General features: G+C 37.7%; 1 protein-coding gene, 1 long non-coding RNA gene and 1 pseudogene across 3 annotated transcripts; 1 reads left to right on the top strand and 2 right to left on the bottom strand.

The window, feature by feature from the left end:
• The first annotated feature begins 15,657 nt into the window (after positions 1–15,657).
• Positions 15,658–17,250, top strand: LOC140006304 (uncharacterized). Its single transcript, XR_011813943.1, has 3 exons — positions 15,658–15,828; positions 16,671–16,728; positions 17,121–17,250. It is a non-coding gene; the product is annotated as an uncharacterized lncRNA (long non-coding RNA).
• An 18,395-nt stretch (positions 17,251–35,645) lies between these two features.
• Positions 35,646–39,226, bottom strand: LOC113715127 (FT-interacting protein 3). 2 transcript variants are annotated; one of them, XM_027239366.2, is made up of 3 exons: positions 39,093–39,226; positions 38,714–38,761; positions 35,646–38,359 (listed from the first exon to the last, which is right to left on the bottom strand). In XM_027239366.2, the coding sequence occupies exon 3, from the start codon at positions 38,209–38,211 to the stop codon at positions 35,923–35,925; it is 2,289 nt and encodes a 762-aa protein (XP_027095167.1). In that variant the 5' UTR covers positions 38,212–38,359; positions 38,714–38,761; positions 39,093–39,226; the 3' UTR covers positions 35,646–35,922. The 2 variants fall into 2 exon arrangements, with proteins under 2 accessions (XP_027095167.1, XP_027095239.1); XM_027239438.2 differs by having other exon boundaries at positions 35,646–38,761.
• A 6,804-nt stretch (positions 39,227–46,030) lies between these two features.
• On the bottom strand, positions 46,031–54,564 carry LOC113714941 (dehydrogenase FPY6-like; annotated as a pseudogene).
• Positions 54,565–72,089: the final 17,525 nt, after the last annotated feature.

Below are 72,089 nucleotides of genomic sequence, written 5' to 3'. Positions count from 1 at the left end.
GGCATTGCTTGGTGAATTTGGCTATTTTGATGCCTAAATGAGTAGTATAATTCTTTTATTTGTGTGTGGTTATCATGTAGTCAGAAATGTTTGAAATGGAACAAACGTTTTGATTCCCTGGAAAAATTGAAATTTTGGAATCGAATTGTATCCTATATGAGCTTGGGTACATTTTTGTAGGTTGCACTTAAATGTTCTCTTTTGTTTATATGCTGATTTTAAGTTTAAGGATGGAGTGTAATTACTTGTAAGATTTTTTTTTTTTTGTTTATTGTACCAGTTGTCACTAGATTTGGTTCAAGAATGGCTAGCAGAGAATGCCAAGGAATCAATATTGGGACAGGACATGAGTATTAGTGGAATAGCAACTTATGGAGTTGAAAGTGGTAAGTACTTTGACATTACGTCTCATTTCTATCTATTGTGCAGTTAATACTTGTTGAGCTGCGTAAAAACCTCTGAAGTTTATTGCATTTCCTGCTTCTACTGTGCAAATTTTTCTGAAGCAATTTCTGTTCTGAAGTGCTATTGACTCTATTAAAATTGAAGGAGCAACTTCCCATGCAGCAAATAATTTGAATGAATGCCTTCTATCTGTTTTATGGTTAATACTTGTTGGGTTGCATAAGAATCTCTAAAGTTTGTTGCACTTTCTGCTTCTACTGTGTTAATTTTTCTGAAGCAATATCCATTTTGAAGTGCTATTGACTCTGCTAAAATTGAAGTAGAAACTTCCCATGCGGCAAGTAATTCGATTGAATGGCTGATTTGATGATGTATATTTAATTCATATGAAGTATCTTTTGGCAAGTGCTTTAGAATGAGTAGAATCTTGGTGAAGAATATCCACGTACGATACAAAATTGAGTGTGAAGCTAGTTGATATCCTGATTCTATCTAAACTAAAGACAGAAAAACAAAGGAAAGACATTTGAAATGAAGCAAATATGTCCTGCATGAGTGTAAATCATTATGTCAATGCACAAAATCGTGTCATGAAGACAATCTTTGGCAGATGTCACAGCACAAATTAGTCGTGTATGTTGTACTACTTCTTTGAACTACTGGAATTTGCAATGCGTTCCATTGGTAGCAGAGTACAGGCAAGAAAATGAAAAACCAGATTAAAAAAATTCCAAACGTATTTAAGACTCAGGGCTTGCTTTTGCCTGCCTAAAGTCTCAAAAATCTTGAAAATGATTACTGTTTCATGTTTTTTGGTAATCAATTTGTGGTTTTCAAACAATGAATTGCAAGTTTGGTCACTACAATTTGTTGTATGTGATTTGTCACTTGTAAATAATGGCTTTGACATTCCTGTGTGTCCTAACCAAAGTACTGTGTCTGCATAATTATGATATTGATAGATGTGCTTAATGAACACTAGTTGCTAACTCACTTTAGTTAAAAGATGATAGTTTTGAATATGTTTCTGCTTCTTGTAGTTGCACTTTCTCTCCCCCCTGCCACTGTTGGAGTCTTAAAAGTAATTATTCTGGCAATAAGTCCACAGGTTACTATTAACATGGACTTAGATAAAGTTTGACTTTTTGGCTCTAGGCGTAGCTCTTATAGCTTCCATCTATTAGGATATCCAATTTGTCTCTTCAATTAGCCGACTTGCAATCATGTGTATGGTGCTTGGACTTGCTTTTTATCTTGTTGTTGTATATGCTGATTTCACTAGTCTTGTAGGCAGTAGCTGGATTCATGTCTCAAGTAATGGACAAATTAGTATCCTTCAAAAGTGCTTGGTAGGTGACAATATTAACTTGTAGTATCAAGCCTCAGGAATTTAGTGAATGCTTGTTACTTTTGTTGTTTATTTAGGAAATTTGGAGATAGTTTTGCTTCTATCACCTAAATTGCAATAGAATCCTTTTCTATGTTTAAACTGTCGACATATAATTGGTTGTTAGACCTTGAAACAAGTTGTATGTTAAACAATTATATAAATGTGCTATACTGATAATTTTTTTGGAATTGTGCTATCTGTACAAATTACTTAGTCATTTGATAGCTTGAACAAACCACATATGAATGATGATAAGGCTGCTTTTTCTTGTTTATTAGACCTTATGTATAGTTACATATTTTTAGATATATGAAATCCTATGACATTCAAAGCTTCAAAGACCACTTTTGGTCCAAAACACAGTGAAGTTTGCAAAGTTGTTTCTCATAAATGTGGAATCGTTTGTTGCTGTCCTTTGACATCTTAATATAAAAATAAAGAAGTGGAACAATTCTGCCCATATAATCCTTGGCTCTTAATGAATGTTATTAAACTTCCATCCTCTAGTAGACTTTGTTTCCGAACTACCCATATAATGTCTCTTTTTCTACTCTTTGTATAGCCACTATCTAGATGAGACTTAAAACAAATGATTCACTTTATTTTTTGGTGACTCCTTAACTAATTTTCCTTGTTTTAAATTTTTCTATCATCTACTAATAACTTTACTACTTTATTGCAGATATATTGCTCATTTTAGAGGTTTGGAAGATTAGCAGTACGGCTTACATGTCGACTCAAAAACTGTGGTTATAGTGCTATCTTAAGTTTAGAAAATGTTTCGATAGCATGGAAAATGTTTTGGGACTTGGAATTGTTTTTTAGTGCAGCCTTGACTTATATGGCAAAATTTGCTCTATTGAAACTTATCAAACTATTTGTAGTGTGATGTTGCACTTATTTATGACATTTGAATATTTAATATATTATTATGGCATTTCCTATTGTAACGGGTGTCTACGTTTGTTATTTATTAAACATTGCTAATGTTTTCATTTTTTTAGATATTATTGTAGTAGGAAAATCATCAAACTACACATTGCAAGGTGTTGTAAATGAGTAGCATTTTCTCAAGTAGGCTGTCTTTATTGACAATTGTTGTTGTCACGCAATCAAAACTATCCATTGATAAGAAGTTGTTGTCACAGATGATAAGGGGTTTATTGACAACAAAGTTGTCACTAATTAATATATACACTGACTATGTTGCTTCATGCATCATTGACAAGAAAGCATGTCGTCACTAAATTTATAGCTTTTACTGACGACATATCTTGTCATAAAATGTTTCTATTCACTGACGACTTTAAAGTCGTCACTATATACTTTTACCGACGGAGATTCAGTGACGACCTTGTGACAACCGAAATGTTATCAATGAAAGTTATCAGTGACGACTTTTTGCTTTTTTGTGGCGAAAAGTAGTTGTCATTGAAGACCAAAATTCTTGTAGTGGTAATTAATCGAAAATATTGTTATTTATTTACTTATTATCATTATTATTATTATATATATTTTTCTTCTGTAAGTAAAATCAACATGAATGTTAAGGAAATGAAGATAAAACACTTAGCACATATATTCACATACCAAAGTTCATACAACTAGCAGGTTAGGGTGCCTTCCAAAAGTATGGCACACACAAGCTTAGTAAATATGTACAAACAATCCCTTAAACCAAAAATAGGGATATAGTGCCTCAAAAGTAGGCCATCTAGCTAGACAAAATGCTATGACCTAAACTAGTGTCACCCTAACTAGCCCTAGATACCTATTTACAAGCAAAGCAAGCCTAGTCTAACCCTCAGCAGGGCTGCCAGGGCAACGTCCTCCTCGGGATCCTCCTCCGGGTACTCCTCCATACCTGCCTGAGCAGTCTTCTGAATAATACCCATGACCTCGTCTATCATCATATTAGCATCAGCCCTAATACCCGCACTCCTGTCTCGTACCTCCCCAGCTACTCGAGTCAATCGAGACCTCTGTCTCCCTAATTCCTCACGAGCGGCCTCTGACCTAGCCCTCTCAGCTGCTAACCTCTGCTCGAGCTCAGCTATACGATCCATCTGAATATCAACCATGATACTCAACTCCTCGATATCCTGGGTCAAAATGTGATTAGCGTCCCTTAGCTGGCGACGCTCGTCGTCCAAAGACAGCACTAACTCATTAGGATAAGCATATGTAACCCTACACTGGCATCGGGGAAACCTATCAGCTGTTGTATAACGTATACGGGGTCCCCCGTCTCGTGGCCTATAGGAGATGGACCTAAGAGGCTCTACATGTCCATTAGCCACTCCATTACCATTAGCAGGTCCGTTTCCGTTTTCCATATCTGCAAAATAACCAATGTGACAGCCCCACCTCTCCCTAGGGTGTACCCCAAGGTTCGGCGGGCCACCTGCCCAACTCTCGCCGGGACTCAGTCGATCACTACAATCCTCAAATGAATACAATACAAATCTCAAGTATACATCAAATGGTCCACAAATACACATCCGTCTCCAATAATTACATGTCACAAATGCAGCGGAAACTAATCCCAAATATACATATAATAATTCCAAATCCAAAATTGTACAAAGTTTAGGCCATCCATACACGTGCACAAGTACTACAAGTCCTTCCTTCGCCACGAGCCCTGTGGAGGGGAATAAAATAGTTTTTGGGGTGAGTTAAAAGCTCAGCGAGTAACCAGAAAATCATTAATCAACTCGGTTTCACAATAGTTCATTTCAATGATGTCATATAGCAATGATGTCATAAATTAAATGATAAATCCGGAAACAACTACATCATTTGCAAAACAGTAAATATGGATTATCAATAATTCAAGAAACATTTACAATGGAAAGCGATAGTAACATTCATGAAAGGATACATTCATTCTCCTGACATTTCGTCGCTCATTTGGTCATTCATTTCATTTCATTCACCCCGTCCCTGGCTTTTGGCCAGGCTCCACCAACCTACATAGGTAATACTCGAGTATACCAAACGTTCACCCAAGTTCCTAATCGCCTGACCGAGTCCGCTTCTGGCTCAAGACGACCGGTAACAAGGGGCAATGGCCAGTTCAGCCCAAAAGGCTTACATTCATGCGCAAGTAACATTTCAATCAAAAATTTCACATTTATCGAAGTCGAATGCGATACAGTACACACTCGCCTCGAAAATTCGTTTTGGAAATCATTATAAGCGCTTAACACGTTATCAACCAAAATACAAGTCATGAAGTCAAGAAATATAGCAAACAAGGCACACTCAAATGCCAGCACACATGATATGCAAGAAAACATTTCAAAAGTAACTTTGGAAACAGTTCAAAAGTAAATAATGTAAGAAACGGTTCATAAATCACTTTAGAAGTAGTTTGAGGTCACTCACCTCCATGGCTCAGAAATCATCCATCATGTAACATTGCCTTGCTCAAATCCAAGTCTTAGATCATAAACTCAAAGCAATCAAACCCTTTAAAACTTCGGACAGCACTTCCCCTAAATTTGCTTACTTTCCCAGCCATCATGGCTTCATTATTTCCTCAGCCAGTTCCAAAGTCACACAAATAAGTTCATCCAATAGCCATTCAGCAAGCTCCAAGTAGTACTAGCACAAGTCAAGCTAGGGAAAAGTCCGGAAATGAAAGTTAAGCTCAAAACCAGAAAAATAGTTTTGACGTCATTTTGCGGTAATGGTACCAAAGGCGCTACGATTGTCGCATGAAGGTGAAAGACCCACCGTTTCGAAGCTAAGAGTCAGGGCTACAATATTGCAGAAGGTTACTCAACCCAGTTTCGAGTGCAAACAGGTCAAAAAGGCAAGATACCACATCAAAAACGTAAAACAGATCCACCAAAACGCATTCTAGCGGAAACATCATAACTCAGGCTCTACAAGTCCAAATCTATAAATTCCAAAGGCATATGGTAGCTAATACATCAAGCTACATTTCATCAGAAGACCTCAAAGGCCAAATCGGGCATTTTCATGATCGAAAATGGAAGACTACACGAAAACAAAAATCTGGGCGCGAAACAGGTTTCAAAAACAGTCAAGGGTATTTCGGTCATTTCACATGATACAGTGGTCGGATCAAGCTGAAAATTTACAGGAAACTAGTTTATAGCCTTGGCTACAACTTTCATGTTTTGGCCAAAATCTAATTCGGTGAGAATCAGGGTGAAAGGTCACGGTCAAATTGAGTGAAAAGGCAACCCTGTTTGCAGCACCCCTTCCCAGACCCGTCTCAGTATTTCCGACTTTTCTCACTCCACACTACTCCAATTGACCTGAAATTTTACAGAAACCTTTAAAACATCAATACCTACAACTCTCATGTTTTAAGCCAAGGCCAATTCGGCCTCTAACCATGAGATACAAAACCGGACAGAATTAGGGGTTGAAAAACCCTAACATTTCACAATTCACTCCAAAGCCAAAATTGATTGCAAATATCAACAATTCACACCTACTAGTGTCATTATAGGCCATTGCCAAACATCATAAACAACCACACCATCATAATCCAATTAAACCAGAAAAATCATCAATAAAATAAAAACTTCACCAAATCACTTCAAACCAAGAAATAAACCATATATATCATCACTTTAGCCACTACTAAGCATAACCCAAGCTTTATTAAGTGAAGGAGGAAGATACACACACCACTCATCTAGTAACCAAGAGAGATAGAGATGTTGGACACCTTAGCTCTTCAAACAAACTTCACTAAACTACCTACTAGCACCCAAGGAAGGAATTTTATGGAGTAAAAACTAATTTAGGCAAGTAGTTTGGATGATTTGAGCTAGGAATTTGCCAAGATGTTGAAGAGTTTTGTCTTTCTTCTTGCTAGAGAGGGCCGGCCATCCAAAGGTAAGAAATGGTGATTTTTGGGCAATTTTTAAGATATTTAACCTTTGGTCAAAAAAAGTCAAAAATTAGAATAGTAAATCTTAAAGTAAAACCAATAAGAGGGTGACACTTGTCACCTCATTAATGCAATCTTATCACTTCTTTTTCCTCTCACATCAATCAAATCTCACTCTCTACTTATCTCTTAACACCCGATAAATTTTACACAGTATCCGAAACTTAACCTTATTGGTCGAATTTTTCCGAACTTTTCGCACTAGTGGGTCCCACGTCCATTATACACTCTTAATTTTTCAAAAACTCTCCAATACTAGAAAAATCATCTAAAAACTATAATTACTCATAAAAATTCCTCAGGAAAATTTCCTAAGCCAGGAAATGCAGAAAACATGCTATTAAAGGAAATAAAACTCTCGGAAAAGATTAGGGTTTTTACGGGTTCTCAAACTCTTTTTTTTTCGGGGCGTCACAACCAAAACCCATGAGTTAATACTTAAATAACTAACTTGCTCAAGTACTACTTAGAATGTATCTAATTATCCTGCCACTTAACTCTAAAAAGGTTTAGGGTTTCTAACACTTCTAAGGAATCATTCAAGTAATTTTCTAACCTAGGCTCTGATACCACCTGTGGCGGCCCCACTTCTCCCTAAGGCGAACCAGAGGGTTGGCGGGTCGCCTGCCCAACTCTCGCCAGGACTCACGCAAGCAAACCGACCAATAATCCACGTAACTTAAATTAATACACAATTCAACCTCTGAACATGCCAAACTTTTTAACGACTGGAACACTAAAACACATTAACTTCAGAGATAACATTTACCATTAAACATCCAAACGTTCACTCTTAAGTACATCTCCGACTAGTTCAACACAAACAGCAAATATACATTACAAACCACACAGTAAGTTCATAAAGCTCAGATAAATTCATACAGGCCAAATCTTAGGGTTTGCACTTTCTAGCTTCAAGTGACAACCCAAAAACAAAGGTACAAAGACGATTCGAAACAACATTTACAACAGCTAAAAACAGACTTCAAAACATCCGAATGCCGAAACCTGTTAAGGAAAACAAATATCGTGTGGTGATCTAAAACTCAGTGGTGTCCAAAACATGCATTCATATAAACAAATAGCAAATAGTAGTTCCAAGTGTAAATTCACAAATAGGAAAGCGTATAACAGCATAATGTAGGATCCAGGGGCTCTCAGGAGCCATTTTCCCCGCACTTGATCAAAATGAACCGCAGTTGACTCTCCGTCAACTTTCACTAATTAAAGTCCATGTAGATTCATTATTTTTTTCTTAACACGCTCCAGCCAACTTACTCCCTCTACCGGACCCGCACGCCGCACGAGAGAGTTTGGTATTACTCAAGTATACCTTTGTATAAACTAGTCGAGGGATTCACCCAACAACGTCACAAAACTAGTCGAGGGATTCACCCAACAACGTCACAACACGCTTTTACCAAGTCAGGATAAGAGGGGCTCTCACCCTAAGGTGTGGTACATTCCCCTACCTGGTAGTTTAGTTGACGAGTCCATGCTCCAGTCAACAATTGCAGAATATTCGAGAAAACATTTCAAGCAAGTCACCACTCGAAAGGCTAGTGCGATAAAGTATACACTGCCACTTTGATGGTTCAGGAAAACCATTTTCCAAATATCACATAACAAGTCAAGAAAGCACTTTAACACTTTAGTCATAGAACAAGCACGGACACTCACCAAAAGTGAAGCTCAAAAGTCAAGTTGGGTATCGAAATCCACGTCCTCACTAAACCCTAGAAATCCAAGTTTTAAATCTATAAGTTTTACTAAATAAACCCTTGGTTTATATCTATAAAAAAAATATTATCTTGCATGAAACCAGTTTAATTCCTCGAAACAAATCAATAACTCTCTTGAAATTAAGGCTGGAAAAGGACTAAAATGTTTCGTGTGGTCTCTTTTTAAAGATATTTCCCTTCTAGAGGGCAAACTAGGACCAAATTAGTTCAAACAAGTTTTCTTGCCGAACAAGCTTTTTATGTCTTTTATTTGAAATTATTCAAATCCAGTGTTTTTAACAAATTTCTTCTAAAACAACTAGTCAAGCATAATTTCATGAAAACTTAAAGTTTGGAAGCTAATGCAATTATTCCCTAAAGATACTAAAACTAGGTTAAGCAAAGAAAAGCATTAGCTAGTCGGCAAGGTTTTAAAAAAATCCCGATATATAAATTTTAATATCAACGTACTATACTCAATGTATATAACTTAATATTAAAGCCAAAAATAGCTAATACACAATTCAAATATAAATCTCGCTAGGGTTTCATCAATCATTAGCCCTAGGTCTCAGCAGATTTTATTCCAAACAAAATTCAGCAAAGGAAGTCCAAGGTATCCAAAACAAATTCCAAATCACAAACCATGGACCTTCCAAGTACATTTCAGCCAACCACTTGAACAAATTCACCAAAAATTAAATTCTTGCAAAAACTACTCAAATGGCCAAGAGCTTTATCAATCATTAGCTCTTGGTATCAAACAAACATTCCTTGCCACAAACAACAGAAATTTAACTCAAGTATAGAAGATAAGTCACGGCTAGCTTACATTCAAATAACTCTAGAAGTTCATATTTTCTTTTCTTGCTTTGATAGTCAAGAAAAATTCTAGCAAATGTCAATTCAAGATGTCTATTAAATCTCCATCTCTTACTTGCTAAAAATTCGAGAGAAACTAGTTAAATGTTCAACCCAAAACAAAAAGAAAAACCACAGCCAACTTGACTCCCAAATAATTCTAAAATTCAAATTTTTCTTCAATTTTTACTTAATTCAACATGCAAAAGGTGATTAGCAGGCTACAAGTAAATCTTAAACATTCCATATGAAAATCTTAGCTAAAATTCAAAGGAAAACTAATTAAATGCTCAACCTCTTCTTTCGGCCGCAATTCAGCTTTCTTTTCTTTCTCTTTTTTTTTTTATTAAACACGACTCATCTCAGCTTCATGCATGATCAAAATAATTAACTATCAATCAGTTTTGATCCAATCCAAGTGCGGACATCATAAAAAAAAATCATCCAACCAGAAATTTCATTCCAACCTACTCGGTTGACATGCATGCATCCAGATTTTGTTTTCCCTCAAATTTCTGGTTTACACATTGCTAAAAAATCTCATGCAGGGCTTAATCATCCAGTATTTAGTTAGCTAAACACGCAACCAAGTGAGAATCAAACACTTTCCAGCAAATTTCGTACTAAAATACCCATACAATTCCCAAAACAACTCCATCGGCTAAGCTGGAAAATTGGTTTAGCAGTCCAGCAACTTCCAATAAAAATTTCCAGCCATGCAACCGAATTCCTGGCCATAAAGTTCACATGCAACACCAAATAAAGAGCTATCTATCAGATTGGGTCCAAGACTAAGCTCAGATCATCACAAATTAGCAAGTTAAAGCTGAAATTCCAGCTCAAGCTCTCGGCAATTTCGATTCCTTCACAACCAGATTTCTTGCAACTTAATTTTGTCATCCAACCGCACAACCCCACATGCATGCTTATAAACAGCTTCATCAACCCATAAACAACTCATCTAAGTCCAGAAATTACCTCAGCTTGAAGCTTAATACACACGACTAGCAGCTGCAACAATCCTCCACTCTCGGCTGTCCAGAATTTGCAGTCCGCAACTCTTCCTCTCCCTTGCTCAAGCTTGCGACTAGAATGGACGAAGTTTGGTTCTCAGACTACACCAGCTCACGGATGGAAGAAAGGATTTTAGCTTACGGACAGAAAGGAAAAGGAATGGAAGCTCGGCTCTCTCTTGCGCTCCACTCGCAACTCACGACAGAAAAGAAAATGGAAGTGTGATATTGTGGTGAATTGGAAATGGTACAGAGTGGAGTGTGTGGTTAGTGGAATGTATATATTGAGGTATTGTGAGTGGGGTTGGGTCGGCAATAGAAATGGAAGGTGCTGGAATGAGAAGTGGGAATTGGAACCGGCAGAAGTTGGAAGTGTTTGAAGCTAAGTTTGTTCAAGAATTTTTTTTTTCCATGGCTGCATGGTGAATTTAGATTGGAGGAGGGCTATTTTGGTCTTTTCACAATTCATCCGAGTCTCCACTTAAGCCCTCAATCCTAAACTAATTCCAGAATTTACCCCAAATGTAATTATAAGAAGTTTTGACTTCAAACGATTCGTCTTGATTCTAGTTCCCGTTAACACCTAATGTTATTAATACTTAAAATTAGTTATTGAAATCAAGGAATTAATAAAAAAAAACAACAACACATTCTGCGTCAATAATTATTAACTTAACTTGGCAAAAATTCAAATAAACCTAATATTTTACACAATTGGATTATTTGTGACCTAAAACAAATTATTTTTGCACACTTATTTAAGATCAAATAATAATAAAGTTTATTAAAAGTCTAAAATGCACAAGCAACTCGTACATACATGTATATATGTATATCTATACTTTTCAAGGTTCTCACAAGGCTAGTCCACGTAGTTTAATTAGATATACGTATGAAAAAAAGTAGCATTTTGTACTACCTAAATAATTGGGAGTCTGTAATTTGCTGTCGACTCTTCCATGTTGAAGTTTAGTATCTTTTGTGCAACTGTCAACAAGTTTGCAGTGATTTTTTCTTTTCTTTTTCCTTCTCTGGGGAATTTCAAAATAAACAATAGGAGAAATTATTGTATTAAATCCTAGACAGGAAATTTTTGTAAAGTAGTGACATTAACCAATTAAAATTTGGTTATTTTGATGATCTGTTGTTTCAGACCACTTTTCTTCTTCTTTCTTGGGAGTGGCAGTGGGCCATATGCTAGAGGCTAAACGTGGCCACGATTCATATTTGAATTGAAACTAAATCGAAATTAAATTGATGATTTACTGAACCAAAATCAAAATCAAATTTAAAAATCGAAACCGGAATCATAATCTTAGAATTTTAACCGAAATCGAAACTGGTGATTTAGAATTGATTTAAACCATTTAAAAAAAAATTCAACCTAAACTTATTTAACCAGTTTAGAGTTCAATATCAATAATTAGCACCTAACACTGGTATCCTACCCCGGCAATCCGTTGTCCCATCCATTAGTAAGTCTATAGTTGTAACTAATCTAAATCCAAGACTAATCCAATCTAATAAAAAATGTGTTATTTTTTTCATAAAATTTGCATCATTTTCCTTTTTTTCTTCTGCACATGATAATACAATAAGGTTCTTTTTTTGTACATTCATTGCCATATTTTTCTAGAGTCAATTTTATAAGAACAAGTATTTAAACATAACTAAAAGAACTGAAACTATAATCGAAAATAATCAAAACTGTAACCGGAATAAAATTCAAAACAAAGTTGGACCGAAACCGAAGGTTCAAGAACCATAATCATAATCATCCCTATAAGCGTCAGTTCAAATTCCACCTTTCAAAATAATCGAAATCATCAGCTTATAAATTGGAACCGACAATTCTAGAATATTCCTACCGGAGACTAGTGGTGGCTTGGCAGGAGGCAGGAACTCAAAATGGGCTAAATGGCTTGATAGTGGCTTGGCGGTAGGAAGTATGAAAACCAAATTTTTGTAGGATGCAAGAAGTCAATTTTTGGTAAAAACGAGGTTGGGACCAATCGAATTGTTTGGATACCTATTCTTTTGAAAAAGTTATTTTATTTACATCATAAATATATTTTTAAATTATTTTTTTATAATTTTAATTACCTTTATATTTCATATATATCACATCATAAAAAATATTATAATATTATTTTCAAAAAAAATCAAATAATCTTCTATCTAAACACACTCAATAAGTGCATAGGAAAGACGTAAGAACTCTTTTATATATATATATATAGAAAAAGGTAGGAACAACTAAGAATACAAGAAAGTTACAGACATATTGATTATGAAAATTATAGATACTTTTGGTTTATAGTAGCATACTAGCATGCATCATAGATAGGACTATAATAGCATCGCTGACAATGTAACTTTAAAAGTTACAAAAAAGCCTAAAACTCTTCATACATCTTGTTATCTTTTTTTTTGTCCGACGCGATAAATTTTATACTACTCATACTCCTACTCTATACTAGGGGAAGGGAGGGACCCAAAGGGGTCAAGGGGTAATCCTGCGGAGACTGAATCACCACCCGTTAGCGAAACATTTCAAGAAATCCTGGATATTAGAATATATGCTAAGAGATTCGATTCCTTGACCTACACCCAAGTAGAGACTTAAGACTCTCTCGATGGCCTAAAGTAATTGGTTGCTTAAAACTCTTCATACATCATAGATAGGACTATAATAGCATCACTAACAATGTAACTTTAAAAGTTACAAACACGCCTAAAGCTCTTCATACATGCCAAAGATTTTAAATATTTGTTTGAGTGTCGAAAATTCAAGAGATGGAAATATCTAAAAGTTAAAGATAAGACCATATATATTAACAATGGGTTGAGAAAATTAGTAATTAGTAGAAGTTTGTAACTTTGAAAATCACAATGTTGATAATCTTCCTATTTTTCATTTCTGAATCATTAATTTTTTTTTTCTAACCAATGTTATCCGATTTTTCTTATCTATAAATTTTGCATGTATTTACCACCTATACTTTTTAAACACTGATACAATTTTTTTTAATCTAAGGCAATAAATAGAAACAATTTGGATATTCGTATGTATCTGTAACTTTTAAAAGTACAATAATTCGATTCACAAAGACTTGATGGTTCAATAGATATCTTATTCTTCCTGCCGTTAGTATTCTTCGGCTCTTCTTTATGCCTCTTAAGTAGTCCTACAACAAGAGCAAATGGTGGTTTCTGAGTGTGCGCTTGACCGAAGTGGCTATTTTATCTTCCTCAATGATGGATCCAAGTCAAAAAAAAAAGACTCAATTCTTCGTTCTTCTCAATTAGATACAATAACTCCACTGAAAAAATTGTTAGGTAATACTAATATAATTTGTATTATTATTTGGCTTGATTTAATATATCCACACTGCAGAGTAATGACATAACAATTCATTGGCCGATGGACAAATTTGTATCGGTCTAAGCAGCCTTAGCTTTTCCATAAGGTGTCCTGACAAAGTAACTTTATTTCAATATACTCCCAATGCTGATCATTTCCATGTAATAAACATATGGAATAATTTCTGGAGGTTTTGACAGTTCCACTATTCTCCCCTAAGATTTTCAAAATATCGAAAACCTCCCCTAAAGTCAATTAGCTGGTAACAAATCAACCCAATTCAAATAAAAAATATATATATAATCCGTATTAGGAGAGAGAAAATAATTTGATCCCATAACTACCCTTAAGTTTTGCATTAGGTAACTAATTTACTATGAACAATATATATCTATTTTAACTTTATCAAATGTGAAGGAGTGTAAGTGAAACTGCTTACAAAAGTAAGGCTTCAATTTCAAGATCGTGCAACTATTATCGCATTCATATAGTGTAAACAAAAGATCAGCCTTCTAACTCTACAACAAATTTAGTAACTCAAAGTCTCATCTACATATTGCACGTGTAATATTACACTATTACATCTGTTATAACACATCAATAGCATACGCTACTATAAGAGAAACAAAGCATGTAAGCCCTGCTACAGCCAACATTTTAGTTTAAAAAAGATCATTTCTTGAATGATCACAAACAAGAAAAAAATTGTTATCATTAAAAGGTTTTTCAATTTCCCAATATTAGAGACGTTTATAGGGAATGCAACTTTTTATGTACAGTGGTATCATTATTGACAGCCAAGCCTTTGTTCCAAATTTACCCCGTCGCAAGTACAATGGTCAGCTGCACTTTGTGTTTTTCATGGAGTAATGATTTCGTGGGTCCCATCTTAACCAAAAGCATCCCTTTGTATGTTAGAGACGCGCTATTATTGGCCTTATAAAGTAAGAGTTAGTCTCACTTACTCCTCTGGCTTCTCCAAATGGATAATAAATAGCAGGTCCCACCAAATTTATTTGGATTTTCTAGCACATGCACTATGAGGGCAAGGACGGAACATTAGAAGGAAAATAGTGTAGCGTGACTCTAATTTTGGGACAATGAAAAAGGTGAAACATGACATTAACAATGGAACGGAGGGAGTAACAATCAAGATTAAAAAAAAAACACGATAATTGAATAGTGATCATCGAATGGAGCAGATTATATAAAACATAATACAAACTACATAATATCATTTTTTTTCCTTTTTTTTGTTTGATCCAAGATATTCTTTTTCACTTGCAGGGTCACTTTTAAGCATGATCATCAAGAACTACCTTAACATCTACAGTCAAAAAATAAAAATTTCCAAAATTTAAGAGCAGAAAAATCTTAGAGGTTGACCTTGAGATTTTCACAATCACCAAAATTTGACAAAAATTTCTAAGCAAATTTCCTCTTCAAGTCTCCTAAATCCTTAGATATGTCTAAAGAAGCTCTATTTTTCTTATTCCACAAAAACCACTAAAGTCTAAATCATTACTTCTACTCATGCATATCAATTATCAATAACAGAAAGGCGAATATTTGGCCCCGTTTTGTAATGGCAATTTAGAAATTTTTTTTAAAAAACTTATAAATTGTCATTGTTTCTTTAAACCTAGTTAACAATAATTTAACTAATCATGTGAACATAATTGCAAAATGTGACGCCCGAAAGAAGAAAAACAAAATTTCTAGTGAACAGTGATTTTTGCAAAATCCGGCCGCATATCTGGACAGTTCTTGGCCGGATTGGCAGGGCCGTTTGAAAAAAAATTTGGAAAACCCACTGCCTTGAATCCGGCCGGCAATCCGGCCAGATCTTGGCCGGATTGTGATGTGGCACTTCGGCAGCCAGGTTTGACTGGCTGTTTTTCCTTCATTCTTATCTTGTTTCTTGGCTGATATTTCTTCATTTCTTCCCCTTGCTTGGCCGACCACTTTGAAAGGAAAAAACCAAGAGAGTTTCCTCAACTTCAACTTCCAATCTTGAGTTTCAACCGTTAGTTTTGGAAACTACTCCATACAAGTATGTACTAAGGAAGAATAAAGGCTTTGGTGGAGTCTTTGGTGAAGGGAAAGCACTAAGCTACCTTGTTTCTTGTGGTTGTAAGGTAAGTTGCCAAGAAATCCTCTTTTGTTCCTCATAATCAGAAATTAGTGGTTTGTAGAGGTTAGATATGCTATTTTGTGGAAGATTTCATGATTTTAAGTAGAGTTTGACAAATTTCTGATTTATTAGTGAATTTTCTGATTTTATATGATAATTGTTGGTTGGTCATGGAATGATAGCTTGATATGGTGTCAAATGGAGCCTTTGTGTGTTAGTTGTGGTTATTTGCGGAAAATTTCAGAATTTGTGCGGAAATTTCAGTTTCAGGGTTTCGAATTAGGGCTTAATTGTGATTGGTTTTGGAGTTATCAATTGGCTCATATTGAAGGGGCATTGTGGGCTAATTAGGTATGTGGTATATCTTATGATTCGTATGTGTAATTGTGGTTATATACAAAGGTTAGTTTAGAAGTGTAATTTCAGTTTTTACCTAGTTTCTGGACTCAATTTGGACTACAAATTTCTCCATGTTTTAGACCGAACCCGCTTGTGGACAAAACATAAAAGTTGTAGATATACGAGTTAGCTAGCTACCTGCAAAATTTCAGATGGATTGGAGTACTGTATCATATGAAATGACCAAAATATCCTTGACTGCCTTTAAGTCCTGTTTCGCGGACAGTTTCCATTTTTCTCTAAGATGTCGATTTTTGTTCATGAAAATATATGATTTGGCTTTGGAGGTCTTCATAAGAAATGTTGGTATATGTCTTGGCTTCGAAACGCCTTAAGATTTGCTTCAATCCGATAAGTGTAGCTGCAATTGTGATTAAAATACCAAAAGGTGATAGGAACTTGATGCTTTTAGAATTCCTTTTGTTTGACATGATATTTGTGATCTAGGGTTTGGACTTGAGCAAGGCAATGATATATGATGGATGAGGTTCATGAGCCGTGGTTGGTGAGTGATTCCCAACTAATTCCAAAGTTACTTTCGAACTAATTCTTGCATTGGTTACTCGATTGCATATCATTTGTGTTTGTGTGTGTGTGCCATGACATGATTTGGCTCCATTGAGTTTTTGGAAAATCTTGTGCTTAGAACCAACGTCTCTCCATTGTTTATTTGGAGCACCGATGGCTCCCTTGTATTGCTTGACTGTTACTTGATCTATTTGAGCATTGGAGTTCTAAGTACGATAACTTCACTGGCTCACAAGAGCAACATACATACATTTGTTCACTGACTCATGATATCATTTACATGCATTATTGTGAAACTGGTTGATTACCGATTTTATTGGACACTCGCTGAACTTCTAACTCACCCCAAAATATATTTTCTCCCCACAGGGCTCGAGGCAAAGGAAACGCTTGTATTAAGTTCTTCGTGTAACTGGATGGATTATCTTCTGTACAGTTGGAGTTTTAGATTCATCTTGTGTAATAGTTAGGATTGTATGAATGTTTGGAATTGAACGAGTGTATGTGTACGTTCCACGCTTGTGATATGTATTCATGGAGGATTGGATGTATTATTTTTGAGATGTACCTTGTAATTTAGTTAAGGACTGTAGCGAGTGAGTGAGTCCTGACGAAAGCTGGGCAGACAGTTTGCCGAACCCTTTGGTTCGCCTTAGGGGGAAGTGGGGCTGTCACACAAAATATCTCTTAAGTTGTGTGGATAGTTAAGTCATTTCTCCATGATTGATGTAACAATTGGACACCAATCACCTAACAGAAGAGGTTTATGATACTTTAGAAACCTCAAACCTCAGGAGAAGGCAGTGAGACTCTCAAAAACCTTAGGGAAGGTTTTTGAAATTATCCCTAAACATATCTATAAGACGAAAAAAGGAAAGGCCAAACATCCATGCAACATGTAATTTTCACAACTAAAATATAAAACTTCCAAACGTAAAAGATTTTGGGGATAATTTCAAAAAACCTTAATTGAAATTCCTCATAAAATCACTTAATTAGTACCCTTAACCTATCTCCCTTGAATTGACTTTTTGATAACATGTCAGCCAATTTGGTATTTTAGTTGCAACGCTACCCTTATGTTGTCCTATTTATGAAACTTATAGCAACAATAAAAATTAAAATAAAGATAAAACGTACTATGAAACTATTAGGGATTATAAATGCAATAAACAGTAACTTTGCAGCAATTTCAACTATTACCTAGCATAATGGATGCTGCTTTAATTCACACACAAAAAAAAAAAGCATGGACAAATTCTAGCTAGATATGTGGTTGTGAGATTGTTTTTAGATTAATCTTTTCAATACTAGCTTATTTATAAATTTTGAGTATAGATTATTTAAGATTTTAAATTTGAGTATAGCTTGAATAACATCATGTATTAAAATATACATCCTAAAAGAAATTACTTGGCTTCCTCAAATCCATGTAGCAAAATTTTCCAAAGTGTTAATTACTTATCAAAATATTTCAAGGGGTGGCCGTTGACTAAACTCTCAATCTAACCACCTTCTTTACTTTCCAACTACCACTTGGATGCAAAGAAATATGAATCAATATTGGATGACCATTCAACTTAACCACCTTCTTTACTATCCCACCATCAATATGAATCAATATTGGATGGCCATTTGAATATGGTTTGTCTGTATTTTTTTTTGTTTTAAAATTATCTTTTTATTTGGTCTTTTTGGTTAAACAGTTATTAAGAGTGCAAGAGCTATATCATCAATTCATGACCTTTGATGGAATGTGTGGTCTCATCAAACTAACAGGAGAGATAAGTAAGACTTTAGAAATCTCAAAAGTGTTGAGTGATATTATAAAAATCCTCAAGACAGGTTCTTGAAACTATCCCGAGATTTTATTTACCGCGGCTCTTTTATCCTTGCAAAGCAGATAGGATATATTTCAAGCAGATCTAAGGCCGGAAAGCTTGACAATCTTGCGTTTCAGCCCCTTGATTACTGTAGGAATTGAAATTTCCGCTCTTTTTTTTTTGTGGAAAATGACCCTTTTGAAAAACAAGTGTATAAGCAATCTCACAAATTTTCCGTACACGTATGATCATTTATCAATATTCTAAAGGATTATGAATGCATCGCAATCAAAGTAAATTTTAAGTCTAAACCAAGCTTCCTGTGGTAATACGGCACTTGTAGCTCCTCCACATTACATCCAAGGGAAAAAAACACGTAAGTTTGGATAGGGAAACACACACACATATATATAATTTTACTTACATTTAAATACATTTCTTATAAACCATTTATCTTACATATATCATATTGTAAAAAAATATTACTGTTATTAAATCAAATAATACTATATTCAAGCACACTCATACTAGTATATATTAGTCCTCATCCCGTTTTCCAAGCATCCACAATCTATTCTCGTAATATATTTCGTTAAAAATAGGAAATTTTACACGACACAGAATTAGGTGTTTGGATGTGTTCTCACAAAAATAACCATGCAGCATCCAAATCTAAAACTAAAATGTAGAACTCCCAGAGGCAAAAGATTTTATTTACTACTCATTTTCTCCTTTAAAGTAGATAGAATATGGTTCAAGTGGATTTGAGGCTGGAGAGTTTGGAAACTTAAGCGTTTTAACTCCTTGAATACGATAAAATTTGAAAATATTAATCATGATTTTTATTTCGTTCCTTTCATATTTTGTGGAAAATATTGATTCTTAAAAGCAAATACTTCATATTTCTGAAATTTTTGACCCAAAAAAAAAGGTGTATACACAATCTCACAAATTTTCCATACGCATATATGATCATTCTATCACTATTGTAAAGGATCATCAATGTATCGCCATCAAAGTAATTTTTTCTTCTAAACTACGGCACCAATAATTAACTCCTCACATTCAAAGAAAATAAAATTATATTATTAGTCTTCATCCTGTTTTTCCAAGCATACCCATTTGATTAGTCAAAAAATCTCTCTTCTTGTAATATATTTCGTTGATAATAGGAAATATTGCATTACAGATAACTACGTTTTTTGATGTGTCACCTCTCAAAATCCTCTCAGTTAAAGAAAATCTTGTATTAAAAGAATCTATATCAGTAGTCGGATGATGACGAGCGGGCCTTGTAGTCGGATGATGACCAGCGGATGATTGAAGTTTTGTACAGTCTCCAACTAAAAGCCCAATATACCCATATGGCCCTAAAGTCAAACTTATCCTTGATAAATTATTTGGTGGCATAATAAATAGGGTTAATACCACTTTGTCCCCCCAAACTTTGGATGATTACCCACTTCAGTCCCTAAACTTCAAAATGGGACACTTAAGTCCCTAAACTTATAAATACCTCCCACTTAAGTCCCTAAACTTATAAAATAGGACACTTAAATCCCTAAACCCTTATAAAATGGGACACTTCGACCACCAACGGTATTCAGGATTTGTTAACAATTTTCCTTAAGTGGGAGGTATTTATAAGTTTAGGGACTTAAGTGTCCCATTTTGAAGTTTATGGACTGAAGTGGGTAATCGTCCAAAGTTTGGGAGGACAAAGTGGTATTAACCCTAATAAATATTGGTAGTATAACTCGTCGAATCAGTCACTATTGATTACCACTTTGGCAAAGAAGAGGGGACAAGAATACTTGTCAATACAACCACTTGTGAACGGTGTAACTCTGTATGAATAATTTGCAACTCTATAAAATTTTATAACAGATATGCAATTATTGTATATGAAACCTAGATAAAGAGTAACAGATATTACACTTTTATTATAAGATTATACAATCAGTTAAACAAGAGTTACAACTTGTTTAGATTATATTACACTGTTTATGAATGATTGAGCTGATAGCTGTTTCAACCGTTCTTGCTCCTTTGTCCATTCCAGCTACGAGCTTCATTCACTAACAGTTAAGAAAAAAAAAATAAAAAGATGCAACCGACAATCCTTGATTATTGGCCGGTGTAATGCAATCGTTGCTATTTGAACGTAAGAGCAATTTTCGTTCAAAATTATAAATGTATCCTTTTTTATGTGAACTCAATCTTTTACAAGTGGGAAGTATGTTTGTAATTTTTGATAAAAGTTGCTTTGACGTTAAAACACCAACTGTGATTGTATAGTTTACCTTTAGTACTAGGAAGTCAACAAAGGGCATGGAACTCTTTTCAAAAAAAAAAAACAAAGGGCATGGAACTATTTGCAAATTGAGATTTGTCGGAAATTGAATGATGGAGATTATTATGGAACACAACTTTCATTGAGTGTTAAATTTTTTTTTTATATTTTTGTATATTTTTATTTTAGTGACTACCTTTATTATTTTACTTTGTATATTATACGTTACAATTGACACTAGTAATTGTAGAGAGTAAGTGTTAAAGTCCTTAACCAAAACACCCCAATGGAGAATTTAATCAATCCCAAACGTAAAACCTTGTCACATTGAACAAATTGGTCCTTTTTTTCTTTTGATAAGAGAAACTTTTCAATCTTTTTTCCAAGAAACCAGCATTTTGCACATAAATATTTGCTACAAGTGGTTACCTAGCTAGCAATTCGTAAACATTGAAAGCATCCAAAGTTAGACCAGCATTAAATATTGTGTAAATCTAATTAAGGTTATATTTAAGTCGTCAATTCACTTTTTTTTTTTTTTGAAGGGTCCTCAATTAACTTTCAATAAGCAAAATTTCACCACCAATTAGGTCATAGTAACAACAAATAGAATCCTAAGGATTGAATCCCAAGAATAGAAGTTGATGTAAATTAAAAGTGACAAAACTGATGTTACATCACTATGCAAATTAAAAGTGACAAAACTTGCTGTTCCGTTGCTGAAATTTTTTCGACTCAATGTATTGCAAAATCCAAGAGTCTCTCCTTTTCTCTTGCCAAACGAATTGAAACGAAATTTCTTAGCAATTGCAGTACACAACTGGCCTTTTTTGTTTTGCCACTTTGTGCCTTGGGACAAACCAAAACCAACAATTGGATTGTTTTAATTAGACGAACCATGTTAGTTCATAACAATTTCTTCACCAAAAAAATTTATCAATTCATGAAGGTTGCAATACAAAAAATCTACAGCTTAGTCAGCTAGCTTCTTGGATTGAGATAATTTGAAAAAAAAAATAATTTGCTTTACAAATTCCAATCACCTTTTTATCTCACATACATCACATCACAAAAAGTACTACAGTAATTATCTCAAATAAATCATCCAAATAAACTCTTATCCAAACAAACTCACTGTGTCCAACTGATGAAATGACTACTTTCAATATTGACATCTAGGGGGTGGTAACCTGTGTGGTGAAATGATTGACGACCCCATCTTCCCCTAGGGCGAACCGGAGGGGTTGACGGACCGCCTGCCCAGCTCTCGCCGGGACTACGGGTCGCAAAACAATCAAGTCGGATTTAATTCATAAAAGAAAACTCGACAAAATGAACAATTTTCCCCCTTAAGGTTATTAGAACAACAATATCATTGTCCAAGAAAGTACAGTGCTCGAGTGCTTCCATCGGACCAGAAAACGGAAAACGAAAATTTTGCCGCTGATGAACAGTGACCGGCCACGTCACTATCCGGCCAGAATCTGGCCGGATATCCGGCCGGATTCTCGGCCGGATAGGAGGCCGAGGCTAAACCAAAAATTTCGAAATGTCCCCTGCCAATCCGGCCAACAATCCGGCCTGAAGTTGGCCGGATTGCTCTGGCCGGATTCTGGGCAGTAGCCAGAGTCCAATTTTTTTCTTTTTTTTTTCTTTTCCCTTGCCTATCCGGCCTTATATCCGGCCAGAAACTGGCCGGATTCTAGGCCGGATTCCAGGCAGTGGTTTTTCCAAAATTTCCTGCTTTCATTTTTAAAACCGGCGATTGTACACATACACCATATAACGAATCCAAGACTTGGTAAACCATACATACATGTCATCTATACATGAGAAAGTGTCCTTATACAATTCAAACACAAATACTTGAGTTCAAATACATCAAAGTTCCAAATGTTCGAGGAGCTTCCAAAACTAACTATGTCACTAGCTCATCTCATATCAAAATGTGGTTCAACATCACTCCTGTAAGGAAAACAAAACAACGGGGGTGAGCTTACGCTCGTGAGGTACCAAATGCACAATTTCATGATACAATTATTAACACATATACATAACCACCTTCATACAACATACACATATAAAAGGATACATGCGACCCTCAAGGGCCGATTTCCGATTGCCATACTTGATCTCACACGTTGACACTCCGTCAACCATTTAAACAAGCCAAGATCCGTAGACACCACTTCGCACCATTTCCTTCCACCGTTCACCCCCTATTCGGGCCCGCCGCCTCATAGTTCCAAAAGGGTAATACTCGAGTATACCACAAGGTCGAGGAGTTAACACTCCACTCGCCTATCAAGAACCCAAAGGCTCATTAACGAATCGCCCAAGCCCTTGCCGGCTCGACTCGAATAACGGTCTAAGGGCATGAGCTCAATTTCACCTTAATATTAAGGCATTGCCCCATCAAATGTCAAGCATGTATATATACCATTTCACATCCAAACAATAACGGTAAATGCGAGTAAGTGGTCAAGAGCGATCAAGCACACTCTCGACCCAAATCAAGACATTTAGAAACCACATAACAAGTGTGTTCATCATATACTGGTACACTCACCAAATAAACAAGCAAATCACACGTTCGAGTCAGGAGTAGGTCCCGGTCCACCGGTACAACCTAAAACAAGCAAGTAACCATATATAAGACTCAAACACGAGTCAAAGGATAACTTTAACTTACTAATACAAGTTACACAAAACAAATAAAATGGAGTAACAACAGTGTGGAATGTGAACAAACTCCCCAATTCATCCATTCTATTCAAATCCTTCTCAATTCAAGACCTCCCATATCTACAACCAATTGGGCAGCATTTCCCCTTAATTTCTTCACATTTCCAACCTAATGAACAACACCCAACTTGTACCATTACACTTATGGTTCTTAAACTAGTCCATTCACCCCATTTGAATCACAATACAACCATATACACATCAATTGATTGCATGAAAACCATACATGGAAAAGCCCCAATTTCATCAAACCCTAAAACCGGAATTTTCTCACAAATGCTGAAATTTTCCACAATTAACCACCATTAACACATATAAGCTCTAAATCAAGCCATATAAAGCCTTCACACCCAACTCAACCATGATATATCATATAAAACAGAAAATTCCTAAATAAATAGAAAATTGCCACATCTCAAGTATAAGTCATGAAATACTCCATAAAATAGCCTCTTGAACTACCATCACCCATAACTTTCATCTTACAACCAACAAGGAAACAATTCCATATTTACTCACCTTACAATTCTTGATACAAGGTAGATGAGAGCCTTTCCTTTCAAACAAAAACCACCAAGCACTTCAAACACTCCTAACAAGAGGGTTTTATGGAGGATTTTGAGAGATTAGTGGTTGGATTCCATGATTTGACAAAGAAATGAAGCAAGAGTTGAAGAGCTTTCTTCCTTCTTTTCTCTCTAGTTGGCCGGCCAAGAGGTAAGAAATAATGAGGAATTTTGGTCAAAATTTTAATTTAGTAAAGGTGTAGACAAGTCAAAAGTCCAAGGTCCAATAGGATTGCAACATGTGTTTTTTCCAAGCTTATCTCATTCTTGTCTTACAACACTTAATTAAACCAACTAACCTCCAATTAACTCATAACACAAGATGATAAAACTTCCGTATATAAAATTTCCCAAAGCTACATTTAACTGTACCGATCGTCTTAGTGGGTCCCGCAACCGCTGTACACCCTTAACAACACAGAATTTGACCTAAACCCAGAAATGATGCAAAATTCATATTTTCTCATAAAATTCCCCAGAAAACCCACGGATAGAAGAAAACCCTAAAATTAGGCCCAAACGCCCAAAATAAATGCCTGAAAAATATGAAAATTTTCGGGGTCTCACACTCTCTCGCTCTTAAAGAATTTCGTCCTCGAAATTTCTCACCTGAATCACTAAACAGTTCGGGGTATTTGGTTTTCATCTCACTCTCCATCTCCCAGGTTGCTTCCTCAACTCCGTGGTTTTTCCACAGAATTTTCACCAGTGGAATTTGTTTATTCCTCAACTCCTTAACTTTTCTATCGAGCACTTGCACAGGTTTTTCTTCGTAGGTGAGGGCCTCGTCAATTTCAATCTCTTCCGGCTGAACAATGTGAGCTGGATCGGGGTAATATCTCTTGAGCATAGACACATGAAATACGTCGTGAATCCGTGACAGGCTCGATGGCAACTCAAGCCGGTAAGCTACTTTTCCAACCCGCTGAAGGATCGGAAAAGGGCCTACGAATCGGGGTTGGAGTTTCTTTCCTTTTCCAGCAGTAAGACTCCGTAATGGTGTAATCTTCAAGAATACCTGGTCTCCTACTTCAAACTCCAGATCCTTCCTTCGATTATCGGCATAGCTCTTCTGGCGACTCTGGGCTGTCTGAAGTCTTTGCCGGATTAACTTGACCTTTTCTTGAGCATCCTCTATCCAAGGAATAATGGTAGGGTCTAAGATCCTTCTCTCTCCAACTTCATCCCAATAAATTGGTGAACGACACTTTCGCCCATAAAGGGCTTCGTACGGCGCCATTTGGATTGATGAATGGTAGCTGTTATTATAGGCGAATTCCACTAAAGTCATGTGTTGTCCCCAATTGCCCCCGAAATCTTGGATACACGTGCGTAACATATCTTCGAGGGTCTGAATCGTTCGCTCCGACTGTCCATCCGTCTGAGGATGATAAGTAGTACTCAGATTCAGCTTCGTCCCCAAGGTCTCCTGAAACTTTTGCCAGAATCTCGACACGAAACGAGGGTCTCGGTCAGAAACGATACTCACGGGCACTCCATGTAATCGTACAATCTCCTCCAGATATACCTGGGCTAACTTATCCATGGAATACTTCATATTCACAGGTAGAAAATGAGCCGATTTGGTCAATCGATCAACGATCACCCATACGGCATCATGTCCTCTTTGAGTCCTAGGTAATCCAGAAACGAAGTCCATAGTAATATGTTCCCATTTTCATTCAGGAATTTCCAAAGGTTGTAGCAATCCCGAAGGCTTCTGATGTTCAGCCTTAACTTGCTGACACACTAGGCAGGTTTGCACGTACTGAGCTATCTCTCTCTTCATCTTGTCCCACCAGTACAATTGCCGCAAGTCACGATACATCTTGTTACTTCCTGGATGGATTGTATACTTAGATCGATGAGCTTCCTCCAAAATTTCCCTTCTCAAATCTCTATCATCAGGTACTACGATTCGATTTCTAAATCTTAAAATCCCTTCAGAGCTCAAATTAAAATCGGAAATTTCCCCTTTCTTCACCTTGTTCATCCAATTTTGAACCGTCGGATCTTTGATTTGAGCTTCCTTGATCTTTTCTAAAAACACAGACGTCACTTGGATGTTCCCAAAGATTATCCGATTAGGCTCCAGCTTTGGATTCCATTCTCCTACAACTCCCAATAATTCCCATTCTTTCACCATCAATCCAGAAATCTGAGCCTTTCGACTTAAGGCATCGGCTACCACATTGGCCTTACCAGGATGGTAATTAATCGTATAATCGTAATCCTCCAAGAATTCCATCCAACGGCGTTGTCTCATGTTCAACTCTTTCTGGGAAAAGAGGTATTTAAGGCTCTTATGATCGGAATAAACTTCAAAAGTCACTCCGTACAGATAGTGTCTCCACTTTTTCAGAGCGAAGACAACTGCGGCCAATTCTAGGTCATGGATGGGATAGTTTTGTTCATGAATTTTCAATTTCCGGGAAGCATAAGCTATCACATTTCGGTGTTGCATTAGTACACATCCCAATCCTTCTTTGGAGGCGTCGGTGTAAACGGTGAAACCGTCTGGACCGTTAGGTAAGGCTAAAATAGGGGCCATTGTCAATCTCTGTTTCAGCTCTTGAAAGCTAGCTTCACACCTATCGCTCCACAAAAATCGACCACCCTTCTTTGTTAGATCGGTCAAGGGACTGGCAAGTTTCGAAAAATCCTTAATAAATCGTCGGTAATAACCTGCCAACCCTAGAAAACTTCGAATCTCAGTAGGGTTCTCGGGTCGCTTCCACTCAGTCACGGCCTCCACCTTAGCCGGATCTACCGCAATTCCCTCCTTTGATATCACGTGCCCCAGAAAAGACACTTTGTCTAGCCAAAATTCACATTTGCTAAATTTGGCATACAACTGGTGCTCCCTCAGGGTTTGTAGGACCTCTCTCAAATGTTGTTCATGCTCCTCACGGGTTTTTGAGTAAACCAATATGTCATCGATGAAAACAACAACAAATCGGTCAAGAAAGGGCTTGAAAATTCGGTGCATAAGGTCCATGAAAGCAGCAGGGGCATTGGTCAATCCAAATGGCATCACGGCAAATTCGAAATGCCCATACCGGGAATTGAAAGCAGTTTTAGGCACATCCTCCTTTTTAATCAACAACTGGTAATACCCCTGTCGAAGGTCTAATTTTGAGAATACCACCGCACCTTGCAATTGATCAAATAACTCGTCGATATGGGGAAGTGGGTACTTGTTCTTAATCGTCACATTGTTTAACCCTCGGTAGTCAATACAGAGTCTCAAGGTCCTGTCCTTCTTTTTGACAAAGAGAACGGGCGCCCCCCAAGGCGAACCGCTCTCGTGAATAAACCCCCGCTCTAAAAGGTCTTGCAACTGTAGTTTTAGCTCTTTGAGTTCCGCGGGTGCCATTCGGTAAGGGGTTTTAGAAATAGGGGAAACCCCTGGACAAAGGTTCACTTCGAACACCACTTCTCTCTCTGGAGGCAAGTTCACTAACTCGTCAGGAAAAACATCAGGGTATTCACTCACTATCGGAACATCTTCTATTTTCAGTTTGTCGGCAGGAGTGTTAATAAGAAAAGCTAGGAACCCTTGTGCCCCTCTATTTAATAATTTCCTAGCTCGAATACCCGAAATCATAGCAGATGAGGCTAGACTACCCCTCACATCTAACCTCAAAGTTGCCTCCCCAGGAATGCGAAATTCGACAGTTTTCCTCTTACAATCCAGCTGAGCATCGTATCGAGCCAGCCAATCCATGCCTAATATCACATCATATCCCTTTATGGCTAAACTTATCAAATTTCCCAATAACTTCCGTTCACCTACCCAGATTTCACAATTCGTATATATTTCACTAGAAATCAAGCTTTGGTCCCCCGTAGGTGTACTAACTTCCAACTCATAAGGGAGGGTAACAGGATTTATATCAATTCCACACATAAATTCGGGGTTAACAAAAGAATGGGTAGCTCCAGGATCTATCAAAATTCTAGCTAGGCGGTGGAAGACAGGAATCGTACCTTCCACTACCTCTGCAGAGTCAGGAACTGGCCGTTGTTCAATGGAGTACACCCGTGCAGGTACCTTTGGTTTGGTACTATCTACCCCCGATTGACTTGAGGTAGCCTTAGATGTCGCCGGGGTAGTTCCTCTCGTCTCGCGTGCCTGGACCGGACAGTTGGCGAACCGGTGCTCCGCGCTTCCGCACCGCAAACACTTATTCTGCTTCCTCCAGCAATCGTCCTCCGTATGATTGGGTTTTCCACAAAAGTTACACGGCCCACGTGCAACAGTAGCTGAACTCCCTTGTGCGGTGCTCCTCGGCGGCCCTCGCCCCGGTTGGCTTCCTCGAGAAGGAGCCCCTCGAGCCGGACTCGTAAATCGTCCCCCTCCAGCTCCCCGTCCAAACTTAGGAAGGGAAGGGGTACTCTTGTCACCTTGAGTTGAGGTACTTCCAGCAGCTCCACGCTTTCGATTTTGGAAGTTCCTCACCTGGAGCCTAGCGTTCTCGGATCGTAATGCCTTCTCAACGGCATCACTAAAAGTAGTGATCTGGGCAACGGCCAAATCCTTCTGGATTTCCACATTAAGCCCCTGAAGAAAACGCCTAGCCCTCCTTTGTTCGGTTAAAATGAGCTCAGGAGCAAATTTGGATAAACGTGTGAATTGGCTCTCATATTCGGCTACCGATTGCGTTCCTTGGCGTAGACGAATAAATTCGTCCTCTTTCTTCTCTTGAACCAGCGGCGGAAAGTACTTGGCATTGAATTCCCGTACAAAATTCATCCAGGTCCTTAGTGTCTGTTCTCGCTCCCACTTCGTCCGGATAATATTCCACCATGAGCGAGCGGCACCTTCAAGTTGAAAAACCGCAAAGGTCAATTGCCTCTCTTCCGGGTAATGTAGAGCGGCAAAAATATCTATCATCTTTTCTAACCATTGTTCGGCCACATCAGGATCGGGCCCTCCAAGAAATTTAGGCGGTGAAAATTTTTGGAATCGTTCGAGAGCTCGATCTTCGCTCTCGACATGATTTCCGGGGTTTCCAGGATTGCCAACTGGTGGATTAGGGTTAGGGTCCTGTTGTTGCACCACCTGGGCTAAAAGATCGGTCATCCGCTGGATAGCAGCGGCTACCTGCACATTGGGATCGATTTGGGGTTCAGGGGTTGGTTCGGGCACTGTAGCTCCCGTACCCTGTTCAGTTGTGGGATGTCTACCCCCACGTCCGCGCCCCCGGCCACTACGCGTGCCTTCCATCGCTCTAGATCAATCTATAATCAAAATATACCCATGAATATAACTTTAATGCTAAAGGGCACACATCCCTGTACTCAACAAGAAATATGGCCACAAAATCAAACAATCACTTCATAACACACTTAAACACATAACACATAGCCATAGCATTCATAACAAGATCAACCATTTACACCAAAGTAGTCAGTCAGGTACAAACAAAAGCGTCTTACGGAAAGGACAATACAAAAGTAATATATACAAAACTGGTCCTATATACAACACAACTAGCTAAGAGTCCTTCCCGGCCTACCATTCCGTGTCCCATATATATACGAGTCAAAATCATCCAAAATGGCTTAAAAGCCATTCCCTAGCCTACCGTGGGACTAGAGGACCTATTCGCTTGGGAGGGTTCACTTCCAACCCCACCTCCTACACTAGAACTCTCGACACTCTCGTCCCCTAGTAGGTATTCACACAAATTTAACATTGTTCCGGCGTTCTCCCTCAGTTGTCTCGCCCTCTTGGTCATACGTTTGCGCATCTCCCCAAGTTGCGTACACAAATCATCCACCCTATCTTGACCTTCGCTCAGGTCATACTCCAACTCCTTAATACGCTCCGCTTGCCTCTTGTTGGCCTCTCTTAATTGTTTCACTTCGGCTTCAACCATAGCATAATCCTTGGCCAACTCTTTTCGTTCTTTGTCCACCGCAAATACAAGAGTATTGGGGTAGGCAAACTTGTGACGGCACTCACAACGTCGAAATCGACTCGCCGGACTCCAACGTAGAGTCGCCCCTCTCGACCGGATTTGGTACTTGATCATAGGAAGTACTCCACGGCCTTGCTTCGCGATCGATCGCACACGAGAGCCACTAGGCACGTCCATCCTACACAAAAGTATCATTAATCTCCAACACCTAAAAAAAAAACAAGCAAATACAACTCCAAGATCAAGACATTCCAAACATGCCCAGGTTAAGCCAAACCTAGGCTCTGATACCACTTGTGACGACCCCATCTTCCCCTAGGGCGAACCGGAGGGGTTGACGGACCGCCTGCCCAGCTCTCGCCGGGACTACGGGTCGCAAAACAATCAAGTCGGATTTAATTCATAAAAGAAAACTCGACAAAATGAACAATTTTCCCCCTTAAGGTTATTAGAACAACAATATCATTGTCCAAGAAAGTACAGTGCTCGAGCGCTTCCATCGGACCAGAAAACGGAAAACGAAAATTTTGCCGCGGATGAACAGTGACCGGCCACGTCACTATCCGGCCAGAATCTGGCCGGATATCCGGCCGGATTCTCGGCCGGATAGGAGGCCGAGGCTAAACCAAAAATTTCGAAATGTCCCCTGCCAATCCGGCCAACAATCCGGCCGGAAGTTGGCCGGATTGCTCTGGCCGGATTCTGGGCAGTAGCAAGAGTCCAATTTTTTTTCTTTTTTTTTTTCTTTTCCCTTGCCTATCCGGCCTTATATCCGGCCAGAAACTGGCCGGATTCTAGGCCGGATTCCAGGCAGTGGTTTTTCCAAAATTTCCTGCTTTCATTTTTAAAACCGGCGATTGTACACATACACCATATAACGAATCCAAGACTTGGTAAACCATACATACATGTCATCTATACATGAGAAAGTGTCCTTATACAATTCAAACACAAATACTTGAGTTCAAATACATCAAAGTTCCAAATGTTCGAGGAGCTTCCAAAACTAACTATGTCACTAGCTCATCTCATATCAAAATGTGGTTCAACATCACTCCTGTAAGGAAAACAAAACAACGGGGGTGAGCTTACGCTCGTGAGGTACCAAATGCACAATTTCATGATACAATTATTAACACATATACATAACCACCTTCATACAACATACACATATAAAAGGATACATGCGACCCTCAAGGGCCGATTTCCGATTGCCATACTTGATCTCACACGTTGACACTCCGTCAACCATTTAAACAAGCCAAGATCCGTAGACACCACTTCGCACCATTTCCTTCCACCGTTCACCCCTTATTCGGGCCCGCCGCCTCATAGTTCCAAAAGGGTAATACTCGAGTATACCACAGGTCGAGGAGTTAACACTCCACTCGCCTATCAAGAACCCAAAGGCTCATTAACGAATCGCCCAAGCCCTTGCCGGCTCGACTCGAATAACGGTCTAAGGGCATGAGCTCAATTTCACCTTAATATTAAGGCATTGCCCCATCAAATGTCAAGCATGTATATATACCATTTCACATCCAAACAATAACGGTAAATGCGAGTAAGTGGTCAAGAGCGATCAAGCACACTCTCGACCCAAATCAAGACATTTAGAAACCACATAACAAGTGTGTTCATCATATACTGGTACACTCACCAAATAAACAAGCAAATCACACGTTCGAGTCAGGAGTAGGTCCCGGTCCACCGGTACAACCTAAAACAAGCAAGTAACCATATATAAGACTCAAACACGAGTCAAAGGATAACTTTAACTTACTAATACAAGTTACACAAAACAAATAAAATGGAGTAACAACAGTGTGGAATGTGAACAAACTCCCCAATTCATCCATTCTATTCAAATCCTTCTCAATTCAAGACCTCCCATATCTACAACCAATTGGGCAGCATTTCCCCTTAATTTCTTCACATTTCCAACCTAATGAACAACACCCAACTTGTACCATTACACTTATGGTTCTTAAACTAGTCCATTCACCCCATTTGAATCACAATACAACCATATACACATCAATTGATTGCATGAAAACCATACATGGAAAAGCCCCAATTTCATCAAACCCTAAAACCGGAATTTTCTCACAAATGCTGAAATTTTCCACAATTAACCACCATTAACACATATAAGCTCTAAATCAAGCCATATAAAGCCTTCACACCCAACTCAACCATGATATATCATATAAAACAGAAAATTCCTAAATAAATAGAAAATTGCCACATCTCAAGTATAAGTCATGAAATACTCCATAAAATAGCCTCTTGAACTACCATCACCCATAACTTTCATCTTACAACCAACAAGGAAACAATTCCATATTTACTCACCTTACAATTCTTGATACAAGGTAGATGAGAGCCTTTCCTTTCAAACAAAAATCACCAAGCACTTCAAACACTCCTAGCAAGAGGGTTTTATGGAGGATTTTGAGAGATTAGTGGTTGGATTCCATGATTTGACAAAGAAATGAAGCAAGAGTTGAAGAGCTTTCTTCCTTCTTTTCTCTCTAGTTGGCCGGCCAAGAGGTAAGAAATAATGAGGAATTTTGGTCAAAATTTTAATTTAGTAAAGGTGTAGACAAGTCAAAAGTCCAAGGTCCAATAGGATTGCAACATGTGTTTTTTCCAAACTTATCTCATTCTTGTCTTACAACACTTAATTAAACCAACTAACCTCCAATTAACTCATAACACAAGATGATAAAACTTCCGTATATAAAATTTCCCAAAGCTACATTTAACTGTACCGATCGTCTTAGTGGGTCCCGCAACCGCTGTACACCCTTAACAACACAGAATTTGACCTAAACCCAGAAATGATGCAAAATTCATATTTTCTCATAAAATTCCCCAGAAAACCCACGGATAGAAGAAAACCCTAAAATTAGGCCCAAACGCCCAAAATAAATGCCTGAAAAATATGAAAATTTTCGGGGTCTCACAGTAAACTTATGAATTAAAAAAAAAGGTTATGAGAAAAGAACATCATACTTTTTTTTTATAAACAGTCGAGTGCTATTATATGATACTGGTATTTTATCAATATCAACTATTTTTCTAAACAAAACCTTTGGCATGAGATATACTTACCATTCTTCTTCGTGATAATTTGAAAAGTAGATCTAGTATTTTTTTTTTTTTTTTGCCATTTTACGCTTACTATGAGCTTGATGTAGTTTCTCATGAATTTTTTCTTTTTGTTGAACAGATAACAAAGCATATCTCTTTCTTGCTCTTTCATTCCGAAGCTATTTTTTAGCATTCAATTTATCGTTACATCCATCCATTCTAAAATTTGATGCAAGTAAGATAACTTTTTAAAAATATGCTATCATAAGTACAACGATTAAATCAATTATTGATTTCAATAAACCGCACTCTTGACATCAGTTTCATTCCATCATCTAGAATTTCAAGAATTGTTAAAAAAGAGGAAAGATGCTGCAGTTACAATCCTAATGAGTTACATGAATGATTCTTCATCTAATATGCATTAAAACTCTCTTAAATAGAGCTCAATTACTCACTCATTTGAGCTCTCCCCATTCTTTATTCAAATTGAATTGCATGTCTTTCATTCTGCCTGGTTTCTCATCTATCGACATCCTTGTTGTATTTGTATGAATGACACACTTAATGAATAGTTTAGCTGTTAAGCTGTTAATTTAAGAAAGTGATAATTACTGCCAAGGGTAATATAGAGAAACACTGCTAGAGGAAGCATCACAATATTGTACTCGTAGCTAAATCATTTCCATCCTACGTTTCCCGGCCCCAAATTATCCCTGGGCATAGCCACAACCCCACTTGAAAGAGTAGTATAGCCAACAACCACAAAAGCAAGCATAACAAGGTTGTACTATGCGCTTCATCATTTGTATTGTACTTTCCCGCGTCCAAATTTACCCCTCCACATGATAGATGAAAATTTCCCAAGAATCAGTTGCAAAGTGCTTTTTTATACATGTATAGGATGTCTGCGACGCCTTAGGCTTCGATATCTCTCTGTTCTTGGTTTGACTGGGCCTAATTCATTTGTTAGCTACTTGCTATCTAGTACTACTACTATATAGGCCTTGTTTTCCATTCTTTTAGATTTTATCAAATTTGATTATGAACAATAATTATAGAAAATCATTAGAATCACAAAAAGCGATTCTTTAGTTGATTATATATTTTAATTTTTTTGTAATTAAAAAGTCTATATTTTGAATGCAAAAGTAAAAAAAATATAAAACTGAGTATTCAAAATCAGAATTTATATTCAACTAAATAATTAACCAAGAACAAGTCCATAGAATATAGCAGTGACAAGAGACATTCTCCAAAATCTAAATGCTTTCAATGACAACCGAAATTTCTTCAAAGCACATTTCTTTGATGGAATACCCACTTTTCGGTTTCTAATAATTTCATAGCAGCAAACGTAAATATTTTGTCCAATTTCTGGCAAACAGTTTCCAGATAGTGATGCAGAATTAAGATATTCAATAATTTTTTTTAAAAAAAATATTAATCCTTGTGCCCCATGGATGGACTCTAATAGTCTGATTATGGGTCATGTCTGTTTGGGCTGAATTTATGTGTCGTTTGGTTGGCCCTACATTAAACAGGCCAAGGTAGATCCAACTCAAACTAAGTTAGGCCCATGATTCTATTGGATCATGAGCTAAATAGCCTGAACTATACTTGGAAAGCCCATAAACACTAGTCAATTCATGAGTCCACTTCGTCCTGGTCATCCTGACCTGAAGAGAGCTATACAAGTTGCAAAAGAAGGTTAAAACCTGTGCAGTAAATATTTATTTTTTTTTGAAAATGCAAGAACACTATAGAATGTAAAAGATATGGTTGAAAATTTATGAAATTTTTTTAAGAGTAAATCTTATATACACTGACAGTGTATACACTATCACGACTGGATGTATGACATATATGCAAAACTTAGGTTTCAAATTCAAATTTGGATTATGTGTCATGCATCCAGTGGTGAAAGTGTATATACTGTCAATGTATAGAAGATAAATCTTTTTTTTTTAAATGCATGAACACTGTAAAGAGTAATTTGAATGAATTTGTACGAACTTATTCTTTTTTCTTTTTTTGATAAAAATAATGATTTCATGAATGTTTGAACTTATTCTTAACGTCGAACAATTTGATGTAATCCTACCAACTTAAGTTAATTTGCACATCTTCAACCAAGTTTCTCATTTTATACGTTCTTTCTAATTTTTGCAAAAATTCTTGTACATTAACAAGAACCATGTGTACATTTTGCAATTTTTGTTAAGTGAGTTGAGTGGCTTTGATTTGACCCAAAGAATATACATGTGACCTAGCCCAAAATGACCCATACAAGAATGTTAGGTGCAGTGCAATCATTCATGTGTCAAAAAATAGTAGGTGAGTAAAATAAATTTTACGATATTATTCTTGCTGTATCCTTCCTACCTTGGAAAAACATACACCTCATGCTCACCTATTCCTGAAATGCAAAGTAAACAAGATAATTTAGTTTAAATTTACCATATCACAGAAATAAATGGTCTAATGTTAATCAGCACCTACTATGACCAAAACAGTTATCTGGACCCCTTAAAAGTTTAACTACAGCAATTACTTAGTCAAAATTTAAGGCTCCCAGATACAAGTTAATAACAAATCTTTCTGAGATCATTTACAGGAAAATAGTAGATAGATGCAGAACAAGTTGCATGCATAATGTTTACATCTTACAGCCTTTCCAGCATGACTAAAAAATTGGAATAATCAGCATTGGAATTGTGCCTATAGCATGTGGTCTGTTTTTGCTGGCAACCTTCTGAAGAAGTTGGATGATATTGAGGGCAGCTTCTGGCGAAGTTTAGGATGTCTTAACACATAAAATCCAACAAGAAGTACCACAATTTGGAATGGGGTAACATAGAGCACAAGGGCAGCAACTAAGCAAACTGCCAAAAATAAGGCTGATGCTCTAGGATCTCTCCAATTTACAAGAGAGTAAAATCTCTCCCCTTGGGTTGCTAGGTCGCCGAGCACAGTTTGTATCCTGCCACCAATACTTCTTAGACGATCATACCGCATCCTTACGCTATCTGATGATTTGGTGGTTGGAAATGTGTCAAATTCTTCATCAAGTTCATCAGGTCCAACTGCATCAGCATGAGAAAGCCTAATATCCATGTGGGGAGGGTGTCTTGGTTTCCAGCGGTATCGCCAAACCCCAATGAAGAACAGATATAAGAAGAAAGTAGGGAGTATGAGTTCTGGGAAAAGAACCAAAATCACAAAAAGAATGTGGATCAGAATGGTGGTAATAGGATTTTTCCACTTGCATATCTGATCAAACCATTTCGCAACTGCTATGAAACCACTCAGAACATTCATTACCCTGACAAAATTAGCTTTTGCCTTCCTCACACTCCATAAGTGTGAACCAACATCCAGCATATACTCCACAACTTCTTTTTTCAATGGTGGTTCTGATCGGCCGAGCCTTATTGCGATTGTCTGAATTGCGTGGTACCTTAAGACATCAAGCTGAATCACTGACAATGGATGGACATAGTGCATCTTTGGAAACAATGGATTAGTATATTTGTACAGCATATTGAAGTATGATGAACACGAGAACCTCACGGCCAATTGAACTTCTCCCATCTTTTTCACTCCTGAAGGTAGCAAGACAATGAGGGGATATGAGTGTGTATAAACGCGTTCTGTCTCAAGTGTGGATAGCCTGATCCTTACCTTGCCAATACTTGAATCTTTCCCTCCTTGAAGATGACCGTTGTCAAATACCCCTACCGTAATCACAGTACAAGGATCAAATACCTCCCATGTGTACTGCTCATTCCATTTAGGGGAGAAGCTATCGATGATCGTCCTAGTTCGAACCCATTTTGGTCCATATTTGGCAACACAATAAGCATCAGTTGTTCCTCTTCCATCTTTGGTCTTCATTGATGACAATCCTGTGGCACTTATAATTCCCAACTCAAAAAGACCAACGCTGGACTTCCACAACTGCTTTGAAGTAGGTCTAAGATCACTGCAATATTGTGTTGCCTCATCAAATACATGATATCCACCATCCAAACTGATCCTCAAATGAATCTTACTTGCAAACTTAACCTCCCTCTTCTCCCTTTCTATAACGATGTGTTTCTCTAGATTATGCCATTTTGATGGGACAGACTTATTATCAAATCTCCTGTGCACAGTGTTGAGAAGAATCAGGCACTTTCCCAAGATTTCTCCCTTATCCTCAACTGTCATCACCAATTGCTCCTCAAATCTTTCAGCAACTACAAATATCAAATCCTCATTCCACATCGGATTTACGCTCTTTACCATTTTAGTTCTGAGAGCCTGATTTCCAAGGACAACTTTCACACACACTTCGGGAGGCTTACTCTTATCACTTGGATTCAGATCCTGACATTCAATTACATTGACTCTGAGATACCATAGTTTAGGCGAAAGGTACACCTTCCCTCTGATTTTGGAAACGTTTTCTCTGCCAACTGCTGCTGCATCTGAATGCCAAGCATCAGGAAATGCCTCATCTGCTTGAGTTCCCTTCCAAACAGCAAGCATGATTTCACCATGCCTGAGCTTGTCGCCCTTTTTGTCTTCCAATCTATACCATTGTGGAGCCAAGGGACTATCTGGTGGAACCCTTCTCGGGATTTCAATAAAATCAAATGTTATCCTGCCAATGAAATCATCCAACACAACATCTTTATCTTTTACCACGACTTCAACAAATGAAGCTTGAAGTTTATCCTGAGAGAAAGCAAATACATAATTCCACTCTGGATTGGATTTCTTTTCAAAATGCTTTGTAACTCCTTTATAGTTCCCAACCTTCACTTCCGCGTAAGGATCACAACTGCCTGTGACATCCTTCCCTGGTAGATCCCTAGCTTTGACTACCCGGACATAAAGGTACTGCATCTGCTCAACGAGGTCATAGGTGCAAGTAAGCTTATCGCCATCAATGATAGCTCCTGAGCCAGCAATTTTTGGAGCAGTCTCCTTGAGAGCAAACTCTTCAGGTTGCGGAAGCTTCATTTGCTTGTTATTGGCACCAAAATACACGCAAGCTATACACAGTTTAGACCCAGATTTGGATTTAGAATGCCTTCCACTACTTTCTCACGCTGTCAAACTGCATCGGAGTTTGTAAACATCTTGTTTTCAATGTTTGGCTTTCTTGAGACTGCAAACGCATTCTCAATTTTCATGTTAGATTAAGAAAAATCAGTAAGTGAAGGAGCATTAAAGAATCCTGAACAATTAGAATATCAAATTGCAAATGGATGCGGTTTAATCAAGACAGAGTTGCCACAAATCCAGTTAATTTAACGAAAGTTCTTGAAAAGATTTTCTCAGCGAATGTCCGGATACTTCAGTAGCATGGTTTTTGATCAAATGATATCTTAGTTTGAATAGAAGAACTGCTCTCTATTGCTCAGGACATGAGCTCAATAATCAAGGGAGTAAAGGTTTAATTGAACTCAGATACTTTAGGGTCAGAACTGGCAATAACAGAAATGAAGAGAAGAAACAACACCTTCTGGATGGATCTGTTGACTAACTGATTGCAGGACACCTCCCAAACCTACACAATCAATAAAACGGAAATGATCAGACACAAGTTGGATTTAAATCAACGAGGCTGCAAGAACATAAATTCAATATACTTGAAAATCTTCAACGAATTAAACTTCATTCAGTATAGAACAGGTGTGCATCTAACATGCTACTCAGTTACAGGGAGAGAGTTGCATGCAACATAAAATGAACAGAGAAAAAAAAAAGAAAAAACAAAGGCTCCAAACTCCAATGTTGAATGTAAAACACTCATGCAAGCTAAGTTGGAGATGGTATCTTTTTTGATCCTGATAAGAGAGTGCAAAAAGTTTCTGTTAAACTCTGCCTTTGCAGCTTACATGAAAGAGGAGAGACTTGCAGTTGAGAGAGGGTACTAAGCGGGTGACTTAAGTTGTAAGACTGTTGAGAGAAAATCAGAGTTGTTCAGAGCAGCTACAACTAAATACTCATCAAAGAAGACTTATTCCATCTGTTCTGGTAGGAAATGGTAACAAAAGGGAAGTAGGACCAAGTTAAAGAGAATTAAAACTAGGAATAGTGTACTGAACTAAATGCAGTGGGGTATGATATAAATGAATCTCCTCAAGATACACATGCACCTCTCGTCTTTCTAGCACATGATACTAACTCTTATCCAAAAATAATCCTATTGAACATGCTGATAATTTTGGCACTAATTATTCTTACTATTTAATTTGCAATTTGGAAGTAAATTCGTTTCACTCAGAGGTCACAATTTTACCAAGTCATCACACCAAACTAGCTATCATTTGTCACTCTTTTAACCTGAACCAGAGACGTATCCACCTTTTGGAATATGGCAAGATATTGGTAGTATGTTAAGAGTCTATGTCAGATGTACAAAATTCCCCTCCATATGTGATGACGAATTCATTGTACCCTTATTGCATAGTCTTTTTTGCATTTTTGGTGGTACAATTTTTTTTTTATTTGTCTGCATGATGATGATGATAAGGTAAATTTTGTCTTTTTTTTTTTAAATTTTTATTTTGGTCTTTGGTCTTTGGTCTGATGTCCAATCTATGAAAATCCCAACAAAAATGTAAATTTCACATATTCATCAAAGCATAGCACCGCCCTGCCTTGAATCAAGAATTTGTTTATCATAAACAACCTGGAAGAAGTGTTGTCAACTCATTATGATACGGATAAAGTAGGGTTGGCATTAAGGTTTAAGGGTCAGCTGAGACAGGAAGTTTATTAAATTTTCTTGCCATATTAAACAAGTCCCCATGCACTTTATGCATTTCTTTTTCATTAAACGTGTAATATATGACATATTAGGCAAGCTCAAAAAGAGCAAAAAAAAAAAAAAAAAAAAAAAGGCATGTTAAACAAATACGACAGCAAAAAGAAGAAGTGGAGAAGGGTATTGCATTTTAATTTGCAGTAGTCATTTAATGCATTTCATTTATTATGTTTAATTATAGTCTTGTTAATGGGGGCTTTCTTTTCTAAAAGCGGTTTTAAAAACTAATTTCTGAATAAAAGAGCTCAAATTTGAAGAGATATATTTGTCCATAACATTTGAACGTTTTTTTTTTTTTTTTTGAAGGTGCATAAATTTTTAATGTGCAAGGTCTATCCTTTGCAAAATAAAAAATAAAAAAAGCTTTCCTTCCATGCTTTCTACTAGTATGTTCAATTTTACACACACACACACATGTATATATGTGTGTATGTATATATCTATATGTATGTATGTATGTGTGTGTATATATATTTTGTGGATGTGGGATTTGGACTAGATCAACCATAGACTGAAAAACAAACTAATATATCTAAAATTACTTTTTTCACTAACACAATTAAGTTTAGATTAACATACTTTAAGCAAATGAAAGAGGGCCATTTCCATTTTCACCAATCTTTCCTGCATCAGCAATTCAAACACGATTTAACTCATCAACATCATTACGTTTTTGCTAGTCACACTCAAAAAGAAGAAGACAAAACTAATCTTAATTGGAAAGCCAACACAGGCACATGTCACCAAGGGGCTTCTTCTCTGATAAGCTTATGTTGGATTAGTCTCTTACATGAAAAATGATGCATTTTGTTCTTCGAAAATACCAAAATTCAAAAATGCAATTCTAAATCCCATTTTGTATAACACCCCCCCCCCCCCAAAAAAAACAAAAAAAGCAAAAAAAAAATCCCAAAATATACAACTTACACCCCTAAGAATAAATGGAACAGGCAACTTTTTCTACAAAATAACCATCTATTGCCTTCATATGTTCCTTCCATTCTAGCTTGGCTTTTCAAATTGAAAATATAAAGTGGTGTCGGCATTACATTTTTATGCAAAGATGTGATCAAAATTCTTAGATTTTTAACATTTTGGGGACAAATATGCATCACTTTCTTTATGAGAAACCAAAAATGGACAATTTGAAAATGTGAGTGACCATTCTTCTTGTCCTGGCTTAATACTACACCATATATGGTTTTCACTTAATGCCCTCTTTTAGTACACCATGTAATACATACATGAATTAAAGATCTATCGAGTACTCAATTTCTCATTTCTCACTTGAAACTTAAACCTTCTAAATTAGGTAACACAACTTAAGCATATACACAATCTAAAAGCCATATAGGCAGCTCAACTAATTATATGTCGTTTACTAGGAAGTCAAAAAGTTTCATACTTTGAATTAAAAGTTTTATTAATTATGAATTGGAGCTTTCATGGGTCCAAAATCAACTTCAAGACTCAAGTGGTAACGTGCTGCATTCATTTCCATATAGTCTATAGTCTTCTATTATAGGCTGGTAAGAAAATGTAGAGGCTTGTGTAGCTGTCCAATGTCCTTTTCAATTACAGATGAGAAATAATTATGAGAAAGAAGTTGTGTTAGGTGTTGTTGGTTTAGACACTATATACATGTCATCGTCATGCTCAATTGGAGTTCATCCCATGCAATTCCAATCTTATCTTTTAGCCAACAAATTAGCATTCCATCAATTTTTTGCAGTTAATCTACATTAGATCAATGATGTACATCAATTCGTCCGGAACGATTTCAGTAATTTATTAATGAAATTTACTTTTTATCAAAAAAATGTCCATCAGTAATTAAGAAGCTTATGGTGAAGATTCTGCAAAGTTTAGTATAAACATTTGTAGGACCATCAGGGGGTTCACCTTTGAAACAAGAATTTAGGGAAATATAAGTTTGGGATGAAAAGAATGCTAATAATGAAGTGAGGGTATTAGCTGAAACAATTCAATGCTTATGATTGTACCAAGAGCAAATTACAGTTTTAATCCTCTATATTTTGGGTCTGTTTGGATGACACATTTGGTCTAATCATGTTCAGTAGGAAAAAATCGTTCAAAATATCTCTCACATTTTACAAATAACTTTTTGCATCCCTCACTTTTAAAAATATACTTTTACGTCCCTTACAAATTCATATTGGTTAAATTTGGTCCCTATCTAGGTTTTCGACTAGTTTTTTTATCGAAATCCACCACGTGCCTTGCTTGTAATCATTTTTTAAGAGCAAAATTATCAAATCAAAGTTTACATAATCAGATCCATAATCCCTCACATTTTACAAAATGAATTATTTTGTCCCTCACATTTCACAAAATAAATTTTTTCCATCCCTCATATTTTACAAAATAAAATTTTCATCCCTCATTAATTATGTGTATGAATAACTTTTTTTTTAAAATGAATATATATCTATTTGATTTCACCTTAACAATATGAATAGCATGTCATATATCTTTATTTGATTTCACATGCACGTACTGTTCAAGTGAAATTAAAATAGAGATATACAGGGGTTTAAAAAATTGTTATTTTTTTACTCATGTTCATTCCTTTTACTCGAAAATTGAAAACAAAGAAGATACTTAATTCTAAACATTATAAAGCATTTATATTGAATAAATTTGGACAGAAAAAATAAACAAAGGAAAAGTATGACAAAATGATGTAAGTGATTGAAACTTTTAAATCTTAAAATAATCGTAAGATAAGCAATTCAACTGTTGGTCTTAAAGGTAGCGAGTAAAAATTTCAGATTTAAATTGCAATTTGTTAGTATGACTATAAAATTTGAATTAACACTGATTAATTAGATAGTCTTATTACATAACTTAATAAATGAATTATTACCAAAATAGAAAAGGTTACAAATATTAAATAAATTTACATGGTGAAATCAAATATGAATATATATGGGTTTAAAACAAAATTATTAGATTTAAACCCATATATATATATACTGAATAGTATATGTACAACTACAATTAGTCTATTTAGGTGAAATCAAATAGAAATATATTATATACTATTCGTACTATTCATGTGAAATCAAATAGATATATACATGAATTAAAAAAAAAATTTATTTGTGTACATAGTCAATGAGAGATGAAAAAATTCATTTTGTGAAACATGAGGGATGAAAAAATTTATTTTGTGAATGTGAGGGACGAAATAATTCATTTTATGAAATGTAAGGGACTATAGATGGATTATGTAAATTTTGATTTGATAATTTTACCCCCAAAAAATAATCACATGCAAGGCACATGACGAATTCCGACCCAAAATTAGTCGAAAACATAGGTAGAGATCAAAATTGACCAATATGAATTTGTAAGGGACGTAAAATTACACTTTTAAAAGTGAGAGACGAAAAAAGTCATTTTACAAAATGTGAATGACGTTTTGAACGATTTTTCCCTTTTCAGTATCCAATGCTAATAAATTGACAGATTTTACACATTATGTTTCCAAGGGTCCTTCAACACTCAATTTCATTGCAAAGAATTGTTTTTGAAAATCATGGGCATGTAAGCTAGTTAGAACCAGGTTCATATTCAAGCAATGTATTCCTGGAAATTGTTTATCATATGCAGAATTTATGTGAAACGCAACTAAGTTAAAAATAGAGGAGATTTGGTGTTTGGAAAGAATAGTTTCACCTTAAAGTTAACACTTGAAACATAATATTCTTCAACTTTGCCGTTTAAATATATGCAACTTTGCTCGTGAACAACTAAACGCTTCATTTAAAAGAACCATCCTTGAACATTAAAAAAAAAAAAAAAAGATTATTCACTTGGATACTGTATTCAACTATAAGTAACATATTTTAAACTCTCTGATTTACTACTATCTCAATTCTTCGTTTTATTTTCCAACTAAACTACACATTAAAAACATGTTTTTCATGTTTTAACGTAGTGTTGTGTTGCATGTGGCTATTTAATTATTGAAAATGGTTATTTAAATATCACCATTTACTATATAGACACATTTCTCTGTTTCCCTATCCTCCTACCTTGCTTAAATTTCCTGTATCTTCTTGATCCGTGCTCTTTCCTTCCTTTACCACCTCCTCTACAAACCCCAGATGCTTAATGTCTCTTGAACCATTGCCCTCGACACGACCTGAAAACACAATATGAACCTAACACGAAATTAATGGGTTTGGGTTGAGGTTTTGGGAATTCGGGTCAGAATCGGGTTGAGCCCGATGAACCCGAAAAGAAAACATGTCGATTTCGGGTCAACTCTTGGTGACCTGATATGACCCGATATGACCTGTTTACGAATTAAAAATAATTTAATAAACATAAAAATAATTTTATCTAACTAAACTAAGTTATTCTTTTTTTCAAAGGCATTAATTACTTAATCCTAAATGAATTTATTTAATTTGTGTGAAGTTGAAATTATTATAGTTGGACAAATAATATATTATATTATTTTTTACTTTTATGCTATTTTAATTTATTTTATATTTTGTTTGGGATAAAACACTTTTACGATGTTTAATTTATTTTAGATATGGTTTGGAATTATTTATTTAAATTTTTATTACTTGATTATGTAATTAGTTTTGTGAGAAATTAATTTTATTAGAAATTATAGTGATAAATTAATAAATTAAAATTAAGTTTCGGGTCATTTCGGATCGACCCGCCAACCCGTCAACCTGAAATTTTCGGGTTCGGGTCAGTATACCTGACCCGTCACGGGTTGGCTGGTCGGATTCGGGTCAACATATTCTCTGACGGGTCGGGATCAGACCCGACCCGCCAACCTGATTTGGACCCGAATTGCCACCCCTAGTCCTAGGTTTGCCAGGCATACAAGCTCTCTCCAAGATCGATCCAGTACACTAACCCAATTTCTACTTTTTGCAGACTTTGCTCTCCCTCCTTACCTTTTTGGCAGGGGTTTATTGACATGGCGCTGGGCAACGGATTGTTGGGGATAAGGGATGTATAGGAAGAGGGCAAAAGGACTTTTTCTGCACTAGGTTTCCATCTATAACAAATTCATGTATATTCTTCGACTACCTTGCATTTATTTGCTTTCCCATTTAACACTTCGGACACCACTTATTTATCTAGTGTTGCAAGGCACTTGATATGCAATTTACCAAAAAAGAATAAACAAATGAAGTAAAAGTCAGGGGAGGTGAAAGAAGGTAAATGAAAAGAAGTCCAAAATTGTTGGGGATGCTTTTCCCTGAAATGTCTTAGATGCGGTCAAGTTCTCATAAAACGCTAGTAAAGAGCATAAACGAGATATTTCTCTAGTCCACAACTTAAAGAAGTTTGTCTGCAATTTGCCTAGCATGTAGTCACATTACACAGTAAAATTGAACACATGCAAGCCTGATAGGAAACAACATCTACGCAGCAACCAATGTCAGCACATGCACAGTAACTGTTCTTCACCTTCTAGGACCACAACACTAAATTAGTCCAATCCATATCAGTGAATATCTCAATCCAGTTATCAGGTTAAAGACCCTAAAAGGAAGGTCTCATAAGCACTAAATAACAACAATTAGGTACAAAGAGTGATGCAGTGACTTCAGATATCACGATACTCCAATTAGGAAAACCAGGGGGTTACAAGATATAACGTGACAGAGGATAAAGATGGCAGCTCCAATATCAGATTCTAAGTAGAGTTCTTAATTAGTCATTCCACTTCATCCAGTTAAAGAATAACTCTTCAACAATCTTCAACAATTATCATGCCTTGTGCCACAAATAAATGACAAGTCCTGATTGTAAATGTCAAAGCTAAATTTAGGGAGAAGATTCTACTTTGGACCAGAAGTTTGTTTTCAGACAAAATATTCTCTTTGCATCTTTCAGTCAAGCCACTTAACTGTACCAATTTATGCAACTTAATCCCTAGCAGAATAAATTTGCTTATGAGTGTCACAAAAGTTGCAGTTCCTAAAACTCCACAAAACTCTCCAATGATGTAACTTATCAAGAAGTTGCTCCATTTACGGTCCAAATAATATGCAATAAGGACAGAATCTGCAAACAGCGAACGAGTAACATGCCTTTCCTTATAAGGTGACTAGCCACTAAGACATCGTAAGTCTTACATGTACAAGTACATGCATGTTCAAATTGTGTATCGATAGGTAAAGAGAGAGATTCCAAACTCAGACTTGTTTTATTCTTAATATGTGCTCTGTTCCTGGCTGGAGGATCTTAATGGAACTCAATGCTATAGTGGGACAGGTGAATCAACAATTTGAATCTAAAATCTCTTCACTTGTACAGGAGCGCCTTGCCTCTTTCCAGATTCAAGCATTGCATCCAAAACAGCAACATCCCTGACACCTTCCACAAATGACAAGCGGCGTTCCACTTCGTAGCTACTATCCTTCTGCAACAATCAAAAGGATTGTACATTACACATGAATTATACCATTCACTAATTTACATTAAAATGCACATAAATCTTGCTTGTGAGAGAGAGTACAAGCACGACAAGGGGTAAATGTCTCCTAAATATTAATTATAACTCCACCAAGAATTATGGATCCTCGTAGATAATCCTCACAGTAGACAAGAGGGACTCCATGGATACAAAATTGAATACACACTTTTTCCTATTCCCTTTTACTTTTCCCAAAATGTGTGAAACCTCCCTTCTAAATATCTTCAGCCTACCTTATTGCTCCTACAATATTAATTCCAAATGATTTTCCAAAGCTACCTTTCACATATATTTAGACATGAGTGTTTTATCCTCCACAAATTCAATCAAAGGTGCCCAACCAATAAAATCTTTAAGATACCATAGCTGAGGGAGTAGCTGCCCACAGTTTAAGTTTGAATTTATTAATAACTTCCAAGCATCAAGTTAAATCAAAGTATTATGAACCTTAAGACAAAAGATTTTGTAAGTAAAGTGAATACTTTTGTTCAACGTTGTGGAAAATTTTCTACTTTCATGAGCCACTGCAGGTGGTTATGAAGCAGGCAGGGGAATAAAATTATTGAAGAAGGTTAAGGCACTGGAGAAGTAAGGTTAAAAACTATTTGTGCACATTGCTCACAAATGACTCAAAAATGTTTTAGAAGTACACTTAAGAATAATTAAAAGGGCAGTTTCAGTATACTGTTGTAGTGACCACATAAAAATTGAAGATAGCAGAAGTCATTCATCCTAAGATTTAACAATAAAGGAGGTGCAGAATTAACAATTCACAAACTAGAGGGAGAAATTAGACTTTGCCAACAGCTAGAGGCAACACATAACATGATATCCATTGCACATTCAATGAAGCTGTGGTCAAGAAAAAAGCAAGTGCTAAGTGGCTTCCTGCAATTTAAGTTTGAAATGTTGATAATGGACAAGAATCAAGTTTTATCAAAGCATTATACTCCATAGGACAAAAAAGTTTGTTAAGTGCATAGGTTAATATTATTGTTTAATGTTGTAGAAACCTTCCTACTCCCATGAGCTGCAGCAGTTGTTGGTGAAGAGGGTTGGGGGACGGATGTTGAAGAAGGTTGAGGCACTGGAAAGGTGGTATTGGTTGAAAACCACTTTACATGTTCTAGTGATTGCTCAAAAATATTTAAAAACGACACTTGAGAATAGTTTATAAAGGCAATATTTAGAAAACTATTGCTATGTCCACATAAAATTCAATAAAAACAGAAGTCATTCATCTTAAGTTTGAAAAAAGCTAAGGGGTTTATGTTTTGCAAACTAGAGGGAGAAATTAAACTTTTCCAACAATTAGAGGCAATGACATAACATTTTACCCAGAAAAGGAAAAGATCGTCAAACAACGTTGGCGAGCTATGTGACACATTGGTACAGATAACTCAAATGATACACTACGATTAAGAACATAGAATGACTTCAGCCAAAAAATTTACATAATATCGAGTACAAGTTTAACTATTTGAGTTACCTTTAGAGTAGCCTGAGAAATTTCGGACAGGAAAGCCTTTAGTTCTTCAGTAACCCCACTAAATGGGTGGAAGAAGCTCTTATTCTGCACCATTAGCCAGGTAAAGAGTAACCTGCCACATTATCAAGAAACTGAAAAGGCAAAGCTGGGAAAGCTTGCAGTGCTTTTGAAATTATACCTAAAGAAAATAAGCTGACATCCTAGGTCTTAGGAATTTTGATAGTACGAGATATCAAGAAGCCATTGATTACCAAGTACCCATGCTTGCCATCTTGGTTACCCCTCTCAATTTGAAGTGTTCCATTTAGACCCACAACTCGCCAGAGTATCTAATGAAAAATGGCATAACTATTGCATTATATACAATAAAAAAATCAAGGTATTCTGTAGACAAAGAACTTATTCAAACAAAATGAGTGGAAAACGAGTGATTTAGAGGCATATTTTTACTGCATACCTTTGGTGATCTTGATGATACCACCAGCACGAAAACTCCAGTGCAGCCATTCTCCAGTTGACTAAAGAGACAAGAATTCCCAATCAGCTATTATTCCATCACTACTGTCATCAAATTATGCTTGAGAAACTTACAACGTAGATGAGATGTTATCAGGGGGAGGCAAAGTCAAATCTACATGAGAAGTCAAGGCTGACACCGAGGACACCTCACATCCAACAAGCTGCTCATTCAGAAAGCAGAAATCAAATTAAAGCATACAGCTATAAGCAATACTTTGTAGCATAGAAAATGATTTGTTGCAACTTATGCTTGAGTACCTTGTGGAACTATTTAGGCAGATAAAGTAACAAATATTGCATCACAAAGCATGTAACTATTGTGGGTAAGAACTTGATTTATTTTTAAAAGATACATTACAGGTTGCAGTTTTAGTCTGTTCCTCTTCCTTTCCTACTTGAACAGCAATTTATTTTTAAATGACGCATTATAGGTTGTAAGAGAATTGTGCTGTGAGTTAATGGAAATATATTTAGAAAAATTTTAGTGGAAAAATAAAAGACACCATATTAACAGGATAATCATTGACAGTGATTCCAGAAACAGACCCAAAGCACCCTGCAGGTTTACAGTAACATTTTTACTGCTGCTACAATTTCAAAAGAAGAAAAGGTAACAAGTAGAAGTCTCTCAGAAATGCAATAAACAGCTGTCTGCATCTGAATTCACAGCAATAATTAAAATTTCAATTGTACCTTTATACATCCTATAGGTTATCAAGCTATCTAAATCTAAAGCACTGAATCCAAGACAAAGTCAAAGTTCCTGTCAAGTGTGAAAGGAACTATAACAAGCAAATATAAGGTTTATTTTTTTGTCTAGAATCATTTTCATTTCCCCAGTGTGAGTGCGATTCTTAATCCTAATAATTGCAAATAATTGCTCTCCACTAAGAAATCTATTAGGTTATTATCTACGAGTTCACTGACCATGCTGAAATTATGTTCTTGACTTTAGCAACATTTAAGACCGGATCTTCTCTGCCAAAGTACTGATACCTTTTGCAGTAATTTCTGTAGCTGAGTATTTATGGGAGAACCAGATAGAAGAATTTTAAATGGGGAATTCTGCTTCATATTATCTCAAACCAACCACCTTCTGACTTTCTTTACTCTTTGTACTTATTCTTTCCTAAAGTACTCAGATAACAGCTCCTTTATTATCCAGAAAAAAACTATTACAATTTGGAAAACATGGTTGAGTTTTAAAGTTAACCTAGTTTCTTTTCCAGAAATGTCAAGTACAACTGATGGATTATTTAAAACCCTCGATAGACTTAAGAGTTAGAGAACTTAATTTGTTAAATATAAAATGGAGATAGAAAAAAATGATAATCAACAACTCTAGTGCATGACATTGGATTTCTAAAGTGCATAATGCTAGACATATAAGGAAATTAGATCAACAATGGTTCCTCAGAGTGAAAAAATCGACTTACCATCCTCAATCCTGCGACAAAATGAACCCCCATGTCAAGAATGAAACCGCCCTGCCAGAATGTAAATTAAGCAGCAAGTAGAAAACAAGTCAAATCAACAAAAGCTTCATCCCATGCCATATGAAATTGTCTAAATAAATCATCTCTAGCCAGTAATCATCAGCAGACAAGAACTTAAAATAGATTATGCAGATACTTGATAGTTCTGAATTCACAAAGGACCAGACTGGCTAGAGTTAAACCAATTTTAGAACAGGAGTATTGTTGTGTATTTAAATTGCTTATATGTGTCAATAAAACATCGAGCAAGACAATGTTCTTCCATGAATCAGTATATCAAGCAAAGGAATGGTTATTCATAACCTGAAGGCACAGGGATAAGATTGGCTAAAAACATACTTACAGTGAAGTTGCGTCTCCAAGAACTTGAGAAGTACGGATTTGAGCTAGTCATTGATCCTTCAATAATAACTTGGATACTCATCACATCTCCAACTTCAGCCATTAGCTTTTTGCTCTACAATAACAAATAAAAATTACCATTTATTTACAAAAGATGCGAAATCAGAAATGGAGTCCAGTATGCAAAAAAGAACAACCTCCTCAAAAGCTGGTTCAAAACGATAATTTTCTGCAACTGCCCAAACAGGTTGAAAAGGCAAGTGGGTCCGCAAAGAATGGTAGGAGGACAGTGCAGCTTCCGCTTCATCAATGGCTACATAAATATGGATATGTCAAGTTTATATGCAATGACTATCACGGTTATAATTCTTAGTAAAATGCCAGAAATGTTACAGCAACTAAGCAATGAGTAGGTCAGATGCACTATTTACAAAAAGACTCTGTCTACTGCCTGTTTATTTAACTTGGAATGAATTAAGGACAAAATTGACAAATATGCAGTAATACTCCATTCATTGATAACAAGCCCTTCGGGAACTTCCAAACAACCAACTGAATATAGTTTCCTGACTTAGCAACCTTCACTCTAGCTGTGAAGCAGCCAACTGTAATGAGAAAAAATAACAAAAGCCTGCGGAAGGGGGGAGGGTTGGGTTGCGTGGTAAGGGGGTAAGGATTGTAAGTAGGAGATCCCAGGTTCAAGACCTCCCACTTAGAAGCCTGCGGAACAATCAAAAGTTGGCCCATATCGCTTCCTTTTTTCTTTTTATATCACAGCAAGTACTGCTTCTTGCCTGTGGAAGGGGGAACTTCATTAAAAGGTTCTCTTGAGAAAGGACTCTATTACAAGTTTTGCAACTACTTATTCTGGCAACTTGTGCTTTTTCCTTGGACTTGTTCAAGATGTAAAATATATAGTTGATATTTGAAACATGAAAATGCAATCAACAGAGTGATACATTGACATATGGAAGTAGTCGATAATTACCTTTTCCACACTCTCAATAATTTCTTTTATTTTAGCTGGCCATCTCACTGACTCCATGAACTATTTCCAAAGGTTAGACATGGAGGGTAGTTCTAAACTTTATGAATTATGGCATCACCAATACATCCATCCATCTGTTCCAGGCTTTGGATGGCAAATTCAGGGGTACAATGGCAGCCATTTTTTCTTCACAGAGTTTGAATAGTTGGATACAATGTTTACCTTTTGACATTTTATGGTTTGAAAAACAGAATTTACCTATACAGATAGTATCAAAACCAAATGTGGAACTTGAATCCCATATGGCGCTAGATTACATCATTTATTAAGACAATGAAGGAGATACAACAGAAACAAACGAGTGGCTGCCAGATATGACTAGCTTCCCTTTCCATGCAGACAGGGTGACTCTCCTTTTGCGTAATATAGATACTTTATGTAGCATTCGCTTAGGCTGCTGAACTGAATCAGCAAGAACGATCGTTGTTGATGAAAGAGAAGTGTTTGAAATAGATGTATAAATAAGATGTACTACAGAAAAGGGGGGGAAATGGATCTAGAAATATAAATGCTGCCATAAAAATTTCAGTTACAGAAATGCCCTTAGATGACTCCATTACCCATCTGCAAAGGCTAAGGAGTTCTGTGCTGATCTGTTCTTCAGCCATTTAAGACATCACAAGAGCAAGTAGAAGAAACTAGAATAGATACTTCCGACTCCACGCAAAGTGTAAGAGAGCCCAAGAAGTTTTTATTATTGGCCTGATAGGCTGACAACCTAAAATATTATCTTAAGTGTGAGTTTACTCTTAGGTGGAGAATAGAAGATATTCCTCAGTTCAGATAGTGAGAGTATCATAATTGTACTAATCTTTGTGCCAAATGGTTGTCTAGAACAAGATGTTGTGTGCTTATACCAATTTTGCTCTCTAGAACTCTTTGTTATCTAAGTATTAGCTAAAACAGATAAGATTATGCAGTTTCATATTGCTATAGATGCTGTTATGGAATATATAACGTTTTCACTTAAAGATCATGAGCAATACATTTTATATTGTCAACTTTCAAGAAGAAAAGTGCAACAGAATTTGCAGAACGAAAGAGATATATGCTTTCAGATACTGTTCTACTTACAAGCTGTAGCTGGTTTCTCTTCAGCACCAACATTTTTCCAAGCAATAAAATGGGCATGAAAAGAACATCCCCTTGTCAGTTGATTGAACAAGACAAGAAAATCTATTATTCTGTACAAAAGTTAACAGTAGATGGAATAAAATTCAAGACATAAGTACGCTATTACGGTGTTTATAATTGTAATACAAAAGCTTCATAATGTCTATATATTAAGAAAAGAAAAATGCCTGCTGAGATAGAATTCAACTTGAAACTACCTTGAAGGACATGCTTTCCTTCTTTCAGCAGCCTCAATGACATATCCACCTGCATGAGATAATTTACATGGATAAATGAAAGGCATTTAGTAGCATGACAGCATGAACTGCAGTAATAAAATAGCGCAGATTAGTTTTATATGAAGTACATGTTTAAAGTTTCTGGTCATCAATTCCAAACACCAATTACAGATTATTGCTGTGGTTTTTACAAAGTTTGACACCCAAATAGGGAACAAGAGTTCTCATCCATGATAGTAATATCGCTAATTAACAATATGACCCATATTACACGCAATTAAATTAATGAAAAGCTGCAGTGGGTTGTGAAACAAAGGTGGTGAATTTTTAGAATCTAACATGTCAAATTTCAACGGGTTTTGAACTGCCAACATATTATGTTGAAGATTCTTGTTGACTTTTCTGTTCAACTGACCTTTTCAAATCAATACCTTACATTCATTTGTTGTTAAATGAGAGCATTTGCAGACCAACAAAATCCATGTAAAATGTGAACATTTTATTGGTTTACAAAGAATGTACATAAGGTTTCCATAGAGCAAATTTTACCTCATGAGTAAACACATAAAATGAAAACTACAAAACAATAAATGGAACTATCTTGTCTCTACCTTCAAATTCAGACAACAGCAAGACAAACTTTGTTTAAGACAGGTAGACTTTAACATACTTGTAGCTAACTAAGCAAAATTCTTTATTCCAAAAAAACAAACAAGCTACATTCTTTACTCTTGGGGAGGGGGAGAAATAGATATCAAATATCTGCAACAATACGCCAGACAATCACAACAAAACAAATGCTACCTAAATCAAAACTACGATCAGGAGGATGCAAACATAAAACACATGGCAAAATTAGAAAATGTCAAATAAAAATTATAGTTGTACCATTTTCCGGTACCTAACACCCCAAATACCTATTTTTATTGACAAATAATTTATATAGGGAACATTCAAATCTACCTGAATCTGGCCAGCCAGAACTACAGCAACACCAATAATGGAACTGTCCTTGATTATCTCATCAAGTCCCCCATCACCCCACTTACATTCCACTTCCGGGAAAAACTTTCTAGCAACCTCAACAGCACCTCTAGCTGATTCCTGCATGAATTTCTCAGTCAAAATCCCGATGCAAGTTCCCAAAACTGAAAAAAAAAATATTGCAAATAAATAAAACTTTCCTCAAATCGCATTTGCAAGAAACACAATTACAAAACGCTTCCATCACAAACCTCCAAGAATTTGCAACGAAATAGATTAAATGCGTGAAACAAGAAAATCCCTTTTGCTATTTCATCCCAAAAGTTAAATTGAAAAGTAAATCCAAGGAAAAAAATGGAAACTTTCCACTAAATTCTTCCCTTCTCAACGACCATTTTCCTCCCTTTTCTTTCAAGAAATGCATGATAACAACTACCAATAACGAAAGAAAAAGAAGACGAAATCTTAAAGAACCTCAGAACGACTCCAAATAGCTTTGAGTACAAAGAGATTAGAGATTTCAGCTAATCTGGGAATGTATTGAGTTTTAACAAAAATCCCAGCTCCAATGATGGCTATATTGGGTAGCTGAGCCATTCTTTGGAAGAATCTTGTGATCTTCTACTACTAGAGTACTAGTAGTCCGATTCAAGTTTTAGCGTAGATTGTAGAAGAGCTGAAGAGGAGGATTCAAATCATCTAATGTAATGTAAAGATTACGCAGCAGTATAGGATAAGTCGTGTTTCAATTGGATTGAAGTTGGAAAAGTTTCGTGTGTGACAGGCTGCTTTCTGGGTTCATTTTTAGGCAAAACAAGGAAACGTGGTATTTATATTATATCTATATCTATATGTATAGGCAGGAGAGGTATTAGTGAATGTCTCTTAAATGGCTTCCAAATCTTTCGCACTTTTGTTTTTTATTATAAAAAAAAAATTCTCTCGTACTTTTTTCTAAATTTTTCAGTTATTTTAATATATAAATTCAATTAAAAAGTTTGAAATAGTGATTTACAATTAATTCTATGATAATTCAAATTTAAAATTTAAAACTTTTTTCCCACTTCAAATGAGTGCTTAATAAATCGTTATAGTTTATTTTCAAACTTTAACCCCTTTTTCCTTCCATAAGTAAAGAAAATAAATTTGGATAATTTGATTAGTTCCATATTAAAATCATTCACACCATTACAACTTTATTACTTTAGCTCATTTTATTCCTTGATTAGTGTAGCTAATGGAATTTTAATTAAATTCTAAAAATTACCATTGATCTATAAATCATTTTTATGGTTTATTTTCATCCAATTGGATATTGCCACATGTCAGGTACACCTGAAAAGGTTGGTTATTAACTGGCCAATTATATTTGACCACGTGTCAAGTTGAGGTGTTCCAGAACAATTCAAATTGTAGGGATATCTTCACTAACCAAATCATATCATATCACATGCCTATTGAATAAATATCTAAGTATTTATTTCTTATTAAAGGGATAATATTTAGAGTTATTTAATTCAAGTATATCTCTTATATACTGTAATAGCTTGACCAGTCAAACGGCGCCATGTCACGTGTCCCCACGAGTTTGGCCAATCGATAAATTTCTTATCTCTTTATTAATAAATATAAAATGAAGAGATAATATTTGACTGGTACAGTTCTAATATGACTGCACGTCTTGCAAGACAAGTAAAGTGGTACACAGGTTCTCAACCTCTACCTCTTGCTATAACTATAAATAGAAGTCTCTCAACCAAATAAAACACACACAGATACACAGAGGGACTTCAAGAGGCACCTCATACACTCAAGTATTGAAGTTTCAAGCTACAAAGGGTTGAATTTTCAAGCTCTCCAAGTCTTTCGCATATCAAGGTTTGAGCCTCCAAATATTCTCAAATTCTTCAAATCTTCCATATCAAGATTTGAAAGAGTCAGTGGTGGATCCAAGAACAAGCTGCGAAGCCCTTGGATTGGTGTTCAAGGAAAAGAATCGAAGGAAACTCTCCATAAGTTCAAGAAACTTCCAGAGATTGTACCCCCATATTTTTTTCTAAATTTATATATCACATATTTGTCGTGTATTTCTTTTTCTTGTCATTTTGCAGACTTGAAAAAATTTTTATCGAGTACAAATTTTTGGTACGCCCGGTGGGACCATCTCTACCTTCCATCTCTTCTTCTCGAATATTCAACTATCACCAATGGCACCAAAGAGTAACAAAATCATGATTGCACGTTCCAAGGCTACTGATACTGAGCCTATTCAGGAAGCTGCACACGTTGCCAACAATACCCACACTATTGGTCCCGTGACAAGGAGTATGACTAGAGCCTCCACCCAAAGTAGCATGGAAGCTCCATCAATGCCAACTTCCGTCTTCGGTTCAACATCACCAATAAGCTATTCTTCCACGATGGGAATCCAAGATGTTCCTGCCTCAATTGAGAAGGCTCTTGCCATGCTCGAACTTGGATCCGAATCCAAGTTCTCTAAGGATGACGATGATTCATCAAGCACTAGATCAACCTCTTCACATGAAACTCTTCATTTAAGATTTTCTATTGAAGATTCTGCTGCTTCTTCTGCTGCAATGTCGGCCATGATGACAAATACTTTAAGTTTCGAAGAACAAGTTTCGAACATGTCCAAGATGATGGAAACCATGATGAAACACATCAAGGACTAAGATGCTCTCATTGCTCAACTGCTCACTCAGAAAGATCACGCTACCGAAGGAAGCCATGCGAATCCTAAGGAGCACCAAGAGCGTGAAATTTCCTCATCTAAAGGTGAGGACAAGATGAAAGAAATATATGTGACCGCCGATGGAACTATCCCCGTAGAACAACTGAAGGAACTTGTTGAAGGCGTAATCAAAGATAAAAGGGAGGGTGGTTCAAAGTCAAGTTTTACCTACTGCAAGCCTTACACTGCTAGAATCGACAACCTCGCAATGCCTGCTGGATATCAACCGTCTAAATTTCAACAGTTCGATGGGAAAGGTAGTCCAAAGCAACATGTGGCCCATTTTGTCGAAACCTGCAATAACGCTGGAACCTGTGGTGACCTGCTAGTCAAACAGTTCGTCCGATCCTTGAAGGGCAACGCATTTGATTGGTACACTGATCTCACTCCGGAGTCCATCGACAGTTGGGAACAGCTAGAACAAGAGTTTTTGAATCGCTTCTACAGCACTAGAAGAACCGTTAGTATGTTGGAGTTGACTAACACTGTGAGAACCCGTAAATCCCTAATAATTTTCTTAGGATTTTTCCCATTTAAAGGCATAATTGTTGCATTTTCTGGTTTAGGAAATTTTTCCTGGTGAATTTTATGTGTAATTATAGTTTTTAAATGATTTTTCTAGTATTGGAGAGTTTTGAAAAATTAAGAGTATATAATGGACGTGGGACCCACTAGTGCGAAAAGTTCGAAAAAAATTCGGCCAATTAGGTTAAATTCCGGATACTGTGTGAAATTTATCGGGTGTTAAGAGATAAGTAGAGAAGGTGATTTGATTGATGTGAGAAGGAACCAAGTGATAAAGATGCATTTATGAAGTGCTAAGTGTCACTATATCCTTGGCTGGATTTTGTTGGACACTATTCACCCTTTTTGACTTTTTACCATTGAGTTAAATATCTCAAAAAAAAATCACTAAAATTCACTCTTTTCTTCTCCTCCATGGCCGGTTCTCTCTTGAGCAAAGAAGAAAGAAACTCTTCAACATTTTAGCTTCCATTTAGCTCAATCTTCCAAAACCAATCACATAAATTAGTTTCTACTCCATAAAATCCCTTCCTTTGGTGCTAGTAAGTGTTTTTGTGGAAGTGTTCAAGGAAGCTAAGGTGTTCTACAACTCCTTTTCTCTTGTTTACTAGGTAAGTGGTGCTTGAACTTCCTCCTACACCTAATGATGCTTAATTTGTGCCTAGTGGTGGCTAAAGTGCTGAAATTTGTGGTTTATTTCTTGGTTTGAGATGAATTGGTGAAGTTTTTATTTTATTGATGAATTTTCTGGTTTAATGTGATCATGATGTTGTGGTTGTTTATGATGGTTGGTAATGAGGGGTAATGACTCTAGTAGGTGTAAATGATTGGTAATTGCAACCAATTTTGGGTTTGGAAGGAATTTGAGGAAGTTAGGGTTTCATAACCCCCTTTTCTGTCCGGTTTTGTATCATATGGTTAGAGGCCGAATTGGCCTTTGCTTAAAACATAAAAGTTGTAGGTATTGATGTGTTTGAGGTGTCTGTAAAATTTTAGGTTATTTGGAGTAGTGTAGAGTGAGATATGTCGATTTTACTGTTGCTGTTCTGGGTTGATCAGAATGTGCGAACTGCGCTTGTAATCATCTGTTTTGACTGGAATTGCTTTGGATTTGGATGTTGGTGTCTTCTGATGAAATGTAACTGGATGTCTTGGTTACCGCATGCCTTTGGAATCAATGCATTTGGGCCTGTATAGACTGAGTTGGACTAATTACAGTATAGTGTGATTTGTAAACCTGCAATTACGGTTCTGGTTTGGTATTCTGTATTTTTGACCTAGTTGTGCTAGGATTTGGATTGAGTGGCCTTCTACATTGTTGTAGCCCTGTCTTTTAGCTTCGAGATGGTGGATCTTACACCCTCATCCGATAAGCGTAGCGCATTTTGTGCCATTACCGCATAAGGAGGCCAAAACTGTTTTGTTGTTAGGGCTAATAGAGTTACATTTCCTGGTTTTCTGGTTTGCTATCATGCTTATATATGCATATGAAACCCTATTGGGGTTGTGATTGGCATGGCTTTATGACTCGTTGTCGAGTCTCATGGTATTTGTTTACGTGTTCTAGGGCGTGACGTTAGTGCACGACGTACTTTGGACGGCGGTGCATGAAACCTCACCTATGTGAGTGGTGAGTATACTACTCACTTGGATGTTTATAGTGTGGCTTTGCTATATGTGATTGTGATGCCTTGAAGGCTTGTTTGGCTATTGGAAATGATTAGGGTGAGGGTGTACTTGACCGCCCTCATTCCTTTTATTCCTGTGAATGACTGTTTACCGTTTCACTATATTACTGTACTTGCTATATGAGTTATTGGATTCCATACATGGGATATTGTTTGGGTGTCGGTTGGACGAGTATCCAACGGCCCTACTATATTACTGAGCTCGACCCCGTTGGTAGTCACTTGAATCGAGCCAGCGAGGGTTTGGTCGTGAAAATTGACTAGCCACGGGGACTGAAATGAGAATCTTGTGGTAATGAGACCCTTGGTTCTGGTGTACTCGAGTATCACCTAAAGTTACAGTTTGAAGTGCGGGCCTGGTTGGGGTATATTGGGTGGAAGGAATGGAAGTAGAGTGAGGTCTACGGTTTGGTACTTTTAACATTGACGGATGGTCAATGAGGTTGGATCAAGAATATAAGCGAGGAAATGGGCTCTTGAGAGCCGTCCGTATCCTTTTACCGTTTTGTTTCATTCCTTAATTGTGTACTTTAATTGAAAGGACATGCTATATGCTCTTTGTTGCTTATGTGGTAGTAACTCACTGGACTTAAACTCATTCCGTTCCATTTGTTTTCCTTACAGGAAAATGATCACTTTTGGAAAGGTTGTACTAGCAAGTTGAGCTCATGTAAATGTATCTTTTGAATAGCTCTTTGAATGAAACCCTAATGTGTATTGGGTTCGTTTTCTTTTGATTGGCAAACCAAACATGTATATTCATGATGAATGGTTTTTGTGGCATGCCATTTGGTTGTAAATGTTGAATTTCAATGTATGTATATGTTGGATTGATGTATGGTTGAACTCCGGATTCTGACGTGTCCGGCATTGTTCATCATCGGTGCGTTTTTTTTTATTTATTCTGTGATTTTGACTTGTTTGCGCGCGTGGGTATGTTCCGGACCATATTAAATCGACGTAAATTGATCCGTAGTCCTGGCGAGAGTTGGGCAGGCAGTCCGCTAACCCCTTTGGTTCGCCTTAGGGGAAGGTGGGGCTGTCACAGGTGGTATCAGAGTCTAGGTTTGAATTAGCTTGGGTGTTATAGGACTGCTTGATTTGAGGATTTGTTGTTTATGGCCTGTAAACTTATATTTATGGTTAATTGTTCTTGTGGTGTAGGATGGTCGGACAGGGTGACCCTGGTGCTAGTCCTTCGGGAGTGAGACCTCGCAGAACACTCCCCGTGATCCCATATCAGATACGGCCAGGAGGGGCCGTTATTCGTTGGAGCCCGTCTAACCGTCTCCGAAGGTGCGCGTGTAAAGAGAAGTATGCCTATCCGAACGCTCTCGTGTTTGCTCTAGACAAGGAGCGTAAGGTGTTGGATAGAGAGAATGCTCGACTTGAGGTCGAGGCGATCCAAGATAGGGCGACTAACGAGAAGCAAGCTGCACGTATTAAAGAGCTAGAATACGACATGCTTGAGGTCGAAAATAGGGTTGACGACCTCTGCGCTCAACTGAGGGAGGCACGAGAGCGCAAGATTAAGCGAGCTCGTAAGGTCAGGGGTCGCGCTGAGTCGATCCTTAATCTTTGTGACGATGGCCTTGAGGAGTATAGCGATGAGACTTCGTGTGCGGGGGCCGAGGCTGGGGAGGAGTCTACCTCGTCGCCTGGGTCCCAGACCCCGGCAATTGACTAGGCCTTGACTTCTAGGCTTCTTTTGGGATAGTTTGGTGATTTTTGTATGTACATAGGGATAGGGATAGAGTCTTAGCTAATCGTTTTGGTTGTTGGGTTAACTACGTGTAAATTTCTTTTGATAAGGCCATTTCTCGGGGGATCGTCTATGTTTTTCTGACTTGCCTGTACATGACTCGACTGATTGTATATATGTGTGTGGCATGATCTTGCTTGGCTTGTATATATGTTTGTGATCATATTTGCAATGTATAAATATGTGTTATGTGAAAGTTTCGAGTGTTACTTACATGCCTTGTTACTACTTTGGTTTAGTACTCTTGCCTAGACCAAGTAAAACTTATGGAAAGTACTCGGAGTGGTCGGGGACGTGAGCGCGGAACTAGACAACCCACACCGGTTAGGGGTACGGGGGAAACCTCGACTGGACCCGATCTTGAACCACAAGCCGACCCTAATGTGCAAATAGCTGCTGCTATGCAGCAAATGACAAACCTGCTAGCACAAGTAGTGCAGCAACAAGCCCAGAACCCAAACCCTAATCCTGGAAACCCTGGCCATCATATCGAGAGCGAAGATTGAGAGCTCTCGAACGTTTTCAAAAGTTTGCTCCGCCGAAGTTTGTTGGGGGACCCGACTCGAACGTCGCCGAGAGGTGGCTTGAAAAGATGGTTGACATATTTGCAGCCCTACACTACCCTGATGAACGGCATGTGACTTTTGCCGTGTTTCAACTTGAGGGGACAGCCCGTTCCTGGTGGAACGTAATTAGACAGAAATGGGAAAGGGAGCAGACACCCAAGACTTGGGTGAACTTCATTAGAGAGTTTAATGCAAAGTTTTTCCCTCCTCTAGTCCAGGAGAGGAAGGAGGACGAGTTTATTAGGTTTCGCCAAGGGACTCAAACTGTGGCGGAATATGAGAGTCAGTTCACTCGCCTGTCCAAGTTTGCACCTGAGTTAATCATGACTGAGCAAAGACGGATTAGGGGCTTTATTCAGGGTTTGAATGTTGAGATTCAGAAAGACCTCGCCGTGGCTCAAATCAATGCGTTTAGCGAGGTTGTTGAAAAAGCCCAACGAGTTGAAAGTGCGCAGTTGCAAGTCCGGAACTTCCAGGCGAAGAAGCGTGGCTTTCCTGGGAGTACTTCCGGACAGGGTGAAAAGAGTACTCCCTTTAAATTTGGACGAGGAACGGGTGGTGGTCGACAATCTGGTTCAGGCAAAGGGACTCCATTCAGGGGTGGTCAAGTTGGGCGAGAACAAAGGGGAAATGCTCAGAGTGGCTCGGTTTCAGCATCTCGCGGTCCCTGCGGGCATTGCGGGAAATCAAACCACAATGAAGATAACTGCTGGAGGAAACAGGGTAAATGTCTGCGATGTGGAAGCGCAGACCACCAATTGGCTACTTGTCCGGTCCTGAAACAAGATGAAAAAGGAAGCCAACTACCGCCGAGAACCAATACTGGACCAGCCAAGGGAGATGGGTCCAAACCTAAAGTGCCGGCTAGGGTGTACTCTATAGAGCCCCGTCATGTCCCAGAGTCTTCGGAGGTCGTAGAAGGTACGATCCCTATTTTTCACCGCTTTGCCAAAGTTTTAATTGATCCTGGTGCCACTCATTCGTTTGTTAACCCTGATTTCATGTGTGGCATCGATATAAAACCTGCTAGTTTACCATATGACCTAGAAGTTAGTACACCTACGGGGGATCAACGTTTGGTGACTAGTATGGTTTATAGGGATTGTGATGTATGGGTAGGTGAAAGGAGATTTTTAGGAGACCTGATTAGCTTGTCCATTAAGGGGTACGATGTGATTTTGGGTATGGACTGGCTAGCCAAATATAACGCCCAATTGGATTGTAAAACGAAAATAGTAGAATTTCGCATTCCTGGCGAGGCAACCTTAAGATTGGATATAAGGGGTAGGTTAGGCTCATCTGCTTTAATTTCGGGCATCCGAGCTAGGAAACTGATAAGTAGAGGGGCGCAAGGATTTTTGACCTTTTTGATTAACACCCCTACGGATAAATTAAAGGTGGAAGACGTGGCCGTAGTGAGAGAATTTCCGGATGTATTCCCTGATGAGTTAGTAGCCTTACCTCCGGAAAGGGAGATAGAAGTTCGAATAGACCTATTACCTGGAATCTCACCTATCTCAAAAACCCCTTACCGAATGGCGCCTGCAGAACTTAAGGAGGTTAAGTTGCAATTACAAGATCTTTTGGAGTGGGGATTCATTCACGAGAGTGGGTCTCCTTGGGGGGCTCCTGTCCTATTTGTGAAGAAAAAGGACGGAACCTTGAGAATGTGTATTGACTACCGGGGCTTGAACAACGTTACGATCAAGAATAAATATCCACTGCCCCACATCGATGAGTTGTTTGACCAGCTGCAAGGAGCAGTGGTCTTCTCAAAGTTGGACTTCCGACAAGGATATTATCAGTTGTTAATTAGGAAGGAGGATATTCCGAAAACTGCTTTCAACTCGAGATACGGGGCATTACGAGTTTGCCGTTATGCCCTTTGGACTGACCAATGCTCCCGCCGCCTTCATGGACCTAATGCATAGGGTTTTTAAACCCTATCTAGACCGATTTGTTGTTGTGTTCATCGATGACATTTTGGTCTACTCTAAGACACGCGAGGAGCATGAGGAGCATTTAAGGGTAGTGTTGCAGACTTTACGGGAACATCAACTGTATGCCAAGTTTAGTAAATGCAAGTTCTGGTTGGAGAAAGTAGCATTCCTAGGGCACGTAATCTCCCACGAAGGCATTTCGGTGGACCCGGCGAAGGTAGAGGCCGTGACAAACTGGAAGAGGCCAGAAAATCCCACGAAAATTCGCAGCTTTCTAGGGCTAGTTGGGTACTACCGAAGGTTCATTAAAGATTTCTCCAAATTAGCAGGACCTTTAACTGATCTGACAAAGAAGCATGGTCGATTTATCTGGAACGCCCGATGCGAAACAAGTTTTCAGGAACTAAAGAGAAGATTGACCATGGCTCCAGTGCTAGTTTTGCCAAATGGAGTGGACGGGTTTGCGGTGTATGCCGACGCGTCGCGAGAAGGATTGGGGTGCGTATTGATGCAGAACCGGAATGTGATTTCTTTCGCCTCTAGGAAATTGAAGCTTCACGAGCAGAACTACCCAACTCATGATCTGGAACTAACCGCAGTTGTCTTTACACTAAAAAAGTGGAGGCATTACCTATATGGGGTGACCTTCGAAGTGTATTCGGATCACAAAAGTCTTAGGTACTTTTTCTCCCAGAAGGAATTGAACATGAGGCAACGAATGTGGATGGAATTCCTGGAAGATTACGACTGCACAATCAATTACCATCCGGGAAAGGCAAATGTGGTAGCAGATGCTTTGAGTCGTAAGGTGCAAGTAGCAGGGTTGATGATTAAGGAGTAGGATTTATTGGAATCCGTGTGTGAGTGGAGACCCTGTCTTGAGAGTCATAAGGTGATATTTAGCAATGTTAGGGTAACATCTACTCTACTGGAACGTATTAAAGAGGCGCAAAGCGAAGATTTGATGGTACGGAAGTGGGGAGAGAAAGTGGAAAAGGGAGAAAAAACGGCTTTCAATTTTAGTCCTGATGGCATTTTGAAGTATCGAAACCGAATAGTGATACCAAAGGATGAGTCGTTGAAAGCAGAGATTCTGGAGGAAGCTCATCGGTCTAAGTATACAATCCATCCGGGTAGCAGCAAAATGTATCAGGACCTGAAAGGAACCTATTGGTGGGACAATATGAAGAAGGAAATCGCTCAATACGTACAAAAGTGTCTCGTTTGCCAACAGGTGAAAGCCGAACATCAAAAATCATCGGGTCTGTTACAACCCTTGGAGATACCCGAATGGAAGTGGGAAAACATCACAATGGATTTCGTTTCAGGTTTACCGAGGACGCAAAGAGGACATGATGCCGTTTGGGTGATCGTGGATCGATTAACCAAATCGACCCATTTCTTGCCGGTGAACATGAAGTATTCAATGGACAAGTTGGCCCGACTGTACATGGACGAGATAGTAAGGCTACACGGTGTTCCTGTGAGCATCGTCTCCGATCGGGATCCACGGTTTGTATCTCGGTTTTGACAGAAGTTTCAAGAAATCCTGGGGACGAAACTCAATTTGAGCACGACCTATCATCCTCAGACGGATGGCCAGTCAGAACGGACGATTCAAACTCTCGAGGACATGCTACGAACGTGCATTTTGGACTTTGGAGGCAACTGGGGTCAGCACATGACCTTGGTAGAGTTTGCGTACAACAACAGCTTCCATTCGTCGATTCAAATGGCTCCGTACGAAACCCTCTACGGACGCAAGTACCGGTCGCCGATTTATTGGGACGAAGTTGGCGAAAAGAAAGCACTAGACCCAACAACTATTCCATGGATGGAAGAGGCTCAAAAGAAGGTCAAGTTAATACGGCAACGAATCCAAACAGCTCAAAACCGACAAAAGAGCTACGCGGATAATCGAAAAAAAGATTTGGAGTTTGAAGTTGGGGATCACGTATTTCTTAAGATCACACCCTTACAAAGTACCACAGCGGGCAAAGGAAAGAAACTTCAACCGCGGTACGTCGGACCCTACAAGATCCTTCAGAGGGTAGGAGCGGTCGCGTATCGATTGGAACTGCCATCCAGTCTCTCTCGAATCCACGATGTGTTCCACGTTTCGATGTTAAAGAAATATCATCCTGACCCATCCCATGTCTTACAAATGGAGGAGATTGAAGTAGACGAATCGCTTGCCTATGAAGAGAAATCGGTCCAAGTGCTCGATCGGAAAGTCAAAGAGCTCAGAAACAAGCGGATTCCGCTAGTGAAAGTGCTATGGAGGAACCATGGGGTAGAGGAAACTACCTGGGAAGTGGAAGAGGAAATGCGAAAGAAGTATCCAAACCTTTTCGGGAATTAAGGTGAGAAATTTCGAGAATGAAATTCTTTTAAGGGGGAGAGAGTGTGAGAACCCGTAAATCCCTAATAATTTTCTTAGGGTTTTTCCCATTTAAAGGCATAATTTTTGAATTTTCTGGTTTAGGAAATTTTTCCTGGTGAATTTTATGAGTAATTATAGTTTTTAGATGATTTTTCTAGTATTGGAGAGTTTTTGAAAAATTAAGAGTATATAATGGACGTGGGACCCACTAGTGTGAAAAGTTCGGAAAAAATTCGACCAATTAGGTTAAATTTCGGATACTGTGTGAAATTTATCGGGTGTTAAGAGATAAGTAGAGAAGGTGATTTGATTGATGTGAGAAGGAACCAAGTGATAAAGATGCATTTATGAAGTGCTAAGTGTCACTATATCCTTGGTTAGACTTTGTTGGACACTATTCACCCTTTTTGACTTTTTACCATTGAATTAAATATCTCCAAAAAAAATCACTAAAATTCACTCTTTTCTTCTCCTCCATAGCCGGTTCTCTCTTGAGCAAAGAAGAAAGAAACTCTTCAACATTTTAGCTTCCATTTAGCTCAATCTTCCAAAACCAATCACATAAATTAGTTTCTACTCCATAAAATCCCTTCCTTTGGTGCTAGTAAGTGTTTTTGTGGAAGTGTTCAAGGAAGTTAAGGTGTTCTACAACTCCTTTTCTCTTGTTTACTAGGTAAGTGGTGCTTGAATTTCCTCCTACACCTAATGATGCTTAATTTGTGCCTAGTGGTGGCTAAAGTGCTGAAATTTGTGGTTTATTTCTTGGTTTGAGATGAATTGGTGAAGTTTTTATTTTATTGATGAATTTTCTGATTTAATGTGATCATGATGTTGTGGTTGTTTATGATGGTTGGTAATGAGGGGTAATGACTCTAGTAGGTGTAAATGATTGGTAATTGCAACCAATTTTGGGTTTGGAAGGAATTTGAGGAAGTTAGGGTTTCATAACCCCCTTTTCTGTCCGGTTTTGTATCATATGGTTAGAGGCCGAATTGGCCTTTGCTTAAAACATGAAAGTTGTAGGTATTGATGTGTTTGAGGTTCTTATAAAATTTCAGGTCATTTGGAGTAGTGTAAAGTGAGATATGTCGATTTTACTGTTGCTATTCTGGGTTGATCAGAATGTGCGAACTGCGCTTGTAATCGTCTGTTTTGACTGGAATTGCTTTGGATTTGGATGTTGGTGTCTTCTGATGAAATGTAGCTGGATATCTTGGCTACCGCATGCCTTTGGAATCAATGCATTTGGACCTGTATAGACTGAGTTGGACTAATTACAGCATAGTGTGATTTGTAAACCTGCAATTACGGTTCTGGTTTGGTATTCTGCATTTTTGACCTAGTTGTGCTAGGATTTGGACTGAGTGGCTTTCTACATTGTTGTAGCCCTGTCTTTTAGCTTCGAGATGGTGGGTCTTACACCCTCATCCGATAAGCGTAGCGCATTTTGTGCCATTACCGCATAAAGAGGCCAAAACTATTTTGTTGTTAGGGCTAATAGAGTTACATTTCCTGGTTTTCTGGTTTGCTATCATGCTTATATATGCATATGAAACCCTATTGGGGTTGTGATTGGCATGGCTTTATGACTCGTTGTCGAGTCTCATGGTATTTGTTTACGTGTTTTAGGGCGTAACGTTAGTGCACGACGTACTTTGGACGGCGGTGCATGAAATCTCACCTACGTGAGTGGTGAGTATACTACTCACTTGGATGTTTATAATGTGGCTTTGGTATATGTGATTGTGATGCCTTGAAGGCTTGTTTGGCTATTGGAAATAATTAGGGTGAGGGTGTACTTGACCGCCCTCATTCCTTTTATTCCTGTGAATGACTGTTTACCGTTTCACTGTATTACTGTACTTGCTATATGAGTTATTGGATTCCATACATGGGATATTGTTTGGGTGTCGGTTGGACGAGTATCCAACGGCCCTACTGTATTACTGAGCTCGACCCCGTTGATAGTCACTTGAATCGAGCCAGCGAGGGCTTGGTCGTGAAAATTGACTATCCACGGGGACTGAAATGAGAATCTTGTGGTAATGAGACCCTTGGTTCCGGTGTACTCGAGTATCACCTAAAGTTAATGTTTGGAGTGCGGGCCTGGTTGGGGTATATTGGGTGGAAGGAATGGAAGTAGAGTGAGGTCTACGGTTTGGTACTTTTAACATTGACGGATGGTCAATGAGGTTGGATCAAGAATATAAGCGAGGAAATGGGCTCTTGAGAGCCGTCCGTATCCTTTTACCGTTTTGTTTCATTCCTTAATTGTGTACTTTAATTGAAAGGACATGCTATATGCTCTTTGTTGCTTATGTGGTAGTAACTCATTGGGCTTAAACTCATTCCGTTCCATTTATTTTTCTTACAGGAAAATGATCACTTTTGGAAAGGTTGTACTAGCAAGTTGAGCTCATGTAAATGTATCTTTTGAATAGCTCTTTGAATGAAACCTTAATGTGTATTGGGTTCGTTTTCTTTTGATTGGCAAACCAAACATGTATATTCATGATGAATGGTTTTTGTGGCATGCCATTTGGTTGTAAATGTTGAATTTCAATGTATGTATATGTTGGATTGATGTATGGTTGAACTCCGGATTCTGACGTGTCCGGCATTGTTCATCATCGGCGCGTTTTTCTTTTTTTTATTTATTCTGTGATTTTGACTTGTTTGCGCGTTTGGGTATGTTCCGGACCGTATTAGATCGACGTAAATTGATCTGTCGTCCTGGCGAGAGTTGGGCAGGCAGTCCGCTAACCCCTTTGGTTCGCCTTAGGGGAAGGTGGGGCTGTCACAAACACTCGTCAATGGAAGGATGAACCTGTGGTCAACTACATTGATAGGTGGAGAAGTCTGAGTCTCAATTGCAAGGATAGACTGTCTGAACCCTCTGCCATAGAAATGTGCATCCGATGAATGCATTGGAGCCTGAGCTATATTCTACAGGGTATACGTCCAAATACGTTTGAAGAATTAGCTACTCGTGCTCATGATATGGAGTTAAGCATCACGGCCAATGCAACTGATGGGCTTCCCATTCAAGCTCCGCGAATGCAGCCGCCTCGTCAAAGTAATGAAAGGCAAGAAAATAAAAAGGGGGCAAACCTCCTTCAAAATTCAGTAGTAAGGAGTCCATGGCAATAAACACAACTCCCATGAAAATTGCTACCAAAGTGAGCCGTAAGGTCATTGAAAAATTAGATTCCTCCCAGAATAGGTCGGTAAAAAGACCCACTTTAAAAGAGATGCAAGAAAAAGAGTACCCTTTCCTTGAGTCTGACTTACAAGGGATGTTTGATGATCTTTTCAAGGAGAAGCTCCTTGAACTTCCCGATATGAAGTGTCCAGAAGAAGCCGGTCAAGTCAATGGTCTAAATTATTGCTGTTATCACCGCTTGATTGGCCACCATCTCACTAAATGCTTTGTCTTTAAGGACAAAATTATAGAATTAGCCCGTCAAGGAAAAATCCTTCTTGAAGAGGATAAAGCATCGGCAAACCAAACAACAATAATGTTTGGGTCTGTGTGTTGCCCGATAGAGTTTTAGCCACAACAAGCAGTGCTTTGTCCAAGGAGCTTGAAAAATCCTCAATTGAAGACGTTATTGAAGATGACAACGAAGGATGGACTTTTGTCACTCGAAAGAGGACTTACAAGCCAAAAATAAAGAAGTACATCTTTTCGAAAAGCATTCATTCGACAAAGCCTAAAACGACAATGAAACGACGAAATGCAACAAAGAAACAAAAGGGAGTGGCCACAAAACCAATTCCTTCAGATTTTCAGCTCCTTCAAGAGGTTCGACAGCCCGTGACACTGAGAGAGTTTATATCCAAGGGGTATTTAAGTGACGATGCTGATAATTCCACCTCTTATAATGTCGTCAAAGCTGAAAATCCTCAAGTTATATAAATTGGCATAGAATTTGAGAAAAAACTCAAAATTGATGATAAACCATCAGTGGATTGTGCAACGACTATTACTTTTGATGATGACGATTTAACTGTTGAGTTCAAAACCCACAATCGACCTTTATTTGTTAGTGTGTATGTCCGAGAACAGAAGATGAATCGGATATTCATTGATGGGAGATCTGCTATCAATATTATGTCCGTGCGTGCTATGAAAGAACTAGGAATCTCAAGCGATGAACTCTCCCAGAGCCGCCTCATGATCCAAGAATTCAACCAAGGGGGGCAAAGAGCAATTGGTCTCATAAGGCTTGAATTGCTCATTGGTGAGTTATCTTCAAGTGCGTTATTTCATGTCATTGAAGTCAAAATCTCTTATAATATACTCTTGGGACGACCTTAGATTCGCGAGAATGAAATTATACCATCTACTCTACATCAATGTTTCAAATATTGTCGAGACGGTATAGTTAATAAGATTATTGTCGATGATAAACCTTTCACTGAGGCCGAGGCTCACTTTGCCGACGCTAAATATTACCTTCAGAAAGAAGCAAAAAGAAAAGAATCAATAAATGAAGAAAGTCAAGATTTCAAAATACCTATTTTGCGGTATATTCCAAGATCAAGGAGAGAGGAAGGTCAATCCTCTTTTATCAGGAATGATGCATTAAATGTTCCGCTCACCAAAATAGAGCCGGTTAAGGGTGAGAAAGTGAGCTTGCAAGGATTTGTTCGTCCCAAAGAAGAACCGGCAGTAAAATATTGCTCACTACCAACTAATCGAACTCAAGAAAGCTTTGATCCAAACGCATATAGATTTCTTGCTAAGGCCGGTTATAACCCAAATGAGAAGCATGCATTGGGAAATCTCCTCCCCGAGGTGACTGGCGAGAAGACTCATGGATTAACACCTACGCAGAAAATGTTGAAAGAAAAAGGCTATAATATTGAAAGTTCATCGATAGGTCTTGGTTATCAACCACCTTCTCCAGTGCGTATAATGATCAAAAGGGCAAGTTGTAATTACGTGAACGAAGAAATGGAGGTCACAAGCCGAAAGAGATCTGTGTTTGATAGGTTAGGGAACAAGTCAAAGCGTACTTCTGTATTTGACAGACTTGGCCCGCGGCTGAAAATTTGAAACCACCTGTCTATGAAAGATTAGGCAGTAAAAAGCAAGAGTATCAAGTTGCCAAGGAAGAAAGTTTTCCTCTAATAAAGAAGAACGGACCAAGAAAGCGAGTCTCCAATTTCTTCATGCACTATGGAGACTTATTCAATGTAAGAATTGAAACTATTTTTGAAAAATAGGGTCAAGAAAGTATGGCTTCCTATTATCATATTACGATCAGTGATCTTGAAGAGGAAGAAGAAGATGCAGATGACTCTCCCGCTGAATTTGAACAAGGAGTAAAGAATACAGTCGATGCGCTAAAGGAAATTAATCTTGGCACAATTGACGACCCTCGCCCAATTTACATAAGTTCTTGTATGACCCCTGAAGAAGAGAAAGAGTATGTTGATTTGCTGCTCGAGTTCAAAGATGTCTTTGCCTGGAACTACTCAGAAATGCCCAGTTTGGATCCTAGGGTCGCTGTTCATAATTTATCTGTCAAGCGAGGAACAAAACCTGTCAAGCAAACTCAAAGGCGCTTTCGACCCGAATTGATTCCTCTTATAGAAAATCAGATAAATCGATTGATTGAAACCGGATTCATACGAGAAGTAAAATATCCAACATGGATTTCAAACATTGTCCCTGTAAGGAAGAAGAATGGGCAAATCCGAGTTTGTATTGATTTTCGAGACTTAAATGAGACTTGCCCCAAAGATGATTTTCCTCTCCCCATCACAGAATTGACGGTAGATGCTACAACCAGACATGAAGCACTATCTTTTCTCGATGGATCGTCTGGCTACAATCAAATACGCATGGCGCCCGAGAATGAGGAGTTCACCGCCTTCCGTACCCCCAAGGGAATTTACTGCTACAAAGTGATGCCGTTTGGCTTGAAAAATGTTGGAGCAACATATCAAAGGGCAATACAAAGAATTTTTAACGATATGCTCCATAAAAATGTGGAGTGCTATGTCGATGATCTTGTGGTGAAATCAAAGAAGCGGGAAGATCATATTCAAGACCTTCGAAAAATTTTTCAACGCCTTCGAAAATACCAACTGAAAATGAATTCTTTGAAGAGTGCATTCGGAGTCACTTCTGGCAAGTTTCTCGGTTTCATCGTTCATCAGCGAGGAATAGAAGTCGATCGATCTAAAATTGATGCCATTGTGAACATGCCTGAACCGCGAAATATTCATGAATTGAAGAGTTTTCAAGGGAAGTTGGCTTATATCCGCAGGTTTATCTCTAATTTGGCCGGACGATGCCAACCCTTCAGTCGACTGATGAAGAAAGGGGTGCCCTTCGAGTGGGATGAATCGTATAGGAATGCTTTTACAAGCATCAAAATGTATCTCATGAATCCCCCAGTGTTGGCTGCACCCGTCCCAGGAAAACAATTGATTCTCTATATTTCCGCTCAAGAACGATCGGTTGGGGCCTTACTTGCTCAGGAAAATGATGAAGGGAAGGAGCATGCGCTGTATTACTTGAGTCGGATGATGACACCTAACGAGTTGAATTACTCACCTATCGAGAAGTTGTGCTTGGCACTTATATTTGTTATTCAGAAGCTAAAACATTATTTTCAAGTACACACTATTCGACTCATATCTAAGTCTAATCCCATTAAATATGTGATGGCAAAACCTATACTGTCTGATCGGCTCGCGAGATGGTACCTCCAGTTTCAATAA

The sequence above is a fragment of the Coffea arabica genome, chromosome 1c, assembly GCF_036785885.1.
Source record: "Coffea arabica cultivar ET-39 chromosome 1c, Coffea Arabica ET-39 HiFi, whole genome shotgun sequence".
Classification (NCBI taxonomy): domain Eukaryota; kingdom Viridiplantae; phylum Streptophyta; class Magnoliopsida; order Gentianales; family Rubiaceae; genus Coffea; species Coffea arabica.
The sequence above is the reverse complement of the archived record's forward strand: the minus strand, read 5'-3'. Positions and strand labels throughout refer to the sequence as shown.

Excerpts from the sequence above, each read along its gene's own strand:
- LOC113715127 (XM_027239438.2), bottom strand. The coding sequence starts at position 38,211 with ATGAAGCTTCCGCAACCTGAAGAGTTTGCTCTCAAGGAGACTGCTCCA.